We start from the raw sequence: 62,947 nt of genomic DNA, 5'->3' as shown, positions 1-62,947 counted from the left end.
AGCAGCTGGGCCCTGAATTTTGGAATTGCCAAAAAGGACAAGAAAATATAGACACAAGCTGGTCTTGACAAAACAAAGGCAGGAAGAGTAAAGCTAGTTTTGTGTTTGCCTCTCAGCTTTACCTTAACAATAGCCCCAATCCTGCAAACACTGGGGCATGTGGTTCATTTAGCTAAAACAGAGCCTGGCTGGTGGGTAGGCCCTAATGCAGCAGGCTGATAGCAGGTGTGGGAGGTGGGTGCTCTGAAAGCACAGGGCCTAGGACAACCATCTCGACGTAGGGATGGGCCTGCATTAAAATGAATAATGCTGCTCATAGCCCTGATCTTGCACATGTCTGTGTGTGCTTAATTTTATTACCAGGTGTAGGTTTGCTGAGGACAATGGGATTACTCATGCAGTAGAACCCCAGAGCTACAAACAGCTACATTACAAACTAAAGAATCAACCACAGCTTCACATTTGGAACCAGAAGTACACAATCAGCAGCAGACATATATACACACACTCCAAAATACAGTACATTACTTTGTTAAACTTAATTTTTTTAAAAGAAAATTGACAAGGTAAGGAAACACTTCTGTGTTTGTTTCATTTTTCTTCTACATAATAAAGTTCCTAAGTTGTAGTGAGTCAATGTTCAGGTGTAAATGTTTGAAAGAACTATAACATTTTGTTCAGAGTTATGAACAGCCTTCATTTCCAAGGTGTTTGTAACTTTGAGGTGCTGCTGTAATTGTCAAGTTGGGTATGTGGTTAAGTGTTTGTAGGGTTAGGTACAAGGTTTGGAGTGCTGAAGGTTTATGCTAGTACATGAGAACCTGAAGGTGAAACTAACTAGGAATAGCTTTAAATAACATATTTTGTTAGTCTTTAAAGTGCTACTTTACTGCTTTTTTGTTTTGATAGTATATAGACTAGCATGGCTTTCTCTCTGTTGCTGTAAAACTGAATAGTTTATTTCATAGTGGAATCTAAGTAATGTGCAAAAAGGTAAGCAATATATGTTATAAACAGTGAAAAGTAAATTAGGTTGTATACATTTTTGATGTTCATATTCTAAAATGGCCCTGCTAAAGCTAAGCTGAGAATTTTTCTGTATAGCCCTATCTCTGATAATGTTACAACTGTTTCACTCCGTTGTACCCTGTCAAGTAACCTAAGCACTGCCTTTTTATTTTCTGGATGTGTGTCACGATCTCAGACCCCAAACTCTGCCGTCACATGTGCAAAGAGTAAACTTCTATATCCACATGGCACACAGCTGACTTTTCTAGTCAATTGCACAATCTCAGAGGGAGGACATGACATTAATCTACAACTATTTGAATGCTGTAAATGACAGGAAGGGAAAGGAATTGTTTCAGGTACTACTTGAAAAACATCTTTGCAGCAGAAGCTCTTCAAGCCTTCAGTGGCTTTGAGGAAGGACACAAAGACAGGATATTTTTACAATGAGCTGGATGCATTATTATAATGAAGAAGTGACTGTGCTGTGTGAGAGCAAGACACGAAATACAGCCTCTGCTCCCAAGGTTTGCAAAGTTATGTACATGAGCAGTACCACTGAAATCAATGAATTGGGCTACTCATTTGTCTGTGCTTTGCATCCCCAACTTAAAATTGGAGGTATTAATCTTTCCTTTGTCTACCATGCCTAGCACAATGGATCTCTACCTTTGCTAATGGCTCTAGGCATGACCATAAAATTAATCTTTAAGGGGTAGCCATGTTAGTCTGTGTCTGCAAAAACAACAAGAAACTGTGTAGCACCTTAAAGATAAACAGCTTTATTTGGGCATAAGTTGTTGTGGGTAGAAACCACCCAGGTAGATGCATGGGGTGTAAATTGCAGAGGTGGGTGTAGATATACATACTAGCACTAGCAGGAGGGGTAGGGGACTTATGGCCTGGATATGGTTTATGAGGCTCAGGTGTCGCCCCAGCCTTGCTGCAGGGAGCCTGTCTTGATGTCTGATTTGTACAAAAGCATACAAAAACGCATAGGAGAACACATTACCCTTCCTGGACTCTCCATAACAGAATTAAAAGTAGACATCCTTTCACAAAAATTTTCAATATCAGACTACAAAGAGAAACAGCAGAGCTGCAATTCTTTAGCAAATTTAGCAGGCTCAAATTAGGATGGAATAAGGACCTTGAATGGCTATCTCACGACAAGGACAATTTTCCCTGTCTCAGTATTCACATCTCCCCATCAACTCCTAGGAGGACGTCACATCCACTGTGACTGAATTGGCCTTGTTAACATAGGTCCGACATTTGATAAGTGACTTCCTTCTTTTGATATGCTGGGAGGTATGTCTATCCCTACCTCTGGGGTTTCTGCTCCATGCATCTGATGAAGTGGGTTTTACCCACAAAAGCTAATGTCCAAATAATTCTCCACGAAACCAAAACAAAAACGGATCTGAAGAAGTGGGTCTGTCCCATAAAAGCTCATCACCTAATACATTATTTTGTTAAAATGCTACATGATTGCTTTTTTGTTTTGTGAAGATACAGACTAACACGGCTCCCTCTCTGTGACTATTATGCAAATAATTTTGTTAGTCTTTAATATGCCACGGGACTCCTCATTGTTTTTGTGAAATTAATAATACACTAAAAATCTATGATGCAACCTTAAGTACAGTCTCAGGGCTGTTCCACCCTCACAGTACACTGAGCATGCCAGCAGCACTTCCTACATCCCTATAATTAGCAGCAGAGGCTTGCGGCTGTTCCAGCGCACAGCACTGTCAGTTCTCAGGACACAGCCTGCAGTGTATGCTGTCCTTTTTGTGGGTGGCACAGAGCGTGATGCAAAGGGGGGGCCCTCAGGGGACCTGGCAGGGAGGGTTTGGAAGCAGGGGCATTTCCCAGCTCCAGGGGAAGGTGGGATCGCAGAGGTCCAGAGCGGGGTGGGCCACTTTCAACTTCTGAGGCACTTAGCCATTATAAAATTAAAAAAAGGCAACACATGAAAACAAAACAAGGCACCCAAAAAGTGAGACAAAGCTTGAATGTACTTTGTTTATTTCACAAAAGTTTTTTTCTAGCTTTGTCCAGTGCAAATGCTCTGTTTATTGAGGAACAATGACAGCCCTTTGCAAATCTAAGCTGAGAGTGTCACACTTTGGCCTGATGGGGATGTGCAGAACCGTCCTGTCCATAGGATGAACTGGGGTGGGCACTGCAGGCCCCATGCTGTTGGGGGCCCTGGTGCCCTCCCAACCCACTGCACCTCCTTTCTCCGCCATGGCGGGAACCCAAGCACCCTTCTGGTTCCCGCCACCTCCGGAGAAGCATGGTGGAGTGGAGCACGCTGCCGTTCCCACCACCAGCAAGGGGGAGTGGAGGAGACCCCTGCTGCCTCCACCCTGCCCAGCCCTTGGCCCCAGGTAACTCCCTGGTGGGGTGAAGCTACAAGAGCCTGGCATGGGCAGAGTGGGGGGGGGCAGCCCCTTGGGCAGGGAGTTGCCCTGGGGATGTGCATAAAAACAAGCTGCAAAACTCATCCCAGGCCCCCAAATTAACAAGTGTATAAATTCGGGGCCACGCCCCCTTCCAGGCCAAGGGCCACCTTCCCCCCGCCCCCCCGCCACTGGCCGTGGGCGGGGCCTGGCCTCAGTCCCAGCGCCTCCCCAGCCCGGCGCATTAGGGGTTACTGCGGGCTGCGGGGGCGGGGCGCGGCGCGGCGCATGCGCGCGGGCGGCCTCTATTGTCTGGCCGGCCCCGGCAGCAGCGAGCGCGGCAGCGGGCGGCTCCGCTCCATGGACAAGGCCCCCCGCGGGCCCGAGCCAGTTTCGCTGCGGCCGCCGGCCGTCTCTGTGGTTGCCAGCCGAGCCCCGGCCCTGCAGCTCGGCGGGCGGGCGGGTACCCGCGCGCGTCTCGCGTGCTACCCTTTCCCCCGACCCGGAGCCGAGCGGGCGGGCGGCCCCCACCGGCTGCCCCCCTCCCTCCGTCTGGGCCGGCGGCGGATGCGCGGCCGGGCGCCTCGCGGGAGCAGGCGACACGGACATGCCGGCTGCGCGGATGAGGTTTAATTCCTAGTGAGCCGTCCCCGCCTCCTCCCTTTCCGGCGGCTCCCCCGCCCCGTCCCCCCGCGAGGGCTCGCCCGCCCGGCCGCCCATGGGCGCCAAGCAGAGCAGCGCGGCCCGCTCGCGGGGGCCCTTCCCGGGCGTCTCCAGCGACGACAGCGCCGTGCCCCCGCCCGGGGGGCCGCCCCACTTCGGGCACTACCGGGCGGGCGGCGGCGCCATGGGGCTGCGCAGCCGCTCCGTCAGCTCGGTGGCCGGCATGGGCATGGACCCCAGCGCGGCCGGCGGCGGCCCCTTCGGCCTCTACGCCCGGGCGGCGGCCGACCCCGAGCGGGCCCCGGCCGGCGGCTCGGGCGCGGACTCCACCTACGCCCATGGCAACGGTTTCCAGGAGACGGGAGGCGGTCGCCATGGAGACGGGATGCTCTACCTGGGCCCCCGGGCCTCGCTGGCCGACGCGCTGCCCCTGCACATCGCGCCCCGCTGGTTCAGCGCGCACAGCGGTGAGTCCCCGGGGCAGCTGGGTGGGGCCTGCCGGGGGGGGGGCGCTTTGGGGTTACCTGACGAGGAGTGGGTTGCAGCTGCCCCCCCTTAATTCCAAGGCATTGGGCCCCTGGGTGCTTCCCCAGGGTTGGCCCTCTTCCGTTCTGGCAGCCCCTGTCCTCTTCTTCCCCCAGCAGGAGGGCTGGAACGATTGGTGGGGTGCTGAGAGCTGTTGAACCCATACGGGAACCTTGGATATAATGGAAACCATTTCAAAATGGGGTGCTGTTGCCCTCTGTCACCTCTCCCCACAGTTCCAGCACCAGTTCCCTCCCCCACACCTGGTGGCGGGGTTGAGGCTGGCTGGCATTAATGCTTGTGGCTTATGGCAGGAGAGAAGAATGGCTAGAGAGAGCCTATTGAGCTGCCTGGTAGAAGTGTCAATTCTGGGTGGGGCAGCTTGGACAAAAGTGGTCTGAGGCTGGTGTCAGCTCGCTACAGTTCAACTCTCTGGCTGGGAAAGGTTGAGGGGTGTTTTGGCAGGGTATCTGAAAGGGATTGGTTACAGAGCTTGTTGTCCAGATGCCTTCCAAAAAAAAAAAAAAAAAAAAGTCATCCAGAGAACTTTTGAAAAGGAAAAGTTGGAACTGACCAGCTTTCTCCTGTGTGTAAGTAAAAAAAAAAAAAAAAAAAAAAAAAAAAAATGCAGGGGAGGGGGTATGGAGAGAGAAAAGGCCAAAGGGGGTTTTCCCATCCAGCTAGCTGGCATGCTCATGATGCCCTGTAGCCAGTGGGGAGAGGGAGGCGGGGAGAGAGAGGAAATGGCTCAGCTGGCCAGCTTGATAAGGCTGTGGAGTCAACCGGCACTGCTGCAGGAAATTTGTTAGACTGAAGGAAGGGAGGAAGCCCCTCCGCTCTTGTGCGGTTCCATTGGCTGGTCTGGCTCTCACAGCAGGATCGTTATTGGCCTCGGACAGGGAAAGATGGGGGAGTCCTCCCTGCTATGAAGTCATTTCAGGGATATTGTCTTGTTTTCTGGAATAGTTGGGAACTTCTCTCTCTCTCTCTCTCTCTCTCTCTCTCTCTCTCTCTCTCTCTCCATTGGCTTCCTGAATATTATAAATGTTCTTATGTGATGCAATTCTGGGAATTTCTTAGAACATCTTGTGGGGTGGGGAAAGAATGCCATATTTCAAGGGGTGGGGGCTTAAGATTAGGGAGCAAACATAATACAAGGGAATTAAATGCAAAAAAAGACACATGGGGCCTTCTTCCCACTCCCAGTCCATTGGGGTTACTGCTGTCACCACTCAGGGGACCACGTAGCACCCCTCTGTGTTAAATCCTAGAATGCAAAGTGCCACAAGTATTGCGGCTGCTGTTAAGCCAGACAGTCAAAGTGGCCGGAGCACAGGATTGGAAGTTAAGACTCCTGGGGTTTATTCCTAGCTGCTTTGATGTGTGCTCTTGTGCAGCTGTCTGCCTCAGTTGCCTTTCTTTCTTTTTAAAGAGAAGATACTTCTGTCAGGTGTCTTGTCATCTCTTGAAAGGTACCATGGAAATCATTGCTGCAGTAGTCTCAGCAAAGATTTTATTGCAGATGTAGGTGTTAAGATTTTGTTATACTACAATATTCTTGATAGCAGTCTCTGTACATGATGTCACTAGTTCAATTACAGCTGTGCTACTGTTATCAAAGAGGCAGATCCTGAGAGGCAGAATCTGAACTTCTTCATTGTTTCCTTGCTTGCTTACAGATGTGCAAAAGGGGCTCAAAACTCCCAGTACTTAGGGTGAATTGATGAAGGTTTGTGATGTTGCATGTGAAATGCTTTGTCTGTGAGAAACTTCAGAAGCATTGACTTTCTCTGGTGTTTGCTTCTGGGCCCCATAGAGGGTTGTGGGTTTGCTCTAAGGAGTACATTTGCACAGTTTGGTTAAAAACCACTAACCCTGCTGGGGGTGGTGTCTGCAGTGCCCCACTGATACAGAAAGAAAACAGGAGCACAGAAAACTATTCTGGAAACTCATCTGTGTGGTTTTCTATTTTGGTGTCTCTGTAGTCGCCTCCCTTGTCTTCTGTGTGCGGGCACGTCTGTGGGAATTTCATGGAAGGACAGGTTGAGGGAGAGAGCGGTACAATGTGCAGATAATCTAGCCATTCATTTTCCTGACTTAAAATGGAGTGTGTGCACTGGGGTGGTAATCAATACCGCCCGATAGATCTTCCTCTGCAATCCCTCTTCTTGGGTCCATCTGCAGCCTGGAGCAAAATCACTCCATTAGCTACAGTGAAAATGCTGACACAACAAAGCTCTGGTAAGCGAAGACGTACCTTGACATTGACTTGGGTGACTTTCCCATTCGTTTGTAAGGGGGATTTGAGACTGGAAACTTGCTGATGCCTGGAACTGCATTTGGAGTCCGTGTGTTTCAGTCGTGAATGCACATGGCCCTTTTAGCAGAAGCTGGTTAATCTGTTCTAACGGAGATCTTCAGCGGAGAATTAGAATACGTGTTTCTGGGTGAAAACTAATAACAATACAAGCACATAAACCATGTTTGGAATGGGGGCGATAATAAACACCTTCATGTAAAGACTGACCACAGCCCTACAATTTATAACCTTCCTGTTCTCTTCTTGTGGAATGCCCCTTGTTGTCTGAGGATCTGATTTCCATTACAGTAGTGTCAAGAGGCATCAGACTAGATCAGAGCCTCCCCTTGTACTAAGCGAGCTCCTCGGAAGAGACAGACCGTTTCTACTAACAGCTGTGGTACTGCTGTTTCTCAGGCACCGTGACACTGGGACAATAATCCCTCTTAAGAGCCTCTAAGATCTTCTCAGAGAGGTGTGCGGATTCTGGAAAGGCATGCTGGGAGTGGGTTGGTTAGGGTTTCCATTTCACGCTGGGTGCTCTCGCCTTAGGCAGGAGTCTTCGTTGCTTAGCAAAAAGTATCTGACCTACTGAGAGGGTTGCCTTGGGGGCCTAGCACCCCAGTTAACCCTGGTGGTCATTTTCACTGGAGCTGTGATCAGGGTTCCTTCTAATTTTTTTCTGTCTGTGGACATAACAAATTTTATATGCACCAAGGCTGAGGAGGATGTGGACCACCATTAGAAACATGCTCCTGGTGGTGAGCACTCTCCTGATTGGCTAGGTGGTATCTGAATCTCTGTTGGGCGCCTGCCCAAAGTGCTCAGTTTGCAGGGCATGCTGGCTGTGGTTGGAAAGACTGGGTTGTCTTTGGTGTTCCTGGCCTTTGTTATGTTTCATTTGATTAGGAGGCCTCAAAGTTTCTTGTAACACGTGCATCTCCTTTGAGGGCACATGAGGAGCAGAAGGTAGAGAACGGGATGATTTTGTGCAGGAGACCAAATGGACAGAAGTAGCTCCTCTGGGCCTTCTCGCAAGCCAGGACGAATGTAGCGTGTGAAAGGCCACGGTGAAATGCGAAATGTATGACTGGCCTGCATATTGCCTAGTGCAGACGCGTGCACCTTGCTCTGTGTTGTATGACTGGCCTGCATATTGCCTAGTGCAGACGCGTGCACCTTGCTCTGTGTTGTGCTGACCTCACTCACAGCTTCGCCCCAGGAGTTTGTAATAACCAAACACCAGGCCACAGCCTCGGAGGTGAGATGTTCCTTGCAAGCCAGCTCACTCTAGATGCCAGCCTTGTACTAATATCGGGAGATGCTTGCCCATTTGTGTGTTGCTTTGTTTTGTTATAATCTTTCTATGCAGCGACTCTGACGGGACACACTATGTTGTGGTTAAACGATTGTCTTCGGCATTCTGAGCAATGGAGCCATTTAAACTCATTTGTGCTGTGGAAGTGTCTAACCTGTGTTTGCCAGGAGAACTGAGCGGGTTCTCGCCGGGTTCTCGCCAGCTTCTCCCCTTGGCAGAATTGCACTGTACACATCCGGAGAGTGGGTGTCTGGAGGAGACAGACCACAAGCAAGGTTTGGTAGAAAGCCCAACGTGCAGGAAGTTGCTGATTCTAGTGCTCCTGCAAAGCAAGGGAGCATGTATGTGGTTTTTAGCTGGCTTCTCAGAGTGCGTGCTGAGAGCCCCATCGTGTGCAGGGCTAGAAGAGCCTATTTCACCCCCCCTTCTCCTTACAGATAGAGAGGAGCCTAGGGTGGTGGGCTGTAACATCAGGGCTTGGATGTGGCAGTGCCTGAGGTTGCAGAGCTTTTTCCCAGCTGTGGAGTGACCTTCCTCTGAGAACTTGGCTGGCCTTTCAACCCTTGGACTTCAGAGCCTACACCAGCCCAGTTAGCGGAGGAGAGCTCCCTTCTGACTTGCTGGCTGCTGGCAAACCTAGAATGCAGCTGGTTTGGCTGAGTTGTACAGATCTCCAGTACGTAAATATAACCTCCTGGTTTTATTAGGTAATGAGCTTTTGTGGGTAAGAACCAATGGATCTTGCCCATGAAAGCACGTAACCTAAAAATCTGTTATCACAAAAAACAAAACTAACAGGGCCACCCCTTGACACTATTGTTGTTATGGGAAATGTCTTGGGGTGGGTGTTGGGGGCTGTACCTGGACCACTGCTTGCTAGCTATCTACTGGGCCTTGTGTGCCTGATATGCCGTCCGGCCTGGCAAGCTGTACTCGGAAAGGGACCATCAAAGGGTCTCCCCATGCACCCCTTCCCCCATCCCAGCTCAGCCCCCAGTGGAACCCCATCCAGCCATGCCTCAAACCTCCCGGTGCCTCCTTCCTCCTAGCTCAGCCTTTCCGGCTGGGCTGCACTGCTTTGTCATGCTCTGCTTTCCCTCCTGGTTCCCGTGGGTCGGGGTGGTGGTGTTAGGGTGTCTGTCTGACTTAGTGCTGAAGCCGTGTGTGAAGTTCACAGTGGATTATCTCCAATATGAGGTGGGAATCCCTCTTTTTTTTTTTTTTTTTTCCCTTCCCCCTCTTTCTGTACTAGCTTGCAGCACGGGCGGCAGCTGGGCTAGCTTCCTTTGTGGTGTTGGCTAGCATGCCTGGCTGCAGCCCAGGAGACGGTCCCTGATCTGGGAAGTCCTTGCCCTTTTTGCTGCGCTCACCCAGGAGGGCACTAACTTGACGTGTGGATGGATTTGGTTGGGTTGGTTCACGTTTCCTTCTTAATTGCCAGCATTTCAGTACATAGAGATTTTTATATCCTCCCACCCTACGCACGCGTCAGCCACGCTCTGACCCACCCTCTTCCCTGTCTGGAGTAGATTTATTCCAGCCTCGTTTTGTTTGTGTTCTGCTGCTGGGAAATGCTGGAAAGGCCTTTTGCGTATTGCTCCCTTTTTAATGTGCTGGTGGGGTTTGTGTGCCTCCCTGAGTCAGACGTGAGTGGGAGGAGATGCGACCACAGGCAGGGAAGCTCTGCGGAACGGGTGAGAGCACTGTTGCTGGGTGAATGTGGATTTCAAGGGAAATATTCTGGCAGAGTTTCCCTGGCTGAGTGTTGGCTGTGGAGGAGCGTGTCTTTTTCCCACCCATCTCCTCTCATCCTGTGCCAAACCAGACAGGCTGCGAGGAGCTCGTTTAATGAATACCTCTGGGATGGAGGACACCTCTCTGGGTGCCACAGTAGCCAAGTGGGCTACCGCAAGTCAGGGCTAAGGAGCTTGTGGTAGCCTCCAGATGGACCCAAGCAACAGCTTGTGGGTCTCCCGCCTCCCTCTACTCTGCTAGAACAAATATGTACCCGATTTCTCTTACTGGACTTGAGCCATCGTGTCTGATCCCAGAGGCTCACGAGTCAGGTCCAAGAGCTGCAAGCTTAACTCACCTGCTGAAAACCACACACAAGGATGTCTAGAAGGACTCTGTGAACCAGACAGCCCGTGGTCTGGCTTTCCTTAAAATACTGCAGTCAAGATGTCTGGTTCTCCTTCCGTTAGCAGCTGTCACTCCACTGCAGCCTGTGTGGTGAGAAATGGCCCAGCTCCCTTCTCACAGTCCTCCCTGCCCTTGTGGCCTTAACCTTGCCTGCCCGGGGTGGTGGGGGACTGCAGGGTGGAGAGGTAAGCCAGCTTGCCCATAGTAGCACGGTCAGTGGCTCAGCTGGGAGCAGACATCCCTTCTCTTTAGACGTGACCGTTGGAGGCAGCTGGGGGTGCAGTGTGTAACAGAAGCAGTAGGTCCCTTCCTCCTTTGTCAGACTCATATACTCTGGGGCGCATGGCAGCAGTGGCGTCTCGTTCCTTTCCTCCTTTCCCAAGCTGACATGGCTGCATCACCAAAGAGGAGCCCCGGGGTGGATCTCTCCTGAGTGCCAATGCAGGGCGCTTTGCAGGCAGGTATTAACACCAGTGCCAGGGGCCCAAGTGACTCTGGAAGCTTGCTCACTCCCGGGCGTGCCACCACTGTGCCTGTGAGCCAGTGGGTCAGAGTGGTTGGGGTGTGTGTGTGTGCGACCTTGTTCCTAGGGATTGCAGGCGCATGAGTGAGCAGGCCCAGCCTCTGGAATGCACTCAGGAGGTTTGGGGCTGTCCGCTCCTGCAGCCTTTGCTTGGGTTGGGCAGTGCTGCGACCACTGTCCTTGTGGCCCCTTCTCTTGCCTAGGGCTAATCTGACTGCTCACCCTGCCCCCCTCCAAAGCTGCTTGGCTCCCCACTTCTCCCAAAGAGGAAGGCCTTAGGGGAAACAGGGCCACGCAGGAGTGCGGAGAGCAGCTGCCGGAAGCTGCTGTTCATGGTGGCCTGGCCAGTGTAAAAACACCCCCTCCAGTCCTTGTAGAGCTGTGCACCACTTCCTCTGGGTGGAGCGAGCAAGCCTGCAGGCTTCCTGTGCGCACCTGCTGCTGCGTGGGGTGGGGAGGGAGCGAAAGAGGTTTCCTGCCTGCAACGGAGGGGGGACTACAGTCCTCTTCCCCCACCAGAAACTGACAGCTTCCCCATGCTGTTTGCTAGGACCTCCTAGTCACACAAGTGGATGTCATGATGCTCCACGTGGCCTGAGCCTGTGGCTTGTATCCAGAGCCCCGTGGGGGGGTGTGTCTGGGGGAGAAGGCTGCTGGGATCTTTGCTTATCCCGCACTAGTTTGAGTAACAGATCCAAGAAGGCACCTGGGCAGCCAGATCTGCTGGACACAGCCTGGAGGGTGCAGGTGGCAGCCATTGGGCTCTCCCTGATCCTGGTACACACACACTCTTTGGGTCCAGAGGCCTTTGGGTCAGGTATACTGTTTAGTCTGCCTGCCCGCGCAGCCGAGCGTCGCTCACGTCTGCCTCACCCGCGTGCCCTGGATGCGTTGGCCATGCAGCCAGTCCTGTGTGATGCCGTGCTTTTGAGGGAGGCTGCCATTCGGGGCTGCGCTGAGCTGCAATGACAGGGTGGGATCTCCACATTTTTTAATGAAAGGGTCACCTCAGTTTAATTTGTGCCGAGTGCCCCGGAAGCTGAGCTGTATTCTGCTCCGCACTACAGCGGCTAGGCAAGCCAGCATCCCAGACAGGGCAGCCCCATGCTCTGCCTCAGGGCATCGTTCTATAGCTACCAGCTGGAGTCGGCTTTGCTGGCAACCGCTCAGGGCGCATGGCAGCAGGCTTGCAGTGGTGGTCGCTGATGGGGAACGAACAGGGAGGCCCCACAATGTGGTCATTGGGGTTCCTTCTCCATGTGTCTCCTGTGGCAGGTCCACAACCTTAGCGTGAATGTCGTCAGGCTGGGAGACCACTTTGTAAACTGTTCCTCTGTTGCCTCTGGAGATGGTGACTTGTGTAGCCACAGTGACCTCCTGACAGGTGAGGGACCCGTTTATCCTGGTGCAGAGAGTGCCCTGGATTCTGGGTTACCACTCCAGTGGCTTTCACCTGTTCCACACCACCACTCCCCTTGCAGGAGTCTGAGCCCAGCGCAGGATGGTGTGGCTCCAACTTGGCTTCAGCCCTGGGCTGAGCTCCCAGCACCCCCCCCCCGCCCACCCCAAGGCTGAAGCTTGTGACTTAGCTTCATGGGGCCTGGAGCATTTGCCCTCTGGGCTGCACCCCAATAGTGGCCCTGCCCTTCTGACAATCCCCAAGCCCATCCCGTGACGCCATCAGGGTTGCAGACCCCGGGCTGAGCAGCCCTGACGCAGCATCCTAGATCTTTGGAATCGTTGCTCTGGGGTGGGGCTGGGGAGGAGGGGTTCAGTATGCAGCCTGCCCCGCGGGGGAGGGCTACTGCAGCAGCTTGGGGCCCGGTGGGGAGGACTCTGCCACGAGCTCTGCAGTCCAGGGAGCACAGCTGGCGGGAGAGGTGCAGGTCTCCTGGCTGGAGGGCAGGTTCACGTCCCTCTGGCCCCTGCGCTCCCTAGCCAGAGTGAGGGATGCAGTGGACTTGGCGTTTTCCACTTGCTCCCTGACAAAGGGGAACAGCCAGCAGGGGATGTGAACTTCAGCCCCAACCCCCATACTTTGTAAAGGGTGCCTGGGGATGGAGGGCTGGGGCAGGCCTGGATAGAGGGCACCCTCAGCTAGCCCCTTTCACCTGCCTGGTAACTCACACTCTCTCTCTTCTGCAGGGGTTTCCGAAAAACAGTTCCATTCCAGGCACATCCCGTTTTCCTGCCCAGTCAAACCTTACGGCAGCGTTTCTTACAGGGTGTTCTGCAGAACGCTGGTGTGCCACGAGCATCTGTTTGATCTCGATCACTGGTGGCTTATTTCCTGTTGTTAAAACCAGATCTAATATTTCTACTTTGTTGCTCTGATACCTGACACAAATGACGTCACTTTATTGTCGCTGTCGTCTTGGGTTTGGGTTTGGTTGTCTTTTTTTTTTTAAAGTTTTATTTTTTTGGAAGAAATGTTTCATCAGTGTTCTGCAGAAAACGTACTGTTTGCCGTTCATGGTCTCAAAGCTGAAGAACCACTGCTCTCTGTTAGGTTGAGAGGAAGCTGTGCACTGAATCTGGTGGTCCTGGCTCTTCCTGTTTAGGAGTTGAAACAAACACGCTCGACTCTGTCGTAAAGCTCTGCCAGGCTCTCAGAGGTGTACTGACTCCTCGAGGTGACCGGGCGAGGCTTGGAGCCCCTCTCGCAGCAGCCAGTGAGAGCCGCCGATGTGTGTGCACAGCTCTGCCTGGCCTTCACTCTGACCTGCAGAAGCTGGGAATGTGCCACTTGTGGCAGGTTACAAAGAGGAAGTGTGGGCCCTTTGTTGGGTTGGCCTCGTGCACGGGCCTTTTTGTTGCTCTCTGGAAGCTCGCCAGGCTCTCTGCTGGCCTACCCTTTGCTCCTGTACCATGTAACGCTGCACCCCCCCTCGAGACAGGTATGGGCCTCCTGGGGGTTTTTGTTGAGCACTGCTAAACCAGGACAGAGGTGAAAGCAGCCGACGTCTCGATCCCAGTAATTGCAGTTCAGGGTCAAAGGTGTTTCTTGAGTTCTGCAGTAGCGTTTAGGATCCAGCACCCCCACCGACTGCCTGCCGGCCCTGTCGTTTCAGTAGCAGCCACTGGCCTGAGTTCAAACCAGCCTGTGGGCTGCATTGGCACCCTCCCTTGCACAGCTGGCTGGGGTGGCTCTGCCTGCAGGGGGGTTGGAGCATGGCACAGTCTAATAAAGGAGCGTTTCTGGGGGCCTCCTTGGGATGTCCGCGTGAAACACCCTTTCTTCCCCTGTCCAGGGCTCTCGGTCCTTACAGCGTGCCATGGGCCTCAAACTATGGGGAGCTCCTGCCAGCAGTCCGGGCCCTGTCCACACAGGCAAAGGTGCTTGCCCTGCGCCGTGGTGTTCCTAGATGCCCTGCCGGGTTAGCACCTCGCTCCTTTTGCTCAGCAGTGAGGCTGGTGCCCCCATCCCAGCACCGCTCCAGCTGTTCTGACCGGGGTGGGGCTGGAGGCAGAGTGGGAGTGAATGGCAGAGCTCTTCGTGGGGCTGTGGCAGGAGGGGTGCAGGGCTAGTGGGGTGGTAAGTGTGGAGGATCGTAGTCTGGGGTGCTTTAGCAGAGTTGTGTTGGGAGCTCTCCCTGCCCCATAGCTCTGAGGCTGTCACGCCATCAAAGGCAATGCAGGGTGTGGCTTTCCCCAGCACAAACACACCGGATGCACTAGCAGAGCTACGCGGGGGCCACGCTGATGTCTGTGCCGGCAGCTTTGGCATCTACTACATTGGGAACAGTCCTGAATTTTTCTCCTTTATCCTTCCACGGCCTGGGGTTGCCTGTGCTCACATACGTAGGTGCGCAGATTCTGGGGAGCTGGAATCGGAACAGGGAAGTGACTCCTGTGGAAGGAATCTCTGGCTTGCAGATGGTCCAGCTGGTGACCCAGGTTCAACAGCTGTTTGTTGGCACCTGCGTGTGTGTGTGTGTGTGTGTTTTTTTTTTTTTGTGCAGGTGCTCCACAACCTGCTGCTCCCCGTTCCCAGCTGTAGTCTCTCTGATTTCCATCTGCCACAAATAAGTTGAATTTCCACTCTTCCTTTTGGCACGCACGAGCCATGATCAGAGTCAGGGAGGGCTTGGTTTGTGCTAGGAGGGGAATCCCCAAGACTGGTGGGGGTGCCTAACCCCTGTGGACGGTCAGTGAGAATTAGGTACCTCTCGACCCCCTTGTGCCCTGAAGTTCTCCTCTCCTATTGTCTGGTCAAGGTGGAGCATGAATCAGAACTCAGAGAAACCCAACTCGCGGCTCCTGCCTCTCATGCATAGGGGCCTAGACGTCGCTGCCAGCTGTGCGCCTTGTTCCAGGTTTGGGCCAGGGCCCTTTGGAGCAGGGGTTCCTTCTGGAGTGGGCTGGGCTTGGTGACGCAGCAGTCACGTCTGCTTAGTAGGAAGCTGTGCAGCCTGTCGGTCAGAGCGTTGTAGTTCCTGCTTTGGCCCCGGGATTGAAATATCCATGTCCCGTGTGTCTCCTGGCCCTTCTGCTGGTCAAAAAAAAAAAGGGAAGACCTGCTGAATTCCCCCCAGGGCATTGGCAGCGTCTGGGTGTCTCACTCTGCTTGTGGCTGCTTTCACGTCTAGCCGAGCCTCCGGGTCAGTCCGGATACAGTGCAGCCCCGTGGGCATGCCTGTGAAGGAGCCGAGTCATTCGTTCAAGGCTGGAGGAGGGATTGGGCCTCTGGTTTGCATCGTGGGAAGCGAGTGAGCCAGAACATGGCAGAGGAATTAGCTCAACTCTTCAAACGCTTCATCAGAGCGCCTGCCCTTCCTGCCATGCGGTGTTCGAGCAGCGGCAGCGACGGCTGAGCCCTTCAGTAACTGCTGGCTGCAGAGGAGAGGAGACCGAGTCAGTAGAGATCAGGGCTGGCTTTCGGCCCCTCTAATATTAAAGTTGGCGCTCGTGTGGGATCAGGTCAGGCGGCGCGTGCTCTGTAGCTCTCGCCGCTCACCAGAGGCCTCATGCCCACCGGGAAAAACTGATTCCCTCCCTTTCCCCACAATGCTTCATGTGCCGGCTGTCCAGGGGTGTGACCCTTCCCCACCCGCCCCCCTTGTTCCTCCAACCATCACTTCAGCCACCCTTCCGACAGGCTGCCCTGAGGACCAAGCCATGCTGCCCGGGCACAGCTTCTTATTTTTTCTGACTCTGATCTCGTGGCCTCTGAGCTATTGCCCTTGGGTGCCTGTCAAGGATTTGCAGTAAATGACAGCTTTGATCTATCTCACTGGGAATAGTTACGGCTCGCCGTTTCCTCCCTAGGTCAGCTTGTCTAAATTGTACACTTTCTCCCTTCTGTGTGACCTGTAGCTTCATACGTGCTGTCGCAGAGCGGGGGGTCCCCAGCCCCTGCACCCCATCTGCAGTAGATGTGACTCTTGTCCAGCAGGGAGAACAGGAGGGTTATTAGGTGACAGGGACACAGCGCAGAACAGACTCGTCAGTACAATCCATCTTGGGGAGGGGTCCCCAGGCTGGGCCCTGGTCCCCTTCCTCCCTCCTCAGCCAGACCAGACTGCCCCACTCCACAGCCCAGTTCCAATTCTAACCAGCCAGGCCTCTGTCCTGTTGCCTGGGTTACAAAGAGCTTGGAGACCCCATTGCCTGTCATCACACAGAAGCTCCCTTCCTCGCTCTGCCCTGATGCTGGGCCTAGGGAAACTGAGGCACATACCTTGGGTTGCTACAGGACGGTAGGAAACACAGGCAGCCCAACCATGGGGCTAAAACCCTCCCCCACTCCCCTCTGTCACAGTTGCCCACTGAAGGGCAGCGGGCGGGGGCAAGTTGTCATCGACAGTAGCACACGGTGGACTCAAGCCCAGGGCCACAAGCTTTGCAGGAAGGTCTTTGATCCTTGTTCAGCTCGCCGCTTGAGCTCGTGGTTCTGGCGATGCTTGGGCTGGAGGAGCATGGGAAAGGGCCGAGCTGGAAGCTGTGATCGCTGGAGGGCGAGATGGGTGCAGCAGTGCAGGGTTGTATCTGGAGGGTTGATTCGAATAGCAGCTGATAACCCGCCAGCCCCCTTGCACTCTGTGGTGACACCTCTGCTCACTGGACTAGCAGCGACTGTTCATCTGGGCGCAGGCCAGTGCTGCGGGCAGAGGTGTTGCAGTGCATGGAGGTTTGGGCAGGGGGACGGTGAGGGGTCCCCTTGGCAGAGAAGGGCACTGGGGTATGGGGTGGCTGATCTGCAGCGTGGTGGTCTAGCAGCTGCCTGTGTTGCTGGAACTGGAATCCAAACCTGCAGGCAAGGGGTGGGTTGGCTGCATAGCCAGCTGCTGCTAAGCCTGGGCAGCATCTCCCTGCCTCCAGCCTGGCAGGTCCGTTGTGGGCGAGTCCCTAACAACTCTTCCGTTTCTGCATGGTGCGGGGTGGGGAAGCGCCTCTCGGCTGCAGCACTGTCAGACTCTCAGATGCCTGCTGCCCCGGTGGTGTCCCCTGTGTCCTAGGCATGTCAGCCAGATGGGCAGGGAACTGGCCTTGAAATGAGCGGCCGATGTCTGGCTGAATCGAAACGGTGTCTGCCCTTGATGAGCAGTGAGCGCGGTATCCCCAGGGTCCCTGTGCAGGGCCGGAGGTGTGGCTGTACCCCCGGACCAGGGTGGGGTGACTTGTGCAGCAGATGGCTGATGGAATGGGCTTTGCCTCTGCGGGTGGAGCTGCCCTCCCGCCTTGGTGGTGGGGTCCTGACCCTGCCTGGATCTGGCGCGTTGGAGCTGTCTGTCTCCTGGCCAGGGCGCAGGCTGGGAACGGCTTGGCCTCTGAACCAGGAAGCTGGCATGGTAGCCTTTTAAGGGTGGGAGCGCGAGAAGTGATTCATCTTGTGGGTCCCTGGGCTGATGATGTTGCCTCTGCCAAGTTTTCAGGGGCAGAGTTTCTCTGCATTGGTAAGCACGCTCCGCAGCGCCTGCCAACCACCGTGTCCTCCTGCCATCTGACCTGAGCAGCAGACCCAGTGCTCGAGACTGGGTTGGACATCTGCTGCCCTCCAGAGCTGCCTTGGGCTCTGCTGTGGTCTTGGCTCATCCAGCAGCTGAGTACAGCACTTCTCCTGCTGGGCCTCCTGGCCGGCTTCTCTTCCAAGGGTGGGGAGTTAAAAACCAAAGCCCCGGACCCCAGAAATCCACGTCAGGTGCTGGGGTGAGCCTGGGGGCTGGACCAAGGGGCCTGCAGAGACCTAGCACCCCTGGGATGGGCGGGTGCTCCGAAGCCCATTCAGGCACACCTGCGTTGTGTGAGATCTCCCATGTGCCGCCTGCAGGGAAGCTGGGCTCTGCTGCCTTGCTGCAAGGGAGGCAGCGAGGTGAGCAGGTGCTGTGTTTGCTCGCTCAGCTGGCAGGCAGCCAGTAGCCCTGATGCTCATCAGCCCATCTCTTCCCCTGCGTGCTCCTCGGGGCTGCTGCTGCTTGCTGGCAGCTTTGACACCCCTAGGGGGAAGTCAGGCCAGCACCTCTGCGTGCCGAGGGCCAAGGGAAGAGACGCCCACCCTGGGCCTCCCGTGCTTAGCAGGGGTGACTGCTGGAACTGCCGTGAGTTTCAGGGCTGTGGTTCTTGCCCCAGTGTCTGCACGACCCCTCGTGCCGGGATGCCAGAGCGCCGCGCTCAACGGTGACTCCGAAATACAGGAGCTCCGGCACCGGTTCATAGTGGAGACACTGGCTCCCACCGCTTAGCCTTGCCGTGTGCTCCCACTTACCTGCCCTTTGGGACACCTGAGCCCAGCAGCCTCTGCGGGCGTTTGCTTGATCAAGGTGAGCCCTAAAGGGGAGCGCTTGAGGAAGTGACACCGCTGCCCCCCCGACTCCCCGGGGAGGGGCACTGCGCATTCCATGACCAAATCCCACCCGCTTCTCTGCTGGCTGTAGCTTGCGGCGGCTGGCTCCCCGAGGTCCAGGCCGTGCGGGCGCTTGTAGACGGTTGCGCCCATAACCAGAGAGGGAAAGTGGTGCTTCTGGACCGTTGAACAGTTGCCTACCTAGCCCACCTCCGAATGAAGCCCCAGCCTGCAAGACAGGGCTCCCTCGGCAGAACTGGCTGCTGCCGGTCTGCTTCGGGGATTAAAACCCCACTTGCCTGCTGGGGCAAGCCAGCCATCTGCCCGTCCAGCCAGGCCGAGGAGGTTCATGGTGTATCTGCCAAGTGGTGTGACGGGGTAGGCTTTTCCCAGGCTTTGGCTTCCTCTCTAACGGCTGCGGTTTGCAGTAGCCTGTGGCAGAGGAGTAGCACAACCTTGGGTCTGTCTCCATGGCTGGGGAGGCTCTGTCACTTAGCTGATGTTTCAGCTGCCTTATTGCAGACTGAGCAGCCGCAGAGTAGCTAAGTATATCCATGCTCCCCTAGACAGCTATCTCCTGCCTCTCAGCTCTGAGCCCCTCTGCCTCTTGTCTCGGGACTCCACAGAGCTGGATTGGATTCCTGGCTCTGCCACAGACTCCGTGTAACCTTGGGCACATTACTTAATTCTCCAGTGCCTCAACTTCCCTTGCCTGTAGCACACGAGTAGCCCCTCCATGCCTTGGGGAAGGAGGAGCTTGTCTTCTCACAGCTCAGCTGCTGTGGTGATCGGAAAAGCCTCTGACTAAAAGTTATGAAGGAGCCGTGACTGCACTCAGAGCCTTGGCTTTCTGCCCTGCCAGACGACAGGCGTGCCCCTGTGTGCAAGTTCTTGCACGGACCACACGTCTCTTCTCCACTTCCCCATTTATGCCCCCCCCCCCCCCCCGAGCAAGCAGAAAGTCCTGAAATAAACGGCAGGCCATAAATAGCAGGGGCCCTAGTGTCTGCAGCCCTTGTGCTGTCCCAGGACAGCTGGCTCTGCCTTCTGTCCCTGGGTTGGGCTTGAAGGCTCGAGCTCTAAGGGCGGGGTCCCGGGGGGAAGGCGGTGGCTTGTGACAGTCGGGGACACAGTGGTACTGGCTAAGGCGCTCTGCGCTCCTGGGTCAGCACCATCAGGAGTTAGTTTAAAGCAAATCACTGTGGAAACGGGCTCTTCCGCCCCTCTCTTGTGACTGTCGAGTCAGGGACAATCACAAACCCCCTCCTAGTGCCAGCTGTCGCGCTCTTCAAGGAGCCTTCCTGAACCTCAGTTCAGAGCAGTGTGTGGTTAACCCCCCCCGCCCCCAAGCCTGGGCTGGTGGCCGTGCACTTGGCTGGAAGCCCCCTTGGACTGAGTACTGCCCAGCTCCTGCCCCAGGGGCCGCCGTGTGGGTGGGAAGCAGGGGGCCAGCAGCGGCAGCGACTCCCAGCTCGGAGCACAGCTCTGCCACCGAGACGTTGGGAGCCGTGCCCTACACCTCCCATGCCGGCCTTGTGCAGCAGCAGCCGGTAGAGCTGCACTGCTGAAAGCCGCCTGCGAGCGCCTCTCTTGGGAACTCGCGCTGCCCCTGCGGACTCTCCCATGTGCCGGTGCTGAGCGGTCCATGGAAAGCCCCCTTGTTGCGTGGCTGTGGACTCCCTGCCAGTCCCGCAGGCTGACCCCAATCAGACATGGGGCGTGCTGTCGGTTCAGGTACTGTTCCCCTTGCAGCAGGAGGGGCCGAGTGTAGGCCGGACTATAATTAAACAGAGTTGGCTGGGAGCTCCCCTGCCGCTGGTGGAATCGGGACTCGAGCGTGATCCACTTCTCTGCTGGGCGGCAGGCAGTGTGGCGTTGTTCTCGGCAGCCTGCCTGCAGAGGGGAGGGGTGCCTCGCTGTGCGAGGGCAAAGCCGCCCCACCGCCACCTCGGTTACCACCGATGTTGGGTCCGAAGCGCAGTGCTGAGAAGATGGTCCGCGTGGGTGTCATACTAAGGAGGTTTTGGGGTACAGCCGAGAGAACCAGCCCTGGGCAAACAGCTTAAAACCAGGCCGCTTACAGCCCAGGCTGGGGCTTCTCCGTAACGTAACTCGAGCCAGCCACAAAAGTTCCTCTGCCTGCCAGGAGCTACACGAGCAAACCCGCAGGTTCTCCAGCTGCTCCGAATGCCCAAACCAGTACCCCGTGAAAGCCGGTGTCGCCAAATCCCCCCAGATTCTTCCAGCCCTCAAAGGGCCCAGCCACATTCCCAGGTCAATATGTACCTAGATCTTACCCCAAACAGCCTGCTGGGCCCACCCTTTAGAAGGTGAAGGCTTATTAATAAAGAATAGGGTGAGAGCGAAACTGTTCAAGTGGCTACATTGCCTAGTAGCTTTGGTGTGATGCAGGCCCGAAAGCCTCTGAAGGATGGGTCCCCAATTCATGCAGGCTTAGTTCATAGCAGGAATGTCTTGCAAACTGCTTCCCTGATGGAGGCTGCAAGCAGTGGGCTCAGGACCAAAAGACAGAGATGGCCACAGCCAGGGCATCTCCAGAGACTTGCCATGTGGAGGGAAGATCTCTGCTCCTGATCTCACAGGCAGTGGTGAACCACATGCTCAGATCACTTGTCCTTCCACATGAGCTCCTGGGAGTGGGCCACGCCCACCCTGACTCACTTAACCTCCTCATCTCTGGCTTCCTCTTGACTGGGACTCCCTCCTTTGCGTGAGCCTGTTTTATTAGACCTCCCTCTGTAACCTCCACTACATCGCAGTTGACGAAGCGGGTCTTTGCCCACGGAAGCTTATGCTCCAGAATATCTTAGTCTATAAGGTGCCGTGGGATTTCTTGTTCTTCCTTCGTTGGCGCATTCTGCCATTGGCACGCTCTGGGGTGCCACAGCTCAGCCAAATTCCTGAGATGTGTATTGGAATCTGAGCCTCTGCTCCCTGGGAGGTGACCACACCTTCCAAGTGCTCCTTTCTAATACAGGTATAGAGCTACGTGCGAAGTGGTGGAGGTATATAAGCAGCATGAACTGATTTAGTGCATCACCAATTTTCATTAAACGGCTCACTTGGCACAAGGTTTGGTGCAAACGTCGTACGGTGGTTACAGAAACAGCTTTGTGTGTATTGTAAAAATCCAATAACGTTGCAGTGGACGTGGACGTGTGCGGCGTGGCAGGCTCAGGAGTCGCCCCCTGGTCTTGCATAGGTGATTAGGGCACCAGACGAGGGGTTTTTGCTGCAGTTTCTTTGTGGCTTCATCTTTTTCCCGACCCCTGGCCTCCCCAGGACACTTGGTGCTCTTTAAAAAAAATTGCTCACGCTTGAAACAGACCAGAAGTTTGTCTCCTAAAGTTGAGGGTGGTGGGGAGGATGAGCATTCCCGTATGTAGCCATGAGTGTGAACTGGTGTCGGTACTGCTGCCTCCCGGTGGTAGTGCTGCGTGTTCGGCCTGGCTCGTCCCCGGCCGAGGCTCGGCTCAGCTGAGAAAACAGGCGTTTGTCTGGCTCTCAGGCCAAAGGCACCGGCGCTTCCCACCTGTGGTGGGACTGGCTCTTCCGTCAGATACTCGCCGTCTCCGGGCACTGGTGCAGGGCTAGCTTGGCACCATGTGTGGGTGTGTGCGCCTCAGGGCGAGGAGGGGCACGTGGGTTTCCGGCCTCCGGCTCGCTCGTCCTCCCGCATCAGCTGAGAGAGGCTGGCGCAGGCAGTATCACCCCGGGCTGCCCAGCAGTGCTTTGCTGGGCTTGTACCACTGTCCCGCCTCCCCGGAGCGCGGGATCCCACGGAGCGCATGCCTGCCCCTGTTCACTGCCAGAGTACGGGCTCCCGAATGGGCGCGCGCAAGGAGGTTGGTTGGGTTTGAAAATGTAACTAACCCCTCCTCCTTTTTCTGCCGCTCTGTCCCACCCCAGCCTCGAGACTGCTGTCGTCCCACTCTGCCCCCCCTTCGTTTGCAAGCGCCTGCTGCGAGGGGATCCCCAGGCGGCTGGTGGGTGTGTGGGGGCGCGATGGACCGCCCCTCGCAGAATCGGCAGGGTCTGTTCAGACCCGTGTGTGCCTCAGCCAGAGCTGTGCTGAGGTGGTACAACAGCCAGAGGTGTGGGCCCTGGAAGGCAAGTTTGGGACTCTGGCTGGGGAGGTAGGAGAGGTCACGAGCAAGGGATGTGGCAGTGGCCAGCTGGGCCCATCTCCTCTGTGCCTGCGCCGTCTGTACGGATCGGGGTGTTGGAAGGACCCATTCTGAAAGCGACCGCGAGGCGATGCTGGAGTTTCAGGCAGCAGCGTGTGGAACTCCTTGCTGCAGGGGGCTGGGCCTGGCCTTTGACAAGTGGGAGCTCTGCTGGTAAGCTAGCTGGGGTGGGTGTTGTAAGGGATGGCAGCCCAGCAGGGGTGAGGAGCGGGCTGCTCCAGGACGGTCTCAGCAGGGGGATCGGGAGTCGCCCAGTGAGCTAGCAAGCACTGGCTGCTGCCAGACAGCAGATCCCACCCAGGCTAGGCGCTCATCTGACCCAGAGGGTTGTTCCTGTGTTCTGCCAGTGCTGGCGCCCAGCCCCATCCACGGAAGGGATGCGTGCTGTGGGCCCTGAGCTCTGGGATCCTTGTGGCTGTAGTTCTGCCATGCCGAAGGCTCCAGCGTAGGCACTGTGGTCTTCCTTCTCCAGGGTCCCCGCTGGGGACTGTTGCCCTCCACAAGGCCATCTTTAGGCAGTGAGGGGCCCTGGATTTGCCAGGGACGCCACCCTGGCGCTGCACGCTTCCTTCTCCCGGCCGTGAAGGCAGAGAGCCCCGCTGCTCAGCCGCTTCGGGGCACGCACCTTCCAGCGTGTGGTGCGCAAGTGGGGCCAGGGGGGTGTGGGGCTCCGTATGGGTGTAGATGGCTGGGAGACACCTAGACTAGACTCCTGGGAACGTGTTGGTGGAGGGGGCCCCAGTGCCCTGCTCTGGGGCAGGGGCAAAGCCGGTGGGGCTGGGGAAAGTTCCCTGGGAGTAAGTGTTCTGTAGGGCTCCTCTGCCCCTGGGAATATGTGATTCACGCCCCGTCCCCCTGCCTCTGCCCAGCAACAGCCCGGTGGGTAGCGGAGCCTGGGCCAGGCTCTTACTTGCATTAGCGCGTCTTCTCCCCCCTGGTGCTCCATTGGCCGTCTCCCTCGTGGCAGTGGTGTCAGTGTGGGGCAGAGGGCTGGGTGTGTGCTGGATACCTGCAGTGGGAGAGGGGACAGGGGTCCTGTGTCAGTGAGGGGCGCTGGCCTGGCAGCTCTTCCTTCACGTTTCAAACTGTCTGGGTCCTTGGGCAGCTGTAGCCCTCTGGCTGAGCCCAGCTCGCCTCTGAGCTGCTGTGGCAGTGCCTTGTCCCAGCCGATTGTGCAGCGGGGCCGAGACCGTGTGCACCAGCTCCGGGTTCCCTGAGGGTTTGCATTCAGCTCCCAGCTCAGCCGGGGCCCTGAGACTGCCCAAGGGAGCCAGGAGAGTGGGGGCTGAGAACAGGAGGGCCAATCTGCTTTCCCTCTCTTGCCCACCCTGCTGCAGGGCACGCTGGGAGAAGGTCTTGCCTCTGGCCTTTGGCACGCCGGCTCTGTCCATGAAGAGGCCAGTGCAGGTTTCTCTCTGGCCTGGCACTCTCAGAAGGGCGCGCCCAGTTCCTCTCTGGCTGGAAGATCTCCGCTCCTGCCCTTGGCGTATCTCCTTCGCAGCCTTTACGTTTATGGCAGTTGGTGCATTTCTGCCCTGGCCGCTCTGTCCTTCCTCGGCATCCGCTTGTTCTTGGGCTGGCGAAGTCAGACTCCCCCCGGCCCCCCCCCCGGCCCCCCCAGTCGCAGGCTGAGGTTTCCTTCTCAAGCATTTAAGAGGCAACGGCTGCTTTTTGCTGCCATTAATTCCTAGCCAGAGGGGCCGCTGTGATCGTCCGGTGTGACCTAGTGACTAGCCCAGGCCAGCAGGTGACTTTGGGCTTTAGACGGCCAGGGATGGGGCCGCTGCCAAGGGCTGTTCGCATAGTAAATAATCCCCTTCCTTTCCTGTCTGAATTTGGCCAACTTCCTGGGCGGCCATTGACTGATAGGCCTTTTACCAGGAGGTCAATCAGCTCCTGTCCTAGGTTTGGTTCCCGTGGGGGTCTGTAGGGGCTGATGGTGGCGCCTTTCACACGACTCTGCTGAGCTCCAGAAGTCCCTCGCGTTCGGGCAGGGTCTCTGGCCTGTCCTCCAGCTTGGGCCCGCCCCTCGGGAAGGGTGCTGGCCGGACCTGGGCTCGGGGTTGCAGACTGCTCACCCGCGCCCAGCCGTCTGCTCCCTGCGTCGCACTGGGAGTCCACTGCAGCCCCAGAGCAGACAAGCTTCCTTCCAGGAGAGGGTCCCCTCTGGTGACACCGCCTCACGCTGTTCGCTGGCAACACACAGTGCTGTAGCGCCTACAAGGGCTAGCAGCTGTGTGCAGGTTGTGAGCTGTCCTGGGCCAGACCCACTGCTGCCTGGGCTTACCCAGGACAGCTCACAACCTGATTAATTTGCTAGCTCTTAAGGTGCTACAGGCCTGCATGTTGGTGAAGCTACCAACTAACACGGCTGCCCCCAGGCTGTCAGCTCCCTGACGGACGCACTCCATCCTCAGGCCAGGCCCTGGGTTGTTCCTCCAGGGTCTGCGGTGCTTGGGGCTGAGGCCCTGGCCCTGCCCTGCTTGTGGCGGGAGCACCTTAGAGCAGGCCCATCTCTGGGGTGATGGCGCATGCGCCAGCCTCCAGCTGAGAGGAAGGAGCCCTTCAAAGAGCGTCTCGGTGTGAAACAAGGTTGTGTACAGCCTCCCCCAGTTGGGTCTACAGGCACCCCAGGGGCTTCTCAGTGTCAGCAGCTCTGATCCTGCCGTCTGGTGCCTCTTTGCACCCCAGCCTCGCTGTCGGGTAGGCGACAGGCTGTCAGCTCTCGCCTGCTGGTTTTTTCCTGCCTGCGCTGAGACTTTGCAGCTCTCCCTTGCACAGGCTCGGGTTCATTGCCATTTTTAACGCTAGAGAAGAGCGGCTCAGAGCAGCTGGGTGTGATGAGGGAGATGGGGCAGGGTGGGCCAGGTGCTCTGCGGATGTGCTGGCCGGGTTTCGGCCCGACGGCTGCTGCTGAAGGGAGTTGAGATTGCCGGCAAGCTTTCTGGCGCTGGATTCTTTTGGTTTTTAAATGCCTCAATGCTTATCCCAGCGGCGGGCGTTTGCAGCACCGTGCGAATGGGAGCGCCGCTGCGGTCTGGCTGTGGTGTCCGTAGTGTGACGGCCCCGGTGTGGGGGGCGGAGGGTTGGCTGGCAAAGCCCGACTGCTGTTGTGGGGTGGCCAGAGGAGGAGCAAGTCGTAGTCGCGGTCAGTCCCCTGCGGCAGAGATCTGGTACTTCCCAGCCGCTCTCCATACGTTGGACTTGGTGCGGAGCGGGGCGGGCAGTGTTCCCTGGCGTTTGAGCCAGTCGACATGGCCCTGCTACCTCCCGGAGCCCCCTGAGCTGCCCCACCCCCGCAGCATCAGTACAAGGGGGCCGTGCTGGACTTTTTTGTTCCTCTCCCTGGTGCCGGGCTGCCAGGGCTCCCGAGGGCTGTGCTGCAGCACCAAGAGGAGAGGGAGTAACTTGGGCAGCTGCTGGGGGGAGGTTCCAAGGCTGCCTTGCTGATTAGCAGGGCGCCCCTAGCCAGCTGGCGGCGGCGGTGGCGGCGGCTTGTTGTTTGTTTATAAATTGCTGGTGCACATTGCACACGCCTCCGTGCAGACAGATTTATTCCGCACGTGGATGGAAAAACTAAGCAGGAACATCAAACTCCAGGCATGCCCCTGCAAGCCCTTGGGACAGGGACGGTGTTGGGATGGGGCCCGGGCCCTTATGTGCCGTGAGGCTGCGCAGGTATTGGCAGGTGGCGGGGTAGGCAGTCCCCAGGTTGGGTGGGATTGGCATTGGTGGTCTTGTCCCAGCAAGCAAGAGGAACAGCTGGGAGACCCGTGTGACTGTCCTCTTGCCCCTAGCTCGGGGGAGGCTCTCGAGGGCCCCTGACATGGGGAGCCTCTCCTGGGGCTCGGAAGTACCTGGCCGCTGCTCAGGCCGGAGATGAAAAGGGGAGCGCGGTCTCGTTCCCGAGCTAGCCGCTGCCCTTGGAGCAGCAGCTGGATGTCCAGGCTCAGCCGAACCTGGTGGGAAAGCAAGGGGCAGCCGTCGCCAGCTCTAGAAACGGCCTGGGCAGCAGGGGGGCAGCGGCTTATGCTGCCCCTGTTGCAGGGCAGAGGCCGCTGGTCTCGATGTTACTGAAGGAGGTGCAGGGCCTGGGACAGGGGTGTGAGGTCTGGGAGGGGGTTGTGCCTCGGGCAGGGGTGCAGGGCTCAGGGTTTGGGTTGTGACCTGGGCAGGGATACGGAAGGGCTGGGGGAGGGCGGAGTGCCAGGCTCCGGCTTTCCCCCCAAGCAACAGTGGGTGTGCAACCTACAGTCTTGTTGGCCGGTGGCTTGGGGCGGTTGACCGGAGATCTCTGGGAATGTGGAAAACGCCCACCCTACCGCAGAGAGGCCTGTCACGGGGGTGGCTGCTGCAAGGGGGATTTACCCTGCAGGCCTCTGAACCCCCCTGGGCAGGAGTCAGGCGTGGGAGCCAGGATAGGTTGTCGGTGAGCTGAGACCCTGGGAAGCCCTGCGTGCTAGGTTGTCTCCGCTCCCACGGCTGGCCCAGGGGCCTGGCTCAGCTGGCCTGAGTCCCGAGCCCAGGCTGGGGCTGAGAAGCAGAAGGCTGGCGTTGGGCAGCAGCCAGGCCCACGCAATGCCTGGGGAGGTGTCTGCTGCTGCCGGCACGTGGGGGGCCCTCGTTACTCCTTGGCGTAGCCAAGCACGTGCCCCGGCCTGCAGCTGGAGGCAGGAGCCTGATAAAGGGCGGGCAGGCAGGCAGGCCCCTGGAGTCCAGCCAAGCTGGCACCCACTGTGCCCCCTCCAGCTGGTGTTGCACTGGGCCAGTGTGGCCGGACTGCAGGGGCCCAGCCTGCCCTCACTGGGGCATCACGATGCCCCTTCTGCTTCTCCGTGTCTCCTGAGAACACTCGTTCGGGGCTGGGGCTGCTTGGACTCGCCTGGCCCATCCGGATGGGCCTTCCTCCGAGGCCTGCGCCGCGCCGCGCCGCGCCCCAGCCTTCCCGCTAATCTGTCCTCCACGTGCGGAGCGAATGTTGTCTGCGTGTACACCACCGGGCAAAGCACAAAGCTGGCTGTGATTAGCGAGCGCTCGGAACCGCCCCTGCGCGGCCAGAGGCGCCAGGCTTCCAGGGAATGCTGAGCCCCCGCCTCTGCTGTGGGGGCTTGCGAGGCTCCGCACCGCCTGAGATCAGCTCCCCGCTGGCCTGGTGTTACCTGGCTCGTGCACCCCAGGAGTCGGCACACCCCCTTTCCCTTGCGGGGTTGCTTCTTGCCTCACGCTCCTGTGTTTGCTGCTCGTGTGCTCACAGCTCTGGTAGCCGCAGGGGCAGGACAGTGGTGAGCGGGGCCAGTTTCTCATCCCCTCCAGTCCTGGGCCCTGTGTACCTGGGCTGGATGTTCAGGCCCCTCCTTCTGACTGGGGATGTGCACTCTGGCACCAGAGCACCCTGGGGCCCCAGCACTCCTGCTGCTGGTGGGTTTCTCCCTCCGGTGCTCCAAGTCCGTTTCCCCCCCCCACCCCATTTTACAGATGGGGAAACTGAGGCACTGGCTGGACTTTCCTGAGCACACCAGCAGGCAGTGATAGAGCTGGGAGTAGAGCCACGATCTTGTGGGGGCTGTCCCCTCGGCTGTGGGCTGGCAGGAGGCAGGTGCCATGCTTTCAGCAGGTGGGAGCAACCCCCTCGCCCTGCTCCCCAGAGAGTGGTGCTGGCAGCTCCGGGGAGCTCCCTGGGCTCTGAACAGACCCCCTGTTCTAACAGCATGTCGCCTTGTGGAGTCAGCCGAACCCTTCCCTCTGCTCTCAACCTGACCCTCCCCATTCTCCCTCCAGTGCACATCCCAGTCCCAGCCTCTTCCGTTCCCAGTCAGGGCAGACTCCCAGCCGCTCTTGCGATGCCAAGTAGCTGTGGAGACAGCTGGGGCCTCGACGAGCTCCCGGTCGCAAGCAGACGGCTTGCGTAGGCTGGTGTCTGGCCAGCCGGCTGCTCCGTGCCGCGGGTGCGCAGGCTCTGGCTCAGACTGGGGGGTTTTTGCTCCTGCACTTCCACAAGAGTTTTCACTCTCCCTGCGAGATGGGAAGCCTCAGGCAGCAGGCTTTGCCTGCCCGCTTCCCAGAGACCTGAACCAGTGTGGTGCTTGGCCCCCCTCATTGCCCCCACCCTGCAGCAATCTGAGCCCGTTGGTGGGAGTCAAACGCTGGTTCTGAAGCCTCCCAGGGGCTGCTACTTCTGCCCTGGTTGGGATCTTCCCCAGCCACCCCCATCCTCCAAACAACCCCTGGAGCTTTTTTGGATTGCCTGAGATTAGCAGAATGAAGCTGCTTGCTGGAAGAGGAGGAGGAGGAACCCCAGTTGCTGCTTGTGTGGGAGCAACTTCCCCTGCCTGCCATGTGTTCTTTCAAAGGTAACGTCTGTCTGTGCAGGGAGCCAAGCTGCTTGCAACCCGCCCCCGACATGCACCTGGCTCTGGGGTGGAAGGTTGCAGACAAGCAGCATCGCAGCCCCATGTGCAACCGAGTGAAGAGATGGAGCTGGGGGGATGCTAGAGCAAATCCATCCCTGTCAAGTAAGGCCTGGAGGTCTCTAAGGTGCATAAAGAGCAGCTGGAGACCCAGGTTTTAGGCATTGTGGCAGCTATCGGACCACATGGGGCTCCACTGATCTGCCTCCAGGGGCTGGGCTGGCCCTGGAATCTTCGGTTTCCAGCAGCATTTCGCAGCTGGCGCCCGTAAAGCCACCCCCAGCCTGTCAGCTGTAATCCACCGCCCCCTCCAGAGGGAACCCTCCCACAGCACGCTGCTGGAGAGAGCAGACCAGCCCAACTCCGCATGAGGCAGAGAATAGCGGGGGCCCGCCAGCGCGCTGGGGGCAGCCCGCCAGGGGATGGCCGCACTCCCTGCGTTTGCATTGCCCACGGCTTAGCTGGAGCAGGTGCCCTAGGAGAGAACCACTGCAGCTGCCGGGCCAGGTCTCCTGCTCGTCGTCCTCCAGAGAGCGGCCTGGCTTGGGGGCATGTTGGTCAGAGAGGGGTCGGGACCCCTCTGTTGCAGATGCAGGGTGGCGTGTTCGGGGAGCTCCTTGGCCCTGGTAGCTGCAGCCGTGCGGCAGGTCAGGACAGTAAACGCCACGTAACCTGCCCAGCGTCAGCGGTGTGGAGACAGGCAGCTTGGGGTTGGGATTTCCCCGGGTCTCTAACCAGGGCATCCCAGGGACGTACCCCACAGCGGGCCAGTGCTGCTGTCTCAGCTCCCCTCTGGGGCAGGGCTCAGCACAGCCAGGGAGGGAAGAGCGCCCCCGCCGGGTCACCAGCAGCAGTAGCGGCTCCTTTGCAGCCCCTTTGAGCTCTGGCAGCGGAGGGCCAGGGCGGGGGCGAGGCATGTGGCTGTAGAAGCAGCATGTATGTGGGGGAGAACTTGTGTGGGTTCTAGGTGCTTTGTCCCCCGCACCTGGAGCCCAGGAAAGCACCATGCTGCCAGGCCAGCTGAACTCCACGCCAGACAGCCCCGAGCCCACCTCGGCTGGGGCGGCCTGTCATGCCAGCAGCCAGGGGCCAGGGGCCCGGGTGTGATGGGAGCCAAAAAGGGGGCACTGCCGAGGAAGCGCCAGTCTGGCTGGCACCAACATTCCTCCAATTTTTTTCCATCGTGTGTGGAATGAATTTTGTTACGGGTGCTGAGGGATGTTGGGATGTGCACCATCCAAGAGAACACACTGCTGGCTGAGGGCGCGGTGCCACCCGAGGGCGCAGCTCAGCAGGAGCTCCGGCTAGCACCAGGGCAGTATAGAGGGGGTCAGCAGCTGCCATCTGCGAGGGGTCTTGGCTCTTGTTGGCTCAAGGTGACTCCCATGCAAGCACCGAGCGTGGGGTTAACCCAGGTGAGCCAGTGGACCTGACCCGCCGGCTGGCCCACGAGGGGTTGAGCTGTGCGGGGGTTGTGGGCGGGGGGAGCTGGAGGCGGCGATGGCTTGCGCCGACGTGTCTCTGGCAGCCTGCGGTTGGTTGTCCGGAAGGCGACGGGCCTGGCAGTCCTAGCTGGCCCTGCTGAGCTAACAGCTGGCAAAGCTGAGTGCCAGCTTCCCCCCAGCCTCCGAAATAGCCAGTGAGCAGCTGGCACATTGGGTACCTGGATCCTCCTCTGTGAGCCAGCCTTTGCCCGGCCACGCTGAAGGGCTCTGGCTCCAGCAGAGGGGAAGCAGATCGCCTCCAGGCCCTTTCGTTTGCTCGCTGTCCCTTGGGGTGAGCCCAGAGCCAGGCAGAACTGGGGCAGCTGCTAAAATAGCTTGGTGGGTGCAGGGCCAAGGCTATGCAATTCGGAGAGCAGCTGCCAAGTTCAGCGAGAAATCAGGTCTTAAAGAGGCAGGTCCCGTTTCTGCTGGGGTGTGCTTGGACCTGGGTGGGAGCATCCGCATTGTCCGGCTGCTGCTTGCCACAGGCTCGCTGCAGGGTGCTGCCTGGCTGTGCCGGAACGGGCTCCAGGGACCGACCCGGGCTGGGGCTCTGCAGTCTGAGCATGCCAGCTGGCCTGGCGCACAGACCCCAGTGCAGGCTCTGAGCTGCATTTGTGCAGGACAACCCTGGGTGGTGCACAGTGATGTGGGGGCAGATTGGACATGCAGTACCCTCCCTGTGCGGGGGTTGCAGGGAGGGTGACTGAGCTGTTCCTGGGCATCTTGCTCTGAACCAGATGCAGCTGGGGCCTCCCTGGGCTGCACCACTTTTAAAACAGGCCCGGGGCTGAAAGGCCTGCAAGGCTGGTCTCAGGGGGCCAGGCTCAGCGGCTGCCATTAGCCACAGGGTGGGGGGCCAAGCCCAGCCTGGCCAGCCACATCCCTCCAGCTCTCTCCATTTGCCATGTCCCAAAGCGCTGCCAGCCGGTGGGGGGCCCTTCCCTTTGCATTAGGGGAGCCACCATCCTGTCTCTGGTGCCCGGCTCCTTGCTGCTGCTCCAGACAGCTGAGGCGGGCCCCAGTGATGGCCAGCTGCTCTTGCCTGGCCAGGGAAGCCGAGTCAGCCTGCAGCGTTCGTCTGCACCCAGAGGGGAGCTGCAGCATCTCTGCGAGGGTGTGGAATCGGCACACATGGGCCGGGAGGGTGAGGCCCTGGGCCCTTGCCAAGTGCTGCCTCGCAGGCAGGCGTCATCCCAGCAGGGGCTCACCGGAGAGTTGGGGGGCCCTTAAACAAGGCAGCAGGGGTTGTAGGGACGTCTGCACCCAGGACAGGACTGAGCAGTGGGGGACAGGCTGCCAGCATCCCGGTGCACCCCGGAGCTCACCTGGATCCTGTGGCTGTGCCTGGCTTGACCCCGGCGTGCGGCAAAGGCAGAGCACAGATGGGTGGTGGCTAGGTCGCTGGGCAGGCATGCCCCTGGTTCCCTGGCAGACAAGCTGCCTGCCGTCCAGCTCGCCAGGTCGGGATTGTTGCCTTTCTGACAGCTGCGCTGGTGAGTCTGGTGCCAGCCTGGCTGGGAGGGGGCATTCGCTGCCCCCTCGGGAAGGGTGTCTCCCAGTCGGCCCTTCCTCACTTTGTGGGCGTCCCCCATCTGCGCCTGCCTGCGCGAAACAGCTGGGGGAGGTGTTTGGAACAGGGCGGCTGTGCCGGGTGGTACGTCCCCACGCCTGGCTCCATGCACCTGGTGCAAGAATGGCTTTACAGCTCGTGCCGCTGGTTCCCAGCGCCTGCTCCTGCCAGCGCTGCAAGGCTCTGCTCTGCCCTGCCCACCTCCGGCAGGCAGAGCTTGGCCAGCTCCCTGCAGCTCAGTGGGGTAACAGGCACAAAGAGCGGGAAAACCGTACGAGTCGCTGAACTAAGCCCCCTCTGGCTGGGCAGGGAGGTGCTTCTGTCCTGGTCCGGAGCCCAACCTGGGCAGCGTGGAAGGAGCCTGAGGGGGAAATTGCCAGGGCCCGGTGCAGATGGCCGTGGTGGGTGCTGGCCTGTGCCCCTCGGGCTGGTGCAATGTGGCTTACGGAGGCTCTGAGGGAGGTCCCGTCTGTGCTGCTAGGGCTGCCCTTGCAAAAGGGATGATGGGGCTTCTGTCCTCCCAGCTCCTGCCTTCCTACCCAGCGGCTCCCTTTTGTGGCGCAGCGTCATGAGCGAGCGGCAGACCCCAGTGGGGGTCATGCTGGGCAGACGCTGTTCTGGTGGAGGTGATGGGTGTCTCCTCCCATGTGCCAGCCTTACGGCAGGGCCCTCCCCGCCGGCCTGCCTGGCTCCAGCCTGTAAAGCCCAGCTAGGACGTGAGCTGCGCAGCTCACCGTGGGCCACGGGTGTCCTGTCTGCGTGGCTGGCTCCATGCAACTGCCGGGTCACGTCTGACGCCCATGGGGTGCGGGGGGGGTCAACCCTGCAGTCAGACCTGCCTCATTGCAGGTAGGGAGCCTGGTGCAGGCAGGAGCCCAGGGCCTAGGACCCTGCGAGGCAGCAGGATACTGGAGCCTATGCTGCAGTTAAACAGCTCCGGGGTCCCTTCCCTCCCCCCTTATTGCAGCCTAGAGCTCCCTGGGTGCCAGGGGGAGGAGCTGGCTTCTGCAGCACCTGCCAGTCCTTTCCCAGGCAGCCATTGGCTGGCGGGGGTTGCGAAGACTGACTCTGGGACTGTTCCCCATCTCTTCCTGGGCTGGGCGTGCTCCCGGGTGTGGGGTTTCAGCCTTCCCAACGGCCTGGCTGCGGGTTCCGTCTGCATACGAGGGTTGTTTGCTTCCTGTTTTCATTGGCAGTGGCAGCGGGCCCCAGAAGCAGGGGTGTGTCTGCTGCCTTGGGAAGAGGAGCAGGTTGCTGGAGGCCTACCCAGCTGTGCAGGGCCCGGGTTACGCTGCTGGGTGGCGTTTCCGGCTTCCCCTTGGGCACCTTCCTGAGCGGTTTACTTTGGCCAGTGCGCTGTTCTGAAATACACATCTCTGCGGGAAGGGCTGCGCTGGTAGGACTCTGCCCGTGTTAATTCCCTCCTGGCTCACGCCGGGAGAACTGCATGGTGCAGACCAGCCTTCCCTGCGCCTGACACTTGCGGCTCCCTCGCCCACGAGGCACCAGCCTGCTCTCACCTCAAAGGGGCCCCCGGCAGCTTTCACTGCACCTGTCGGCATGGCCGGCCGCTCAGCGTGCTGGAGCTGGGAGCAGGGTGCGGTGTACCGGGCTAAGCGTGGGGCTGGTGGGAACTCGGACTCCTGTGGTTCTCGGCAAGCTGGCCTGCCTCAGTTTCCCTGTCGGTCAATACGTACCGAGCCAGCTGAGCTCTCGGGAAGGCTGGCGGATACATTGCTGAGGGGCTGTGACACCGCTAGCCGTTGCAGCCCCCTCTGTGCGCCCGTCTGGCGGACGACTCACCGCCCTGCCTGGTGGCTTTTCATAGGTTCATGCTGCTGTGAGTTAGCAGCTGCCTGGCAGCCCCACGGACAGCTGCACGAGTGACCTGTCGCCCAGCAGCAAGGGAAGCCCCCCTCCCCACAGCACTGCAGGGCAGGCCGGGCCTCCCTTTGTGCTCCCCACGGCGCTGGGCTGAGAGCCAGTGGGTCTAATGCTCCGGCCTGTCCCCTTTGCCTCTGCAGTGTCCAGCTTCCTGTCCTGAGCAGTGCAGCTTTGGGCGCTGTTCAGGAGCGCTGCCTTGCGGCGTGGGCTGCCTGATGGTTGTAATTCTTCTGGCCTCCTTTGTGCTGAAAGGTGGTGAATAGGGTAAGTTCCGATTCCTGCTGTGGCCAGATCCAGCTGTCATGGAGTGCGGGGTGTGGGGGGGGAGGGAGTGTTCCCCGGGGCCGGCCCCCACCCGCAGGCAGAGGTGACTCTCACTCAGCAGGAGAACAGGAAGTTATTAGGCGACAGGGACCCAGCGCAGAACAGACTTGTCAGCACAGGGCCCAGAAGCCGTCAGTGCCATCCAGCTTGGGGAGAGGGGCCCAGAGGGGGTCCCTGAGCCGGGCCCTGGTCCCCTTCCTCCCTCCCCAGCCAGACCAGACCAGACCAGACCAGACTGCCCCACTCACCAGCCCAGTTCCAATTCCAACCAGCCAGGCCCCTCCCGCCTCTGTCCTGTTCCCGGGGCAGAAAGGTGTCACCTGGCTGCCTGGGCTACAAAGAGCAGGGAGGCCCACTGCCTGTGCGGGAGAAGTCACCACACCAAAAGTCCCCTCCCTGCTCTGCACCACACCAATGCTGTACCTGGGGAAACTGAGGCACATGCCTCCGGTTACTACAGGGCATCAGGAATCATGCAACCCACGCAAGGGAATGAAACCCTCACCCCCTGCTTTGTCGCCACGGCACGGAGCTGAATGTGCTCTGGTTTAAAGCAGGGGCATTTGCCTTTCAAGACCTGCTTTGCAGGGCACACACTGAAGCCCTTTAGTAGCAGAGAAGGACAATTTGCATATCGCCTCTCGAAGAAGACTGTAGCACTGTGGTTAGACCCATGTAAGGACCTGTTGTCTTAAAGCTGGGCACGTGCTCCCTCTGTGCGGGCAGGGGCTCGCCTCCAGTGCCCAGGTATCCCCCGTATGCGCATTGCTGGCTTACGAGCAGCGGCCGTGCTGGGCCGAGCCCAGCGGGGCAGTCGGTAGCATGGTGGAGTTCTGCGCTGGTCCAGGGCCTGGCGTGATGTATGTGGAGGTGAGGAACCCTGAGTCTCGATCAGCCCCCTCCGTGGGCGTTGGGGCAGGCACCTGCAGCTCCTGGTGGCCGATACAGCATCTGCGCAGGGCTCTCCCCTGGAGGCTGGAAGGCTGGGGGTGTGGCGGCAGGGGGAAGCCGTTTGGGAGGGGAGGTGGGTTTTACTCCTGTGGGCTGCACGGAGGTTCCTGGCACCAGCTTTGAGCTGGGCAGGCCAGGGGCCAGAGCCTTAGATCTGTTGCACGCCGCGCGCTCTGGGCTTGTTCGCACAGACTCGTTCCCCGTCTGCGGTGGGTGTGGAGCCTGTGCTCTGGAGTGAGTGTGCCCCCCAGGGAGCTGACTGGGGAGAACTTGGCACCTCCCTCTCTCCGTTCCTGGCCTGGCCCCTGGAAGGACACGCACATGTCTGTGTCGCACCATGTCTGGGGGATGTGTGAGAAGCTCGTCCATGGGGCCTCTATTAATTTCAGCCCTTTAAACCTCTAGAAAAGTCCTGAACTGAGGCAGACTTAGGTACCTGTGAGAACCCCAGGGCCCTGTGCAGTGGCAGCTTGTTGACCTTGAGCAAGTCGCTTAACCCCCATCTGCCTGAGACGATCTCCATTTTGTTTGTGGAGCGCTCTGGGCTTGTCCTGAGGTGTCTGTGTGCCCGCAGCTCCCCTCGTTGGCGAGACGGGAACGAGACCCGCGGAGAGCAGGAAGTGTGGCCAAGTGGAGAAAGGGCTGATCAAATGTGGAGCGGCTGGAGAGCTGCTGATTAAGCCATCCTGAAGGCGCCTTGGCACGGGACTCTGGCAGCAGCAAACGCCTTGGCATTCGCCGGCTCCGGCGAGCCAGGGCACCGGGAGGGAGGAGTGACGGCTGTGCAGAGGCGTTAGGAAATGCTCCAAGGCCAGGCTAGTGGGGAGCAACAGGGGTCGGCAAGTGCCCGTCTGTCGGAGCAAAGTGCCCGCAGGAGGCAGACCCTGCAGCCAGCTGGACCCTGCCGCTCGGGAGGAGGATGGGGGAAACAAGCAGTGGGGGATGGCAGAGGGTTGTGTGGTTTGCCTGGCTCCCAGCACTGCGCTGGCGAAGACCCGGCAGACGCGCTTGGTGCCGACTCACCTCCGGGGCAGTGGGAACCTGAGGTGGTTTGCGGAGAGCTGGCGTGGAGCTCTTCGAGTTAGCTGCGCGCCGCCGGCGTGGCTGTCGGAAGGTGTCCCCCTCGCTGAGCCCTGACTGCGACCCGGCCCAGCTCCGTCCGCCCCACGCCTCTCTGCTGCGCCAGGGCTCCCCAGTTCCTTGTGCTGAACTCTCTCTTGTCCAGCAAACTCCACCCTCCGGCAGGATTGCCCTGTGCCGGCCAAGCCCTTCTCACGGGGTAGCCAAGTTTCCTGTGGTCCTCGAAAGTTTGAGTCCAGCCCCAGTCCTGCCGCTCAGTGGTCGGTGGTCTGTGCTCTAATTTACCCTACGTGCCGAAGAGCCCAGGAAGCAGTGGAAGTGGTGGTACTGACCTGCCAGGGTTCAGCAAATTCTCCTTTCCACACCGGCCGGGTCCTGAGAGTGCCGGATGCGAGAGGCTCAGCCTGTAGCCGTTGGTCCTGGCTGGTCGTAGGCCATCTGGGGGCGGGAACGTCTTTCCCTCTCCTCCTGTCTCCCCTGCGGGGCTTTGGGATGTACCAGCGAGTGGCCCCCGCGAGGCCGTTGTTTGGGCATACTTCCTCCAGTGGAAGAGTGCCGCGGCTGTCGGGGGTTAGGGCCTGGACGTGGAAGGACCGTGACTTTCAGCTACAGCAGCTCCTCGTGCAGTGGGCACCTCAACCTCTGCGGCAGGGCTCTGCCCCCGCTTCTCCGGCGTGCAGGGTGGTGCCGTCCTCTGCTCCAGGCCTGGCCCTGCAGAGGGCTGGTCTGTGCATCGGTACTCCCCGGCGCAGCACCGCTTGCTCCCTACTGCATGGCCCCGACAGACCTAAGTCATCTGCATCGGCACCTTCGGCCGTGACGCCCCCAGCGATCCCGATTCCGGAGGTGCCCCAGTGCCAGTTGGCCCTTGGTCTGTGCCTGACGCGTAGCGGGTGCTTCTTTCCTCTCGGGGCTGCCGCCTGGAGCCTGCCAGGGCCTCCTTCGGTGGGTGGCTACCCGGCTCCCCCGGAGGAAGTCACTGACTCCAGTGACCTCGCGTCTGGCCTTCCCTCCACCCCCTGGCAAACACCAGCCTCCGTCCCCCGCCGCCTCGGGGCTCGGCGCAAGGGGTCCAGGCCTGTGAGGGGAAGGGAGAGCGGATACGGGATCTCTTCAGAACTGCCTGGTACTGGGTGAGCGCACAGCCTGCCGGGCGAGGCGGGAGCAGGCTGAACACCCCTCAGAGCACAGCGTCCTCATCCTGGCCCGGGGTAAGGGGTGGAGTAGTTTGGCCCCTTCCTGCCCTGGGGGCTGGGCCCGGCTCTCGGCATTGCGGCCTGGCTGGGAGGGGAGCGGCTGGCGTCCCCGTGTAACCCCGCCGTGGCTGCCAGCCCGTGCAGCAAGGCAGAGGAGAAGCCAGGCTGATCAGCACGCGCACCAAGCAGCGCTGTGAGCCAGTCGGTGCGGGGAGACGCTCTGAGCCTCAGAGCCCCGGCCAGGCGCGCGGTGGGGAAGGGATGTGGGTGGCGGAGGGCGGCACTGAAATTCACGGATCCTGGCCAGGAGGGCTGCACCGCCCATGCAGTGTGGCTTGCCCGGCCTGGCCCCACCAGAGGTCTGCCCTCAATGGCTCCTCGAGCAGATGCACCGTAAAGGCGGCCGCTCCAGGTGAATCCACCACCACGCCAAAGTGCCCCAGTGCTGACGAGATCACTTCACTCCCCTCCCCTCCCTTTGGGCTTTGCACTCGCACTCTGGTGCAGGCTGGAAGCTACTTGAGGGCACAGCGTGTTCTCTGCTTGCTGGCAGGGGCTGTGTGTGTGCTGAGATGGGCATCATTCCAGGAGGTTCCTAAATGAACGGGGTGGGGCTCTGTGGCCCAAAGGGGCCTTGGTGTGCTCGGGGGGCCCCCAGGAGGGAACAGCCCGTGGCCTGGGGAGCATCTGGGAGCCAGCGTCATCCCCCAGCGGAGTTCTGCCGCTGCAGGGGGTGATGGGGAGGCAGGCAGGCCCACGGGGCACTTGGCCTGAAGGTTGCAGAGCAGAGCCTTGGGCCATGAGCAAGCCAGAAGGGGACCCAGGCAGGAGAGTGGGAGAGGAAGGGGACGTTCGCCTGTCGTTGCGTGCTGAGGGGCCGGAGGAGAGCAGGGACGCATGAATCCACTGTCAGACAATCGGGGGGGATACCTAGAGCCTTGCAAATCCACTGCTGTCCGCTTCGTACCTGCGGGTATCCGCGTCCGCGGTTATGGAGGTGGGCGTCCACGGCTCATTTTTTTGCAGCTGGATGGGGACGTGGCCGCTATGTCCACACCGGCCTCCAAAATACGTGGAAAGCGTGGCTGGAGCTGGAGGGTGGGTGAGAATTGGGATGTTCGTTTGTCCAGCTGATGCTCTGGAAAGAGGATTGGAAAGCTGGGTGGGCAGGGGAAAGATGAGAGAGTGTGGGACCGGCCTCAGCCAGGGAGAGGGTGCCAGTCTCTAACCGGCAAGTCTGGTTTCTGCCCCCGGGGAACGAAGGCCGAGCTGTGTAGGGACGCAGTCCCCTGGGCTGAGGTCGCTCTGAAGGGCCGTAACCGAAGCCTGGTGGTGGATTTCTAATGGAGCACGGCAGGGTCTGGGTTAGATCTGCCCCGTAACCTCCCTGCGAGTTAATGAATTCCCACCTGGCTGGCGCCACGCTGGCCTGGGAGATGAGACCCCAGGGTTCGTGGGAAGAGCGGTTGGTGGCGGGGAGAGCTGGGATGGTGTAGCCAGGGGCCAGGCTAGGCGGGGGCAGAGCCCAGGGGGTGAGTGGAGAAGCCTGTGCCGTGAGAAGCGGCAGCACGTGGCACTGTGGGCTGTAGGGTGTGTTCCTGGCAGGCTTGGTACGTGACGCGCTTGAATTCCCACAGGCTCCACCTTGGGCACGTGAGGCTCTGTGGGCCAGCGAGTGGCCAGGTGGAATGCCGCAGCAGGCTCACAAGCCGGAGAGCTGCCTTCCCCACCCCCAGGCTAGCCCGCACGCCCTGCCTGCGCCCAGCCCCACCGTTCGTCACCCAGTTCTCAGCCCCTCTGCTGGCACTGCCAGTTCCCCCTGCCTGCAGCTTTGCACCACTCCTCGCCCGGGCTGGGAGAGCGCGGAAGGGCATGGCTGTCGATCGCCGTGTGCTCAGCAGGGACGTGCCTGGTGCCGTGGGTGCAGCCTGGCTGAAGCCCCCGAGTGCCTGGAAGGGCAGGGAAGCAGCAGCGGGAGATGAAATCCAGGGCTGGTGATCTGTCTGGGGGCGGACGGGGCAGAGCTGCACCAAGGCCAGAGGCAGCTGTGGGCTAGGCTCGCTGGTGTTCTGTGGGGGGGCCCCTGATTGCTGGCGCTGAGCGGAGCAGGCTGGGTCCTGCCCACCAGCTGGCGGCGTGAGCACGTCTGCGGCCTGGCTAACTGCGGGTCCCTCTGCTTCTTTCCAGGTTTCAAGTGCCCCATTTGCTCCAAATCCGTGGCTTCCGACGAGATGGAAATGCACTTTATCATGTGTCTGAGCAAGCCCCGCCTCTCCTACAACGGTGAGCGCTCCCGGCGCGAGGGAGGGCTGGTCGGCGTCCGCTGGGGCTCGCTGTGGGGCGCACACTTGGCCGGGTGCTCTCCTGGGCTCTGGGTTTGTTCACACACCTGGCTGGCTCTTCTAGCTACCGGCACGTCCCGTCCCCTGCCCGCGGGGGCAGCCACTTGGGGGTGGGGTGTGCCTGAGGCTGGACATCTGCCGTTGGCCGGCAAGGTGTGGGGCGTGGCCTTGCCAGGTGGGGGCGGGTTGGAGCGTGCAGGGGCAGCCCCTGCAGTGTAGCCCAGTCAGGAGGGGATGTCCCCCAAAGCAGGGATGGCCAGCGGGGGTGGCCATCTGGGGTCAGTGAGGCACTAACCACTGTGGCTTGGAACAGATTGGACCACCCAGCTAGCTGCTGGTGGTAGGGGCCAGCAGTCCAGGTGACCACTCTTCTGGGCTGCTCCTGGCTCTGCCACTGCCTCTGGGTGTTGCCAGGGCACGTCCTTTACTTCAACGGCCTGTGTGGAAAGGGGGATCGCTGTGGGCGCCCTGCCCAGGGCTGGGTGACGCCAGCCGGTGCACAGACAGGGTCCCTGCCCTGAGCCTCAGCCCGTCAGCACCGAAGGTTTAGTGCCCCGGCCGGGGACAGTTGGGAGGGCGGTGACGGGGCAGGCGCCCTGCTGCTGTCTGCGTCCTGGCTGCTGGCAGCCTGCCTGTAACCTGTGGTGAGGGGCCCCCCCCCCGCCGCTGATTTCTGTGTACGTTCTTACCCGCAGCCAGCCTGGGGATGGGGCAGGGCAGCTCGGGCACCTTGCCAGGGCCTGTGCTGGCGCAGGCAGGCCCAGTGCTGCGTGCCAGGTCTCCACGCGGCTGCTAGGGCCAGGCTGGAGCAGTGTGGGGCTGGCAGCCGCCCCAGCGCCCAGAGTCGCAGTGCAAGCTGAGAGCTGGGGATCTCTGGGCTGCTGGGGGGGCCGCTCCGTCACCAGCCCGGCACTCGCTCGCTGGCGCCGAGGGGGGAGACGCTCCCAAGGGCAGTGGGGGCAGGGTTTGGCCTGGCTGCTGTCAGGCACTGCCTGCCTCCTCCCACCCGTGCCATGCAGCTGTCCGTGCCAGGGCTGTGCTGGCACCGCACCTCGCCCAGCACGTGGGAGTCCCTGGAGCTGCGGGAGCTGGAAATCAGGTCAGGGGGAGGAGACGGTCTCTGCATCGCAGCCCGGGCTCCCCCCCCGCTCCCTGAGTGACGGATGCAGCTTGTTGCTGGGTAGCGCTCTGCTCTGGCATGGCAGCTCCTCCCCTCGGGAAGCTCGGGGGACCAGCAAAGCTGTCCCGTCTCCTGCCTCTGTGTGCCGGACCCACACCAGCAGCCAGCACCTCCTGCTGCTGTCCCACCCTGTGCGTGCTGGTGGGGGGGACCCCAGCAGCCCGCACCCCAGCAGCAGTCCCTGCAGGGGCTGGGAGCCGCTGGCCAGCGGCTCCAGGCGCTCTGACTGATGGGTGCTTAAGTGATCTTCCCTGCGTTCCCCCCCGGCTGGGCACCCTGCCATCGGAGGGACGTACACGCCTCTGCAGCAGAGGGGCACGGCAGGGGACTCGCTCTGCCCACGGCGAGCGGGCTGGAGGCAGAGCCAGCAGCCTCCTGTCTGTGCTGAAATGCAGGGCTGCGTGCGGTCGCTGCAGGCAGGCGGCGCTCTGGGGCTGGCGCACAGCCCAGATCCTGGCAGTACCATGTATGGCTCCCCAAACTCCCCGCGGAGACGGCACACGGCTAGTGGCCCCAGGCCGGGTGGGGCTGTCCAGCCTGGTGCTGGGTCCGCGAGCAGGAGCCTCTCCGGTGCTCAGCTGCATCACCAGCGCTCCCAGGGCAGGGGTAGGGTCCCTCTGGCTTTCTGCAGCTCAGCCGAGGCCCAGGGCAGGCTGGCAGGCTGTGCCCTGCGTAGGGCTACTCCCCTCCTGGCCTCGAGTTGGAGCCATGGAACGCCCTGGAGCTTGGCCCACTGGGAGGTGGGACGGGGCTGCCACACAGCAAGGAGTGTCTGTCCCAGCTTGCTCCTTCGCTGGCCGCAGTACAGTGTGCAGGGGCGCTGCAGGGGCCCAGGAGCTGTCTGGCTCACCTTGGGCGTGCGGGGAAAGGGGGAGACCGCCAGCCCTGCAGCCAGCCTGACGGTCTGCCCAGCTCACAGCTGGGGGGGCCTGTCGCTTTGCTGGGGGGGGGCTGCCCTGTCCCCCCGGGCTCAGAGCTGCGTGGACATGGCACACCCTGCCCTGTGTTCTGCATCTGGTCCCTCAGGCTCCACCTAGCAGCCTTTGTGGGGCCCTAGTGTCTCTTCCCCCCACCCCCACCCCCAGTGATCAGCCAGGCTGGGAGCAGCAGCAGTGCGGGAGGGGGCAGGTGCACAGCCCAAGGGAGCTGCTCTCCGAGGATGGTGGTTGCCCAGCGTATGCCTTCGGCCCCTCTCATCTCTCCTCCTTCGGCCCCTTTAGACGACGTACTGACTAAAGACGCGGGTGAGTGCGTGATCTGCCTGGAGGAACTTCTGCAGGGAGACACGATAGCCAGGCTGCCCTGCCTGTGCATTTATCACAAAAGGTACAGCGCCAGGCGCAGGCCGAGGGGTGGGGGCGGGCTCTGTGCTTCCTCTGCAGAGCAGCTGCTGTGGAACAAGCCCCAGACAAAGCCTCCCGTGGCCCATTCGTCCAAGGCGTGTGCCCCCTCTGCCTCCACCCAAGCAGGGCTCTGCTCCGGCTCTGCCACTGACGAGCTGGGTGTCCTTGGCAGTGTTCCCTATAAGCCAAGTGCCTGTGCAGTGGCTCAGGAGAGATTTCACATGCTGCCCAGCTGATGAGCGACGTGCCCGTAGATGGGTGTTTCTCCTGGAGGTGCACATCCGCACAGCCCTTGAGGCACATAAAATTTATTCCACGGATGGCAGAAAAGATGCGTGGAAATGCTGGCCCTGCCGTGCCTAGCACGGCGTGTTCACTGGGGAGCTACAAATTGCACATTACATGTAAGGTAATGCATGTTGGAAAAAATAACCCAAATTACACGTACTACATGATGGGGTCAAATTTAGCTACGACAGATCAGGAAAGGGATCTTGGAGTTATAGTGGATAGTTCTCTGAAGACATCCACGCAGTGTGCAGCGGCAGTTAGTAAGGCAAATAGGATGTTAGGAATTATTAAAAAATTATTAAAAAAGGGATCGATAATAAGACAAAAGATATCAGACTTCCCCTATATAAAACTATGGTACGCCCACATCTTGAGTACTGCGTGCAGATGTGGTCTCCTCACCTCAAAAAAGATATATTGGCATTAGAAAAGGTTCAGAAAAGGGCAACTAAGATGATTAGGGGCTTGGAACGGGTCCCATATGGGGAGAGGCTAGAGAGACTGGGACTTTTCAGTTTGGAAAAGAGGCGATTGAGGGGCGATATGATAGAGGTATATAAAATCATGAATGGTGTGGAGAAAGTGAATATAGAAAAATTATTTACCTTTTCCCATAATACAAGAACTAGGGGACACCAAATGAAATTGATGGGTAGTAGGTTCAAAACTAATAAAAGGAAATTTTTCTTCACACAGCGCACAGTCAACCTGTGGAACTCCTTGCCCGAGGAGGCTGTGAAGGCCAGGACTCTATTAGGGTTTAAAAAAGAGCTTGATAAATTTTTGCAGGTTAGGTCCATAAATGGCTATTAGCCAGGGATAAAGTATGGTGCCCTGGCCTTCATAACAAGGGCAGGAGATGGATGGCAGGAGATAAATCACTTGATCATTGTCTTCTGTTCTCCTTCTCTGGGGCACCTGGCACTGGCCACCGTCGGCAGATGGGATGCTGGGCTGGATGGACCTTTGGTCTGACCCAGTATGGCCATTCTTATGTTCTTATCCGCCCTGCAACGGTGCCCAGTGGTGCCACCTCTGCCCAGGCGTAGCAGGACCCTGCGGGCCGCTCCCAGGGCTGCCTGGTTTGCTAGCTGCCACCAGAGAGAGCCTGGGGGCCCTTGGCCTGCCTGCGAGAGTCCCGCCCTGGGAGCTGGGGCCGGCCAGATGCCCCCCCCGTGCCAGCCTGCAGGGCAGCGTCACCCCGGAGGTAGCAGCTCCCAGGAGGGACCAGGGCAGCTGCATTGTGGCTTCCCCCCGTTTTCCCCCCCAGAGCCACAACACAAAGCAACCTGCCCGGCAGCAAGCAGAGCCGCGGAACGTGGTCTCTTATGCATCCCCCTGTCTGCCTGCACCCTGTCGCTGTTTTCTGGGCCCCTCCAGCACAGGCAGGCCCCGCCCTGGGACAGCGAGGGAAACTGAGGCACTGACTGGGGCACTTGACCAGGCACCCAGGGAGTTGAACCTGCTCTACCAAGTGCCAGAGCCTCACTCCTCCTCTCCTGACCCCGCCTACGCTGGGCGTCCCCCCGGGACTCGTGGCATGGCCTCGCGAGCCGGCCACCCTGTGTGTCGGCAGCCGCCCCAGGCTGGGCACGCTGGGCGAGAGCAGCCGCTTTGGGAGCTGGGGCACTGAGCAGGCCTCTGCCGGCTCTGGGGACCTGCAGTGACCGTCGTCTTGCCCCGCAGCTGTATAGACTCGTGGTTTGAAGTGAACAGATCCTGCCCAGAGCATCCATCCGATTGACCCGCCAGGCTCACCTGCTGACGTCCCTCTAAGGTGAGGAGAGCTGCCCCAGCGGTGCCCTGGATTGTGTGCTGGGCGGTGGCAGCCGCCGGCGGCTTTGGGGCCAGGTCTGGCCTAGAGGGTTTTCCCCGAGTAGGGGCCCCGCCGGGGCGAGGGAGGCTGGCGCGCCTTGGCTGGAGAGGCAGAAGGGTTTGAACTTCCCTTTCTCCCAGGCGCTCCCCTCTCCTCCCCGGGGCCGGGGAGAGCCGCTTGCTGCCTGTAGAGAGCAGTGTCTCCCGAGCGGTGGGAAATCAATCCCCGGCCTGGGGAAGCCAGCCACGCTGGACTTGTCCTGCCTTGTGCCCACGCAGCACCCCTGCTGGGGCGCGCCCAGCCTGCCTCTCGGCGCCGCTCTCCGGGGGCGAGCCGAGAGTTGTCCCTTCGGCCTGGCCACCGAGCCGATTGGCTGGGAAGTGGTTGAGCAAAGGCAGCCGGAGCCGCCCCGCCAGAGCCATCTGCCGAGTCACGGTGCCCAGGCTGTGCTGCCAGCAGGCTGGGCAGGGCCCACCTGGCTGCAGACTGGCCGAAGGGCCAGGAGCCGGCCCTTGAAACTGGGGAGGGTGTGAACGAGGCCAGCGCGAACTGCGCTGCTGTCGGAGGGGAGCCGGATTGGGCCTCGGTTTCCCCAGGCAGACGGGAGCCGCCAGCCTTGCAGCGCCCCCAGAGCGCAGTGCTCTGCCTGCTTGGGGTGGGCTTCACTAGACCTCTCCTGCTCGCCGCATGGCTCCCCGTGCGGGAGAGCGTCTGGGCGTGAAACGTGGGAGTGCGCTGGGCTGGGCCGCTGGCACGCCGCCACTGCCGTCCCCCCGGAGCTGGGCTGGCTGACCTTAGCTTATCTCTCCACAGGGCACCTCGCTGTATCTGCCCTCTCCCCCCCGCCTTCCCACCTGCCCCTGCCCGTCTCGGGCTGACTCCTCCAGAACCAGGCACTTGAATCCCCTTGGGACGCTGCCAGTTTCCTTTTTTAATTTAAAGGCCATGTCAGTCCAGGAGAGCCTGCCCTTGGGAGCTCTCCCGCCCCTGCACCTCCCCAGCCGCCGGCTCAGGGAGAGAGGAGCAGCTGACTCGCGCCCGAAAGGAACGTCCGTCATGATGTTTGGCCGAAGGGCCTCTTCTCCCAGCCTGGAAGGAAGGCTGGCCCGGGCCGAACGGAGCATGGGTTAGGTATTCCTCTCCGGGTGACTTCCTGTACCCCTTGTGAGCACCTCCACGCTGGGCCGGGCCCAGCACCGCGAGTCCCACTCGCTTTTGCACTGACAATGGATTCTTCCCCCCCTTTGAGGACACCGAACTTAAGCGACCGAGTGTGCCGGGAGACGGGCGCCCCCAGCAGCGGGGGGCGGCTCCCACTTGCCGGCAGGAGGCGCGGTGGGTTTGTCTTGGAAGCATTTAAAAAAAACCCACAAAGTTCAGTGTCGACCGGGTGCGTGTGCCTGGTGCCGTTGACGGACCGCCTGCTCTTGGACGCGGCTGTGGCTGGACAGGAATAGCCAGAGGCCGCCCGAAAAGCTTTCCACCCCTCACCTGCCGCCTTCTGCTCGGGTCTGGAGTCTTAGTGGCCAAAACAGGGTCCCTGTCTGCTCCTGTGTGTGTGAGAGAGAGAGAGAGACTGGGGGCATGGGGGGCGGTTTCATTACAGTTCCACGTTGTAAAGGTGTAAGTGTCCCCCAGGGCCCTGGGTCCTTTTCCTTAGAGCCGGTGGATTTGGGGGCAGGGGCCCAGGCAGAAGGGAAAGAGGTGGGATTCTAGTCAAGCAGTCCCGCCGGCTGTGACTGAGGAGCGTTCCAGCCATGGCCAAGGCCCCGGCGGGAGCTCGAGCCAGCTGGGCAGGTTTCTGTATTTATATATTAAAAATGATTTAAAAACTGTTCAGAGCTTGGGGGGAGGGGAGCTTTCTTCATTCGTCCAGGTGTTTTGATATGGTATTAAACTACTGTTCGGTAACCTCCTCGCTGTCTTATTTCACCGGCGTGGGGGCCGGGGGAGGCGGATGCCGCCTGGCCTGCAGCACAAGGGAGTGGGGCTGGCCACTGGCTGCTGCAGCTCGTGCAGGACGTGGGGTGGGGTTGCGTTGGGTTGGACCGGTGGCGCTGAAGGGTGCTAGATCTGACCACGGCCTGGCCTCGGGGGCAGCAGTGTTTTTGGGGATCAGTTGGACCTGCACAGGGCAGGCCCAGAACCTCCGCTCGGGCGCAGTTACGGGCATGGTTTAAAGGTTTGGAGTAATGGTTCAGTGCTGCAGGGGCTGGGAACCCCCGGGGGTCAGTGCTTCTCGGGGGGTGGGGGAGGGACTTCCTGCCTGCCCCCTTGTACAGCCGTCAGCCCAAGCACACAGGCAAGGGTTTGGGGGGGCGGGGGGCAGAATTCACCGTCACTGCATGCAGCCCAGCCTAGCCCATCCTGCCTGCCCCGCCAGGCCGCAGAAGGGGAGGAGTTGGGTCCCCATTAGGTGGAGGGAGGGCCCCTGAGGACAGCAGGGGCTAGGGCTCTGCTTGGCTGGTCTGGGGCCTCTGCCGCTGGTAGGGGCTGAGGTGCCAGTGGGGTCTGGTGTGAGGCCAGGCTGCTGCTGGGTGCTGGAACTCCGGCAGTAGGGCCCAGCCCGGCAGGGTCTGAGCCTCCCTTCCCCAGGGGATCACTGCAGGCCCCCCCCACCCCCCGCAACCTTGCAGGCCCAGGAGGGGGAGACAGCCACTCGTCTGTCAGGTCTTCATCTGGGGAAGGCCAGGGGTCTGGGCAGAGGCTGGAGGGGGGGCTGGGGCCTGCCTCTGGTAAAGGGCTTCAGGCGTCCCCAAGCTCTGCCCCCCAGCTGCAGGCATGAGTGACGTGCTCACAGCTGGAAGAGGAAGTCCTAGTCAGCAGACCCAGTGCAGGGCAGAGGCATCAGCCCAGCGGGCAGAGCCGGTCCTTCCGGCTTGCCTGGGGCTGAGGAGCCGAGGGGTGCCCCACTGGGTCTAGGCTCGCCTCGGCACAGGCTGGCTGCCTTCCCTCTCTCCCCAGCTTCCACCTGCCCCCTCTGATTCAAACCCACTGGGCCCCTTCCTGCTCTCTGTTCAGGGCAGAGGTGCTTGTTATCTGCCAGCTTAGGTTACAGAGCCAGGGGTCAGCCTCAGCCCGTGAGCAGCTCAGCCTGTCCCGCACCCTTTTCCCCCCTTCTGCACTGTGATGAGCCGGGTCACTTAGCCACTGACCTGGGGCAATTCAGGGCCCTCCCTGCATGACGGGGCATCAGCTATGCTGCTGTTCCCCCTGACGTGGACCACCTCCACGTCGTAGTCCTGCAGGAGCAGCTCCGCTGGTGCAAACGCTGCACCTCCCTGATCCCTGTCTGCTGGGCAGTTGTCAGAGGGGAGCAGTGTCCAGCAAGCAGCCAGCCCCAGCTCCACTTAGGGAGCTGCCCCTGCCCCTCCCAGCGCCTGCCCCCAGCCAGCACCAAGTTCTCCTGTCCTGGTTCGGCTTCATCATGTTCACGTGATTCACCCAGTGGCTGTGGGCCCCGTTCGACAGTCCCACCACCTGGCTCACCTCATTTAGCCATTTGACGGCCTTGAAGGGACCATCCCAGGCAGCTCGTTCTGCTGCACGGGTACGAGAACCACCACTTGGGCCCCAGTGATGGGCTTGGGCCTGGGCATTGCAGTTGTAGCAAACTTTTTACTTCCCTTGGGCCCTGGACAGGTTCTCGCTGGCCAGGCCCATGAGCTTGGGGAGCTCTTCCCAGAAGGCCAATACCTACGTCGCCACCGCCATCCCCCCTCGCTCGTCTCTTCGCAAGTCCAGGGCTCCCTGCACCCTCTTTCCATACAGCAGCTCAAAGGGGGGAGAACCCTGTGGATTCCTGGGGCACCTCCCTGTATGCAAACAGCAGGTGGGGTAAGTACTTGTCCCAGTCTTGGGGCTGCTGGTTCATAAATGTTTTCAGCATCTGCTTTGGGGTTCCACTGAATCTCTCCAGCAGCCTGTTGGTCTGTGGGCCAGGTGGGCCAGACCCCACACCTCTCCCACAAGCTTTGCAGCCGGGCTGATGTGAAGTTGGACCCCTGATCTGGAAGGACCTCCTTGGGGAACCCCACCCTGCTGAAGATGGCCAGCAGTGCATCTGCCACAGCACTGGCCTCCATAGAAGTCAGGGTCACTGCTTCTGGGTAGCAAGTTGCAAAACCCACCACCCCCAGGGCCCCCCATTCTCACACTGGGCCAGCCCGTACCAGTCCCAGGCCTCCTGGCCCTCTGCCACCTCACCGCAGCCAGGGCCACTTGGCATCTCATCTTTGCCGTGGTGTGCTCATGCTGCTGCTCTCTCTCTGTCCTCCATCTCTCCCGGTCCTCCTCAGGCTGGCACTGGCCATCCCCGGCTTCCAGGTCCTGCAACTGCACCCAGATCCCCAGCCGGCACAGCTGTGCCGAGGAGGACCGCCCCCCCCCCCCCCCAGGACAAACCGCTGCTAGCAGAGCGTGACCTGGTGGGCGTCGCCTCTGTGTGGCGGAGTCCAGCCCCCACCAGCCTGCCTGAGAATCCGAAACGCTCCCAGGAGGTGACCAGCAGCTTCCTGCGGGCACAGCATCCAGCCCCCTGGATCGGTCAGTCTCTTCCAGCCAGGCCATCAGCACCCCACAACTCCCAAAAGCCGCTTGGCTCTGGCTCTTGTACGCCTCCTTCCTTCTACTGCCCCCCAGTCAGTCACTGCTGGAAGCCCCATCCATGCCTGCAGTGCATCCCACTGCTCCCACCAGCTGTCAGGGGGTTCAGGGTCCCTATGCATTGCACCCTAACCGCAGGAAGGAGTGACTCTCACTCGGCAGGAGAACAAGAAGTTTATTAGACAGAGACCGAGCGCAATGCAGAGCTATCAGTACAGCTGGCCGGCAGTCATTCCATGCCATCGTGGGGAGAGGAGCCTGAGGGGTGCCCCCATCTGGGTCTAGCCTCCCCTCGGCACAGGCTGGCTGCCTTCCCTCGCGCTCCCCAGCTTCCAACTGCCCCCTGTGATTCAAAACCCCAGCTGGGCTCCCCCCATCCTCTGTTCAGGACAGAGGTGCTTGTTACCTGCCAGCTTAGGTTACAGACAGCCGGGGGTGATCCCAGCCCGTGTGAGCTGCTCAGCCTGTCGCACACAGCTCCCTCTCCATCCCGGAGGCTGCAGCAGGGGAGGATGGGGGTGGGGCTGAGCCCATATGAGGCAAAGGGGGCACCCCCCAGGGTGGAGAGACAAGAGCTGAGGAATTCTGGGGAGTCCCTGGCAGGAACCGGGCTGGGGGGGCGGGAATTGAGTCTTCCAGGGAAGCCTTGGGCCTTGCTCTGCCAGCTGCTCTCCTGGGGCACCAGCAGTGGCTCTCTGGCCCCCTGGCGAGCTGGGGTGCCCCCCTGCCCCTTGCACCTGCTGGGTAGGCAGGCAGCTGTACAGCAGGAGGCTGAGGCAGCCATGGGCTCACGGTGGTGGCTCTGAGCTGCAGGCTGGCCCTGGCACCTGCCCCCAGGCTCTGCATGGGGCAGAGGAGTCACCTGGGCCCCCTCGGCTGGGGTGGGGGTGGGGGGGGGCCAGTCCCTGCTCCCAGCCCTGCCTGGAGCCTCTCTAGGGGCCAGGGGCCAGGCAGGGCTGCAGTGTGCAGCCGTGAGAGCTTGGTGTGGCTGCTGCCATGCTGGGCCAGGGGCTTTGGGCTCCCACCCGTGCTGGGCTCTGGCCTTGGGCCCTACTGGGTTTGGGAGCCTGCTTTGGAAAGGGGGTTATGGCCTGAGCCCTGCAGGGAGCAGCCCCTACCCTGCTCCCTGCAGCCAGCCTGGGGTGGGGGTGGCGGTGAGAGCTCAGGGTTGGCCGGGTCCTGCCCCTCTCAAGCGCTCAGCTTTGCAGGGTCCTGCTCTGGCTAGGGGGAGCCCCCTGCCCCCCTGGGGTACAGTGCTGAGCTGCCTGCCTGCTCCCCTGCAGCACGCCCTCGGCCAGCCCCCGCCTTGTCCCTGGGCCCGGGCCAGCCCTGTGCTCTGGCTGGCCACAGCCCCTGGTTTCCCAGCTGGAAATGGCCCAGACCCACAGCTCAGGGTTGGCAGAGACCTCGGGCCCGTCTTGCCCAGCGCCTGCTCCAGAAAGGGCCTCATGGGCTACATGATCCAGGCTGGGGCAGCTCCTGAGTGGGGTCCCACCAGGGCCTTCACACCCAGCCAGACTCCTGCACAGCTGGGGCTAACCCACAGCACACCGGGGAAACTGAGACCCAGACAGAATTCATTTAAGCCAAGAAGAGAATTCCACACTTCATCAAGACACTCGTGCGGGGGGCGGGTCTGAGTGGGGAGCAGCAGAGGGCAGAGCTGGGGGGGTCCCAGGGCAGTGGGGGAGCTGAGGAGGGAGGTACGGGCTGGGAGAAGGGGCGGGGGGAGGGGAAGAGCTGGGGGTTCCAGGGCAGGGGGGAGCTGAGGAGGGAGGTACGGGCTGGGAGAAGGGGCGGGGGGAGGGGAAGAGCTGGGGGTCCCTGCGGCAGGGGGGAGCTGAGGAGGGAGGTACGGGCTGGGAGAAGGGGCGGGGGGAGGGGGAAGAGCTGGGGGTCCCTGCGGCAGGGGGGGAGCTGAGGAGGGAGGTACGGGCTGGGAGAAGGGGCGGGGGGAGGGGAAGAGCTGGGGGTCCCTGCGGCAGGGGGGGAGCTGAGGAGGGAGGTACGGGCTGGGAGAAGGGGCGGGGGGAGGGGAAGAGCTGGGGGTCCCTGCGGCAGGGGGGGAGCTGAGGAGGGAGGTACGGGCTGGGAGAAGGGGCGGGGGGGAGGGGAAGAGCTGGGGGTCCCTGCGGCAGGGGGGAGCTGAGGAGGGAGGTACGGGCTGGGAGAAGGGGCGGGGGGAGGGGAAGAGCTGGGGGTCCCTGCGGCAGGGGGGGAGCTGAGGAGGGAGGTACGGGCTGGGAGAAGGGGCGGGGGGGAGGGGAAGAGCTGGGGGTCCCTGCGGCAGGGGGGAGCTGAGGAGGGAGGTACGGGCTGGGAGAAGGGGCGGGGGGAGGGGAAGAGCTGGGGGTCCCTGCGGCAGGGGGGAGCTGAGGAGGGAGGTACGGGCTGGGAGAAGGGGCGGGGGGGAGGGGAAGAGCTGGGGGTCCCTGCGGCAGGGGGGAGCTGAGGAGGGAGGTACGGGCTGGGAGAAGGGGCGGGGGGAGGGGAAGAGCTGGGGGTCCCTGCGGCGGGGGGGAGCTGAGGAGGGAGGTACGGGCTGGGAGAATGGGCGGGGGGAGGGGAAGAGCTGGGGGTCCCTGCGGCAGGGGGGGAGTTGAGGAGGGAGGTACGGGCTGGGAGAAGGGGCGGGGGGGAGGGGAAGAGCTGGGGGTCCCTGCCGCAGGGGGGAGCTGAGGAGGGAGGTACGGGCTGGGAGAAGGGGCGGGGGGGAGGGGAAGAGCTGGGGGTCCCTGCCGCAGGGGGGAGCTGAGGAGGGAGGTACGGGCTGGGAGAAGGGGCGGGGGGGAGGGGAAGAGCTGGGGGTCCCTGCGGCAGGGGGGAGCTGAGGAGGGAGGTACGGGCTGGGAGAAGGGGCGGGGGGAGGGGAAGAGCTGGGGGTCCCTGCGGCAGGGGGGGAGCTGAGGAGGGTGCCTGGGGGCCAGAGAGCGCACAGTGTCCCCCTCCCCTTTCCACAGCACCATCCGCCCCCAGCCTGAAGTGGGCGCGGGGGCAGCCCATGGCCCGAGTCCGTCTGTGCTTGGTGGGGAGGCACCTGGGGCCGGAGGGGAACCTGCCTGGGGTGCTCTGCCCCTTACAGCACCTTCCCAGGGTTCATGAGGCCCTTCGGGTCCAGGACAGCCTTGATCTGCCCCATCAGGGCCAGGCCCAGCTCCCCGAGCTCCTCCCGCAGCAGCTGCCGCTTGCCCAGCCCCACACCGTGCTCCCCGGTGCAGGTGCCGCCCAGGGCCAGGGCCCGTCTGGGGAGAGAGCAGGGAGAGGTGTTTGGGGGGGGCAGGCGGGATACAGAGCCTGGGTCAGATCCCTGCACTGGAGCTCCCCACAGGCCACCGGGGGTGGGGAGGGGCTGGACCCAGAGGGGGCCAAACAGGCACAGGGGGGCAAAGCAGAGCTCTGGCCCTGGGGGCTGGGGCCCAGGACAGGTGCCCCCAGGAACTCCTGCGGGTCCTCCGGGCCCACAGCCAGTCAGGGCCAGCCCCTGTGCTCCCCGGCGGGATCCCAGGACCTGCCTCTGCCCTTCAACGCCAGTGCCAGGCTAGGCTGGGCGGTACGAGGCAGGGCAGGGCAGCAGGAGACAAGGCTGGGCTGGGCTGGGCTGTACGAGGCTGGGCTGGGCAGGGCTGTACGAGGCTGGGCAGGGCAGGGCTGTACGAGGCTGGGCAGGGCTGGGCAGGGCAGGGCTGTACGAGGCTGGGCAGGGCAGGGCAGGGCAGGGCTGTACGAGGCTGGGCTGGGCTGGGCAGGGCAGGGCTGTACGAGGCTGGGCTGTACGAGGCTGGGCTGGGCAGGGCAGGGCAGGGCAGGACAAGGCTTTCAGCACTTCCCACCTGGCCAGGCGAGTCGCAAACTCCTTGACGCGGCAGCTCTCGGCGGGGTCGCCCGGGTCAAACAGCAGGATGCAGTGGAAGTTCCCGTCACCCACGTGCCCAACCATCGCGCCTGGGGAGACAGAGCAGCGCGGCGCCTGAGAGGTGGGTACAGGGGCTGGCGCTGGGGCGCCGGTGGCAGCGGGGGAGTCTCTGCGGGGCTGTGGTCAACGCCCAGCTGATCACACGCCAGGGCTGGCTTGTCCCCTCCAGCCCCGTGGAACACAGGCAGGTCCTGCTCAGCTGGGCCCCAGGGGCACTGGCAGAGCCGGGGGGGGGGGAGGGGGCGTGTGTCACGCGTGTTTGAAGCGTGCCAGGGGCGTGCACAAGAAGTGTGTGTGCGTGAGGTGCATGAAGTGTCTGTTGGGGGTGCAAGAAACATGCATGAAGCAGCTCAGGCATTTGAGGTGTGCACGAGGCTTGCGCAAGGCACGTGCGAAGCATGTGAGAGGCTTGTGCGAGGCGTGCGAGCGAGGGGCACACCGCCCGCCCTGGTCTCTGTGGGGCTGGGTGCCGTAGGGCCTGCGGTTAGCTGGCGTCTGAGGGCCGTGCAGCCCCCGCCTGCAGGAAAATGGCAGGGCACGTCCTTTCTCCCATGATGGGGCCCTGGGCGGTGGCCCCCTCACCCACCTGTGAGCCCCGACTCCCGTAGGTCTCTGTGGGTCTCCTCCACGATGTGGGGCAGGCGGGAGATGGGGACACACACGTCCGTGCTGTAGCCCTGGGGGGGATACGGCTGAGCACTCACTCACGCCTCGCAGGAGGAGCAGGACGTGGCCCAGTGCCCCCAGCCCCCCTCGCATCCCAGCTCCCCACTGGTGGGACCCTGGCTCAGCTTGGCAAACACCCTGCTGCACCCCGACGTGGAGGTCCGGCCCCACTCAGCACGGCCCCGAGGCCTGGGGAGCCCTGACCCCGGGAGAGGAGCCAGGCCAGACAGGAGGGGCCAGTGGGTGAGCGCTGGCCCCTGGCCGGGGGAAGCCCACAGGGGCTCTTGGGTGAGGGGCTGTCCTGGGCCACCGGGAGCCCCTCCCCGTCAGACGCTCTCTCCCTTCCCTTGGCAGCCCTTGTCCTCTCCCGCCCCCCACCAGCCTCTGCCCTGCACCCCACAGCCTCTCCTCCCCCCACGAGTGACCCCTGCACCCCCCCAGCCTCCCCCAGGCCCCCTGTCCGCCCTCCCACCGCCCCTGCGCTCACCCACCTTGCTGCCGGGGCGCAGCGCCAAGGCAGCGTACCAGGCGCTGTGCCGAGCCGCCCACAGCTTGTTCCTGGCCTCTGGCTGGCGGGCCCAGGCGAAGTCCGAGCCGCCGTTCAGCTGCACGATCTCCCCTGCGGAGCGAGAGACGCCCCCCAGCTCCTGCGTCAGCCCAGGCCTGTGGTGCTGAGGGAGCCCCAGAAGGGGCGAGGGGCCGCTTGGGGCACCGCAGCCCCCTGCCAAGAGGCGTGCGGGCGAGGAGAGCTGGCCGGGCGTACCTGCCTGCCGGGCCTGCTCCTCCACGCCGGCGGGGGAGCCGTGGAACTCCAGGAAGAGCGTGGGGGCCACAGCGTAGCTCAGGCCGCTGAAGCGGTTACAGGCGTCCATCATGACTTCGTCCAGGAACTCTAGGGAGGCCGGAGATCAGCGCCCCCAGGGCTCCCTCGGGGGAGCTCCCACCCCCCCCCGCCCGGCCCAACTCACCGACGCGGGCCAGGGGCAAGCCGGCCTGCAGCGCCTGCACCGTGCAGCCCACGGCCGCCCGCACGCTGGGGAAGGCGCACACGGCCGCCACCGTGGCCTCGGGGGTGCCATGGAGCCGCAGCGTGGCCTGGGTGATGAGCCCCAGCGTCCCCTCGGAGCCCACAAAGAGCCTGGTCAGGTCGTAGCCGGCAGCGCTCTTCCTGCAGCGGGACGAGGGGGCTGGGGTGAGACCCAGGGGAGGGCAGCAGCCCCCGGCGCCCCCCACTCTGAGCCCCCCGGTACCTGTAGTGGCGGCCGCTGCCAGCTGTGTGCAGCACCCTGCCGTCGGCCAGCACCACCCGCAGGTTGAGCACGTTGTGGCACATGGTTCCGTAGCGCACGGCGTTGGTGCCCGAGGCGCGGGTGGCCGCCATGCCGCACAGGGAGGCATCGGCGCCGGGGTCTGGGGAGGGAAAGGGCAGGGCTGGCAGGCGGGGGGACCTCGCTGCCCCTCCTGGCCGCGACGGAGGCAAGTGCCCAGGCCGGCACAGGCCCTGCCACCCTACCCTGGTGCCACCTGCCCTGGGGGCCAGGTGTGCCATGGCCCGTGCCAACGAGGGGCCTGCGGCAGGGCTGGCTTTTGTGGCACGCTGCCGGAGTGGGAGCCAGCCACTTTGTTCCTGGCCGCCGGCACCGCTGGCGGGGGGCAGGTATCTGGGGGCAGAGGTCCCCCACCCACGGGCAGCCCAGCCCCGCGCCACGTCGCCAGCCTGAGCCAGCATCCGGCTCCGACACGGCTGAGCTGCGGCCGTGGGCTGGGGATGGGGCAGGGCCCTGGGCAGCCTGGCACCATACCGACAGGGAACCAGAGGCCAGTGTCCCGCAGGTAGCTGTTCAGCGCTTTGCGGGTCACCCCCGGCTCGACGGCCACGGAGAAGTCCTCAGTGCTGAGCGCAGTGATGCGGTCCATTTGGCTCAGGTTAAAGCACACGCCACCCTGGCACGGAGAGGGGGGGCGGGCATCAGAGCCAGCTCGGTGGCACCCCCTGGGAGGGGTCAGGGACCAGCTGGGTGTATCGCGGGCCTGGGGTCCCCCTGCCCCGTGCCCCAGCAGTATCTCACCACGGCCGCCCTGGCATGGCTGCCCAGCCAGGGAGTCGCCAGAGCTCCGGGAGGAAAGGAACCCCTGCAGGAGTCCCACGCTCCCTCGCCAGCGCGGAGGAGCAGGTCTGGCAGGAGGGGGCCACTCCCCGGGGACACAGGCTGGGGCCCCCAGTGCCAAGCCCTAAGACGGGAGTGAGCCACGGAGCCTGGCACAGCTGGAGGCCAGGGCTGCCCCCCTGGCATGAGAAGTGGAGCCTGCCTGGGAGAAACCCCACCGGAACAGCCCTGGCTGGGCCGTGCACACACCGGCCTCTCCTGGCACGGCCCAGCTGGGGACAAAAGGCAGCAGCCAGGGACTGCAGGGGAGGGCAGGCCACTGCGCCAACCACCCAGCTCCTTTTCCTCACTGCACCGACCCCCCCCACTCCATACCCACTGCACTGACCCCCCATACACTCACTGCACCAACCCCCACTCCATACCCACTGCACCGACCCCCCCATACCCTCACTGCACCGACCCCCACTCCATACCCACTGCACTGACCCCCCGTACCCTCACTGCACCGACCCCCACTCCATACCCACTGCACTGACCCCCCCATACCCTCACTGCACCGACCCCCACTCCATACCCACTGCACTGACCCCCCCATACCCTCACTGCACCGACCCCTGCACTCCATACCCACTGCACTGACCCCCCCATACCCTCACTGCACCGACCCCCACTCCATACCCACTGCACTGACCCCCCGTACCCTCACTGCACCGATCCCCACTCCATACCCACTGCACTGACCCCCCCATACCCTCACTGCACTGACCCCCACTCTATACCCACTGCACCGACCCCCCCATACACTCACTGCACCTACCCCCGCACTCCATACCCACTGCACTGACCCCCCATACCCTCACTGCACCGACCCCCACTCCATACCCACTGCACTGACCCCCCCATACCCTCACTGCACCGACCCCCACTCCATACCCACTGCACTGACCCCCCCATACACTCACTGCACCGACCCCCACTCCATACCACTGCACTGACCCCCCATACCCTCACTGCACCGACCCCCACTCTATACCCACTGCACTGACCCCCCCGTACCCTCACTGCACCGACCCCCCCACTCCATACCCACTGCACTGACCCTGCTGTACCCTCACTGCACCTACCCCCGCACTCCATACCCACTGCACCTACCCCCCATACACTCACTGCACCAACCCCCACTCCATACCCACTGCACCTACCCCCCATACCCTCACTGCACCGACCCCCGCACTCCATACCCACTACACTGACCCCCCATACCCTCACTGCACCAACCCCCGCACTCCATACCCACTACACTGACCCCCCATACCGTCACTGCACCGACCCCCACTCCATACCCACTGCACCGACCCCCACTCCATACCCACTGCACTGACCCCCCCGTACCCTCAGTGCACCGACCCCCACTCCATACCCACTGCACTGACCCCCCCGTACCCTCACTGCACCGACCCCCACTCCATACCCACTGCACTGACCCCCCCATACCCTCACTGCACCGACCCCCCACTACATACCCACTGCACTGACCCCCCATACCCTCACTGCACCGACCCCCCGCACTCCATACCCACTGCACTGACCCCCCCATACCCTCACTGCACCGACCCCCAGCTCCATACCCTCTGCACTGACCCCCCGTACCCTCACTGCACCGACCCCCCCACTCCATACCCACTGCACTGACCCTGCTGTACCCTCACTGCACCTACCCCCGCACTCCATACCCACTGCACCTACCCCCCATACCCTCACTGCACTGACCCCCCACTCCATACCCACTGCACCTACCCCCCATACCCTCACTGCACCGACCCCCGCACTCCATACCCACTACACTGACCCCCCCGTACCCTCACTGCACCGACCCCCCCCAGCTCCATACCCTCTGCACTGACCCCCCCGTACCCTCACTGCACCGACCCCCGCACTCCATACCCACTGCACCTACCCCCCACACCCTCACTGCACCGACCCCCGCACTCCATACCCACTACACTGACCCCCCGTACCCTCACTGCACCGACCCCCCAGCTCCATACCCTCTGCACTGACCCCCCCCACCCTCACTGCACCGACCCCCAGCTCCATACCCACTGCACTGACCCCCTGTACCCTCACTGCACCAACCCCCAGCTCCATACCCACTGCACTGACCCCCCCCACCCTCACTGCACCGACCCCCAGCTCCATACCCACTGCACTGACCCCCTGTACCCTCACTGCACCAACCCCCAGCTCCATACCCACTGCACTGACCCCCCGTACCCTCACTGCACCAACCCCCACCTCCAGACCCACTGCACTGACCCCGCTGTACCCTCACTGCACCGACCCCCAGCTCCATACCCACTGCACTGACCCCGCTGTATCCTCACTGCACTGACCCCTGCTCCACACCCACTGCACTGACCCCCCCCCACTCCACACCCACACACACCGACCCCCCCCCGTACCCTCACTGCAGTAACACCGCCCTCCAGGCCGGTGCCAGAGCCAAAGGGGATGATGGGGACTCCATGGCTGTAGCAGATCCCTGCCAGCTTGCTGACCTCCTCCACGTCCTGGGGCCAGACCACAGCGTCGGGCGGGCAGCACCTGCAGCAAGGGAGAGCCCAGCGTAACGCTGGCTGCCCCGGGGACCCTCCAGAGTGGCAGGCTGCTTCTGGGCAGCATGTGCAGCTCAGCTGGGGCCCTGAGAACACAGCAGGGAGCCAGCCGCACGCTGGGGGGTGGAGATGGGTGCAGGGCCTCCAGCCAAGGCTGGGCGAGCGGCAGGGAAGAGGGGTTGGAGGGCTGAGGAAAGCCCAGGCCCCATGGGGCTCCAGCACATTGAGCCGCAGGAGGGCCTCGGCAGTGTGGCCAGGGGCTCCGTGCCAAGGCCCGTCTGCATCGGCTGCCACGGGGCGGGGGAGAAGCAGGACTTCCCTGGCGTCTCGGAGGTCCAGCCCAGGCGCGAGGCTCCGGCTGCAGTAGCAATGGGTCTCCGTCGCAGCGGGGCCAGGCTGCCCCCAGAGCCTCCCCACCCCCATGGTGACATCACAGCGCCACCCTGGATGGCTGCAGGTCCCAGCCCTGCCATGGGGCAGCCACGCAGCAGAGGCTGCTCAGAACCCCGGGGGGAGCTCAGGCACGCAGCAGCCCACCCTGGGGCGCGCGTGGGGCACGCCGGGGGCTCCCGGATACCTGTGCATTGATTCATCCTTCCCATGCTGCTCCCGGATGGCCAGGGAGGTGGACACGTTCGGGCTCCCCACCGCAGCCTGCAGGGCCTCCACCAGCTCCCTTGGCAGCTGGCCCTAGGGAGATTTTAAAGGCCGGGGCGTTACCAGCACCTGCCGGGACGCTCCCCTTTGGCCAAGCACCCGGGCCCGAGCGCCAAGCGTACAGGCAAATCCAGACCCGGGCTGGGAGGCGGACACCCAACCACAGCCACCTGTCTCTTGCCAGGGCTGAAGGGCACAGGATACGGCGCCCGTGCTGGGACGGTGGCTTGGCTGCTGCAGGACAGGCCTTATACCTCGCATGATGGGCAGGAGCGGCGAAGCCAGGTAGGAAAGGCCCTCACATCCTCTATCCTCACTGCCCCTAATCTAACACTGCAGACGGATGTCAGGCCCCAGCACGGACACGGAGGCCAAACGCTCCCGAACGCTGGGGAAGCCGCAGGCGGGCGGCTCCCCACAGGAGACTGGCCTTCTGAGAGAGACAGACGGGCCCCTGGCGAGAGACAGGTTGGCACCAGCAATCTCAGGGGCCTGGCTTCACCAGGGCCAGGGCTGGAATGGAACAGCCCCTCGGCCTCCCTGCCCAGCGCCACGGAAGGGAAATGGGAAGCCATCATGCTGCACTTGCAGACGCTTCGGCTGCAGCCGTTCCTGCAAGGACTCCTCCATGGGCACCCAAGGCCTGGCCTTCAGGGGCTGGAACCCACCGCCCTCCCTGGGAAGGGCTGGCACGGCGGCTCGAACCCCCAGCAAACCCCGAGGAGAGCTGCATCAGGCGGAATGGGGCTGGGGCAGCCAGAGGGGCATCCCCCAGCCCCGGCCCCAGGTGCCAGCTGGCTCCGAATGCAGCAGAGACCCTCAGCAGCCCCCCCAACACCCTGGTCCTAGCAGCAGCCTCGGCCCCTGGTTTCCTGCCACCTCTCCCGCGTCCAAACCACCGCTGAAACTGAATCGACACCTCCGGTGCCGGACCCACCGCAGCCCCCAGGACAGACCCCCCGAGGGGGCCTCCTGCCTCAGCCCAGCGCCCCCCAAGCCCAGCGCTGGGGCGTCCACCCCGGACTCAGGCGCCCCCCGGCGGACTGGCACAGCGCCCCCGCCGGCAGCCTGGGGTTCTGCGGCTGGTGCACAGACCTCGGTGCACGCAACAACGCTTACTCCGCACGGGGCTGGAAAACCAGGAGCGCTGGGCGCAGCCCTCCTCCCCCGGCACCTCCGCCCCGCCCCGCCAGCGCTCCGCCCGGCAGGGGCGGCCTCCTCTGCACCCCGGGCTCCAACCAGCCCGGCGGGCCCCGCGGAGGGCCACCGTGCGCCCCGGGGTGCCCTGGGGAGGTGGGGGCGCACGCCGGGGGGAGCCGGCAGGGCGGGGGGGGCGATCGGCCCCTGTGCCCCCCACCCCCTGCGAGGGGCCCGACGCGCTGGCGATGGGCCGGGCCGGGCCGGGCGGTACCTGCAGGCCCGAGCTCCGGCGGCGGACGAGCGCCCCGCGGCCCAGCCACAGGCTGCGCAGCGCCATGGCACGACGGGGCCCCGCCCGGCGCCTTAAGGCGGAGCCGGCCGCTAAGGTGGCGTCGGGGGGCGGAGCCGGGGGGCTCCCACCTGCGGCTCGGGGCGCGACCCTCGCTGCGGGGGGGGGAGTGAGCGCAGGGAGGGGTCATCGCCCTGCGGCAACCGGCACCCAGGGGCGCCCCGGAGCAGGGGAGCCGCCTTAGTCCGGGGGCCTTGAGCGCCGGAGGGCAAAGCGCCCTGGGGCCCGGCAGCAGTGGGGGGCGCGGGCCGGGGGAGCCTTTGCAGTCAGCCGGGGCCTGGCCCCTTCCCAGCGGCTCAGGAGGAAAGTGAAAATCAAGAGCTGAGAAACTGCTGTTGGGAGGGCCGGGCCGCCAGGCTCTGCGCAGGCCCTGGCCGTGGGGTCAGCGGTGCACATGAACCGCCCTTCCCCTGTGCTCCCGTGTCGGTGCAGGAGGGTCACTGCGCAATCTGCTCCCCAGCGTCCAGCAATGCCCCACTGCGACCCACATGGGCCAAACCGGGCAGTCGCTCCCTAAAACAGTAAATGGACATAAATCAGACATCAGGAGCGGTGATGTGCAGGAGCCTGTGGGGGAACACGTCAATCTCCCTGGACACTCATGGCAGAGTTAAGGGTGACAGTCCTGAAACAAAGACATTTCAAACATCGAATGGAGAGAGAAATCTCTGAGCTGCAATTTATTTGCAAATTTGACTCCCTTAACCAAGGATTAAACGGAGGCTGGGAGCAGCTCACCCCTTACAAAGGCAGCTTCTCTGCTCTGGGTGCTAATATCTCCCCATTAGACTCTGACAAAGGCTCACATCCCCCTGTCTGATCTGACTTGTTTCTACCTCTTTTGATAAGTCCTGTTGATACTGGGCCATTTTCTCCTTGCTGAATAGACCTTGGCAGCTCTGGCCCTTCCTCTTACTGGGACCCCACTCTTTAAATACCCCTCTGAAGCCACCCCCACTCGTGCATCTGTGATGGGGTTCAGGGGTCCCCCTGCACTGCACCCCGTCCGCTGGCAGGAGAGACTCTCACTCAGCAGGTACAACAGCAGGTTTATTAGGCAACAGATGTCCAGTTTCTCACAGAAGCAACAGCATAGCAGCCAGAGACAGTCCTTCCAACCTGTCCTGGGGAGAAGACCCCGAGGGGTGCCCCTCTGGGGTGTAGGTGTAGCTTCCCCCCACCTCAGGCTGGCTGCCTTCCAGCTCTCCCTCTTCCTAGCCTCTAACCGCCGCCCCCGATTCAAAAACCCAGCTCGGCTCCTCCCTGCTCTTTGTTCAGGCAGAGGTGTCACCTGCCAGTTGTAGCCCCAGGGTCATCCTTAGCCACTGGGAGCTGCTGCTTGCCTCAGACATCCAGCCTGACTCACCCATGCACTCCCCCCACTCCATTACAGCATCTGATGAAGCGGGTTTTTGCCCACCAAAGCTTATGCTCCAAAATATCTGTTAGTCTATAAGGTGCCACAGAACTTCTTGTTGTTCTCGAAGCTACAGACTGACCCGGCTCCCTCTCTGATACAGAGACTGAAGTGTTCTCCTGCAGGCTTTGTATGTTACTCTTCCTGCTGTCTGATTTGTGTCCATTTATTCTTTTGCATAGAGGCTGTCCAGTCTGGCCAATGCATATGGCTGAGGGACATGGCTGACCCATGATGGCATAAATTACGGTAGTGGATGTGCAGGAGAATGAGCCCCTGATGGTGTGGTTGATGTGGTTAGGTCCTGTGATGGTGTTGCTAGTGTAGCTATGTGAGCAGAGATGGCACCGAGGTTTGTCGCAGGGATCGGTACCATTACTGAGATGCGGTGTGTAGCTGCTGGTGAGAATTTGTTTGAGGTTGACAAGGGTGTCGGTAGGCGAGGACAGGCCGCCTCCCAAGGTCTGTGTGCGTGAGGGATTGTTGTCCAGGATGGGCTTTAGATCACTGATGATCTAAAATCAGAGCTCTCCTGACCGTCGGAAAATCAGCCATAGAGGCGTAAGCACCAGGGAAACGTCGAGTTAGACACGATCAGGTTACAGTTCTTTTAAAATTGGTTGGACTCTCTGCTCTGTATTTGCTTTTGTGCTGCTGTTTGACTTGATGTTTTTCCCTGTAACTTGTAAGCTAAATCCCAGAGAAACCTCTTTCCCCACATGCAGC

General features: G+C 61.6%; 2 protein-coding genes across 3 annotated transcripts; one reads left to right on the top strand and one right to left on the bottom strand.

Annotated features, from left to right (window-relative positions):
* The first annotated feature begins 3,717 nt into the window (after positions 1–3,717).
* Positions 3,718–46,653, top strand: ZNRF1 (zinc and ring finger 1). Of its 2 annotated transcripts, none has more exons than XM_075009076.1 (5): positions 3,718–4,546; positions 39,964–40,059; positions 42,519–42,624; positions 44,619–44,709; positions 45,691–46,653. In XM_075009076.1, exons 1-4 carry the CDS (start codon positions 4,135–4,137, stop codon positions 44,674–44,676), a joined length of 672 nt encoding a protein of 223 aa, XP_074865177.1. In that variant the 5' UTR covers positions 3,718–4,134; the 3' UTR covers positions 44,677–44,709; positions 45,691–46,653. The 2 variants fall into 2 exon arrangements, with proteins under 2 accessions (XP_074865177.1, XP_074865176.1); XM_075009075.1 differs by having other exon boundaries at positions 45,562–46,653.
* A 5,441-nt stretch (positions 46,654–52,094) lies between these two features.
* On the bottom strand, positions 52,095–60,794 carry LDHD (lactate dehydrogenase D). Its single transcript, XM_075008813.1, has 11 exons — positions 60,727–60,794; positions 59,236–59,348; positions 58,506–58,647; positions 55,735–55,876; positions 55,183–55,342; positions 54,901–55,100; positions 54,696–54,824; positions 54,424–54,551; positions 53,853–53,943; positions 53,184–53,295; positions 52,095–52,595 (listed from the first exon to the last, which is right to left on the bottom strand). The coding sequence occupies exons 1-11, from the start codon at positions 60,790–60,792 to the stop codon at positions 52,430–52,432; spliced, it is 1,449 nt and encodes a 482-aa protein (XP_074864914.1). The 5' UTR covers positions 60,793–60,794; the 3' UTR covers positions 52,095–52,429.
* Between the last annotated feature and the right edge of the window lie 2,153 nt (positions 60,795–62,947).

Source organism: Carettochelys insculpta, chromosome 14 (genome assembly GCF_033958435.1).
Source record: "Carettochelys insculpta isolate YL-2023 chromosome 14, ASM3395843v1, whole genome shotgun sequence".
Classification (NCBI taxonomy): Eukaryota; Metazoa; Chordata; order Testudines; family Carettochelyidae; genus Carettochelys; species Carettochelys insculpta.
Note: the sequence above shows the minus strand (reverse complement) of the source record. Positions and strands in the feature narration are given on the sequence as shown.

Coding starts and splice junctions, on each gene's coding strand:
- ZNRF1 (XM_075009076.1), top strand. CDS start 4,135: ATGGGCGCCAAGCAGAGCAGCGCGGCCCGCTCGCGGGGGCCCTTCCCG. Junction 4,547..39,963: donor CTGGTTCAGCGCGCACAGCG/GTGAGTCCCCGG, acceptor GCTTCTTTCCAG/GTTTCAAGTGCCCCATTTGC. Junction 42,625..44,618: donor CTGTGCATTTATCACAAAAG/GTACAGCGCCAG, acceptor CTTGCCCCGCAG/CTGTATAGACTCGTGGTTTG.
- LDHD (XM_075008813.1), bottom strand. CDS start 60,792: ATGGCGCTGCGCAGCCTGTGGCTGGGCCGCGGGGCGCTCGTCCGCCGC. Junction 58,648..59,235: donor AAGGATGAATCAATGCACAG/GTATCCGGGAGC, acceptor CCCTTGCTGCAG/GTGCTGCCCGCCCGACGCTG. Junction 52,596..53,183: donor TTTGCGACTCGCCTGGCCAG/GTGGGAAGTGCT, acceptor CTCTCTCCCCAG/ACGGGCCCTGGCCCTGGGCG.